At 45.9% G+C, this 67,927-nt stretch overlaps 1 protein-coding gene across 1 annotated transcript; it reads right to left on the reverse strand.

The window, feature by feature from the left end:
• Nucleotides 1–9,680: 9,680 nt before the first annotated feature.
• Nucleotides 9,681–34,618, reverse strand: LOC120646234 (phosphoinositide phosphatase SAC7-like). The gene is made up of 18 exons (XM_039922903.1): nt 34,245–34,618; nt 34,067–34,158; nt 33,806–33,863; nt 23,934–23,990; nt 23,814–23,847; nt 23,617–23,697; nt 23,402–23,508; nt 23,121–23,207; nt 22,871–22,948; nt 22,422–22,492; nt 22,244–22,342; nt 21,666–21,765; nt 21,097–21,205; nt 20,942–21,014; nt 20,278–20,371; nt 13,500–13,592; nt 10,478–10,544; nt 9,681–10,037 (listed from the first exon to the last, which is right to left on the reverse strand). Exons 1-18 carry the CDS (start codon nt 34,602–34,604, stop codon nt 9,907–9,909), a joined length of 1,791 nt encoding a protein of 596 aa, XP_039778837.1. The 5' UTR covers nt 34,605–34,618; the 3' UTR covers nt 9,681–9,906.
• Between the last annotated feature and the right edge of the window lie 33,309 nt (nt 34,619–67,927).

Genomic DNA, 67,927 nt, shown 5'->3' on the forward strand with positions numbered 1-67,927 from the left:
GCGTGATCCGAATCATGGTCAATATGGTTTTAGGGATCACGGCCGTAGCTTTGGGTTTCAGAGGTTTGATGAACCATGCTTTCCTCCGCATGGTGACCATCAGCCTCAGAGGAGAAATGAATTTGTGGATGTGTCTAACTCCACTTTTGAGCTGATGGCTCGACACTGGTACAACACTTGTTTTACTAACCCTAGTGCCGGCACCTTTGCTCACTCTTCTTCTTGCTTTTGATGTAGGTCAGAGGGCTGGAGGACATGTGGTTGATCGACTCCGAATGTTCTCGTCACATGGCCGGAAATCCTAGATGGTTCTCCTGCCTTACCCCCGTGAGTACCAAGGAGTACATCACTATTGGGGATAACAACAAAGATAAGGTGGTCTCTGAAGGCGCGATCAAAGGTTAGTGACACTGTTGCTCTCAAATGTGTTGCACTTGTTCGACCTCTTGGTTACAATTTGCTTTCGGTTTCACATTTACTTAATGAAGGCTTTGAGGTGCGTTTCAAGAATGGGTCTTCACGGATTCTTGATTGTCAGGGTGAGCTTGTGTGCATGATCATCCCTGAGGGTCAGATTTTTCATGCTGAGTTTTCTAATTCCTTTGGACCTTCATGTTGTTTGGTTGTCAGTTCTTCTTCTGAGCTTTGGAAATGGCATAGGAGATTAGGACACTTAAGTTTTGATTTTCTTTCACGCCTGAGTTCATCGGGTCTTGTTTGAGGTCTTCCTAAGCTAAAGTTTGAGAAGGATTTGGTTTGTGCTCCGTGTCATCACAGGAAGATGGTTGTTGTCTCTCACCCACCTGTAAACCAGGTGATGACTGACCATCCAGCTCAGCTTCTACATATGGACACTGTGGATCCTGCTCGGGTGCATTCAGTTGGTGGGAAATGGTACGTTCTAGTGATCATTGACGACTTTTCTCGCTATTCTTGGGTCTACTTTCTTGAGACAAAGGATGAAGTGTTTGGTTTTGTTCGAGATTTGATTTTGAGGCTGAAGAACGAGCGACCATATGACCCATTAGAGCTATTCGCAGCGACAATGGTACAGAATTCAAAAATGCTCATTTTGAGGCTTTCTGCCGTGATCATGGTCTTGAACATCAGTTTTCTTCTCCCTATGTGCCCCCTCAAAATGGAGTTGTTGAGCGCAAGAACTGGACCCTTATTGAGATGGCTAGGACGATGCTCGATGAGCACAGGACTCCTAGGAAGTATTGGGCCGAGGCGATAAATACTGCTTGTTACATTTCGAATCGGATTTTCTTGCGTGCTTTCCTGAAGAAAACCTCTTATGAGCTCATGCACCGGCGTGCACCCAAGGTAAGCCATTTGAGATCTTTTGGGTGTCGCTGCTTCATCTTGAAACAAGGTAACTTGAACAAATTTGAGTCTCGTTCTTCTGATGGTTTGTTTCTTGGTTATGCTAATCATAGTCGTGCTTATCGTGCTCTTAACCTTGAGACTAACCAGGTAGTAGAGACATGTGAAATGACATTCAATGAATCCATACCTTGTGCAAACAGTGGCTTTGAGCTTGCAGGTGACGATGAGCTTGGACAAAGCATATTCGAGGAGGACATTCTTGTTGATGCAGGTGTTGAGCTGAAGATGATGGAATTGATCATCAGCCAGTTGCAGAGCCTCCAGTGACTGCATCATCTACACTGTTGGAAGGTCCAACCACTACTTTGACCACTTCAGGCCTCCATCAAGTGTATTGGGATGAAGACACTGATGATGAACAAGTGGCTCCAGCTGCAGTTGAGGGGGAGGCTACTTCAGAGCGCCAGGCTCCACGACAAATTCAGCGTGCTCATCCTCCTTGATCGGTAACATTCATGAACACAGCACTAGACACAGCTCCAGGATCTCACACTTTGCACATTCTGCTTTTGTTGCCTCTTTTGAGCCTCGAGATATTGGACATGCTTTATCTGATGCAAACTGAGTAAATGCCATGCATGAGGAGTTGGAAAATTTTGAGAGAAACCAAGTTTGGACCCTAGTTGAGCCTCCACCAAATTGCCATCCTATAGGGACCAAATGGGTGTCTAAGAACAAGCAGGGGGAGGACGGACTTGTTGTTCGCAAAAAGGCTCGTTTAGTAGCATAGGGTTTTTGCCAGAAAGAAGGGATAGACTATGAGGAAACCTTTGCTCCTATTGCTCGTCTAGAAGCCATTAGGATCCTTCTTGCCTTTGCAGCCCCGAGAGGGTTTAAACTGTTTCAGATGGATGTTAGGAGTGCCTTCTTGAATGGGTTTATAGAGGAAGAAGTGTATGTGAGGCAACCCCCTGGCTTTGAGAGTTCCCAGTTCCTAAACTGAGTGTTCAAGCTCAGGAAAGCTTTGTATGGGTTGAAGTAGGCACCACAGACTTGGTACGCCAGGCTGAAAACCTTTTTGCTTAAGAGTTGTGTTGAGATGGGGATTGTTGATAAGACCTTGTTTCTCCGCAGGCATGGGCAGGACATTCTAATTGTTCAGATTTATGTGGATGATATTATTTTTGGTGGCTCTTCTCATAAACTTGTTGCCTAGTTTGTGTAATGTCCAGCCTCCCCGAGGCCGGGCCTGCTTACATCTGGCAGCTTTCTAGGACATAGACTGCCCTCACAGACCAACACAAGTCTTTTCTGCACACTTTATCCTCACTTGTACGCACCCGGGAAGAACTTCACGGTCGGTCACCCATCCCCAAATTGCTCCAGGCCAAGCACGCTTACCTCAGAGTTCTTTGGAGATCGGCTTCCAAAAAAGAAGCTGCAACTTGTTTGTATGAGTATTCTATTAATCCTATTGAGCCCTGGGTCGGGATGTCACATACTCACCCCCTTAAGAGACCAACATCCTCGTCGGTCAATCCCAAGCCAGGAACGTCCTCTCTTGGCCACGTCCCGTACGTCCAGTGCCAACGGCCTATGTGCCACATCTGTGCATCCAGTGCTAACGATCCCTGTGCCACGTCCGTGCGTCCAGTGCCAGTGGCACATCCCAGATGCCCGCGCACTGACCCGCCACGTGCCCATCCACATGCCGGTGGCATCTGTGCCCCCATGCACCTGTGCTCATGCCTACGCACTTACGCCCGTACGTGCCCATGAAACCGCGAGAGTCGGCTCTGATACCATTCTATAACGTCCCGCCTCCCCGAGGCCGGGCCTGCTTACATCTGGTAGCTTTCTAGGACATAGACTACCCTCATAGACCAAGTCTTTTATGCACACCGAAGAACTTTCCGGTCGCCATCCCCAATTTGCTCCAGGCCAAGCACGCCTAACCTCAGAGTTCTTTGGAGATCGGCTTTCGGAAAGGAACTTGCAACTTGTTTGTATGAGTATCCTATTAATCCTATTGAGCCCTGGGTCGGGATGTCACAGTTTGCAGACACCATGAGCAGGGAGTTTGAGATGTCCATGATAGGAGAGCTCACTTTCTTCCTGGGATTGCAAATCAAGCAAGTCAAGGAGGGCACATTCATCCAACAAGGTAAGTATACAAATGATGTGCTGAAGAAATTCGACATGGGCGAGGCCAAGCCTCTTTCAACTCCTATGTCGACCGCGACGGCTTTGGATGCGGAAGAGGAAGGAGAACTAGTGGATTAGAAGGAGTACCGAAGCATGATTGGGTCATTGCTGCACTTGACGGCGACGAGGCCAGACATACACTTTGCAGTGTGTCTGTGCACTCGTTTTCAGGCGTTGCCAAGAATCTCTCACCGCCAAGCGGTCAATCGAATCATGAGGTACCTTCGGTTCACTCCTGAGTTCGGCCTTTGGTATTCAGCTTCTTCTTCTCTATCTTTGTTGGGTTATTCGGATGCTAATTTTGCGGGTTGCCGTTTAGATCGGAAATCGACTTCTGGAACTTGTCAGTTTTTTGGGTCTTCTTTTGTTTCTTGGTCTTGCTGCAAGCAATCCAGCATAGCCCAATCAACCACAGAAGCCGAATATGTTGCCGCCTACTAGCTGCTGTTCCCAGCTCCTTTGGATGATCTCCACAGTTAGGGATTTTAGCCTTAGTATCCAGAAAGTGCCTTTGCTTTGTGACAGCACCAGTGCCATTAGCGTAGCCAAAAACCCAGTGCTCCACTCAAAGACTAAACATATCAATGTGAGATATCATTTCTTGAGGGATCATGTTGAGAAGGGAGATATAGACTTGATTCATGTTGAAACCCATCACCAACTAGCAGATATCCTGACAAAGCCTTTGGACCAAGCCACTTTTGCCCGTCTGCGGGGGGAGCTTGGGGTTTGTCGTCCCTTTTAGTTGGAGGTTTCGCTTCCCTTGTAATATATGTGAGATACTTAGTTTTTGTTTCTTGTTTTGTATCATACGTTTGATTTCTGCATTGCATATGTAAATTTCTGCATTAGTGTCATACTGAGCTTCTCTTATATGCCTCTAGTATTCACTTATGCTCTTATGAACTGATACTTAAGCTTATGGTGTTTTTGCAATGCATTGCTTATGCTCTTGAAGGTATGAGATAGAAATCTTGTGAGCTCAGCTTTTAAATTGAATCTGAATCATAACTGCCTATCACCCATGAGTAGCTTCTTGCTAAGTTTTGCTCTTGCTTAGGTTGCTAGTCTTGTGATAGCTTATGTTTGGATGCCTGGTTCTTTACACATGGCTTATCATTGTGCATGCTTTGCTTTTCTTGGGGTAGTTTTGATGTTGAGCTACACTTGTGCCAAGGGGCACCTCATAAACCTTGGTTACATTCATGTTTTATTTGAAAATTGGTCATAAATATGAAAATGCAAACAAAATGCTTGATTACATGCTTTTCAATTGGTAAATGAAAAACCATTTACCAGGTTGCTCTGCTGTTATATGTGCTTGCCATATAGAAGTAAAGCTCATGGTTTCAGTGAGTTTGGAAATGAGTAGGAATGCCTTGCATGTGTTAGCAATGATCTTATATTCAGAACTTGTCATCTTTATATGAGCTCTTGTGAACTAGTTGATCTTAGTCGGAGTGATCCTTTAGCTAGTTGCTTGCTCATGCGGTGATATCAATCTGTTAAATATGCTAAACACTCACTTGTATGCTTCTGCCTCTTGATCATATCATAATATCTTCATGATGGCTTTGAATGCTTGCTTATGACCCGCTTCTCAAGTTTTAGTTAACTTGTAGCATATTTCAATGCTTTCGGTATATGTGAGAAGCTTTGTAGGGTTAACTTTTCATGGCATGCTTTGCACTCTCTTTGCATAACACATGTTGAACCTTGATGGATGCATTGTCAACAAGGGGGAGAGAATTGCACAAATCATACTTTGGGGAGAGATGCATTTTCAAGGGGGAGCTTTGGGGGCTTGCATTGCTTTTGAAAGGGGGAGTTTTGTTTCAGGGGGGCTTTTGAGCTATGTGTTCGAGTTTTGCTTATTCAAATTCTATTTCATCACATGACAGGTGTTGAGCCCCTTCTACCTCTTCTTGAGGAGTTCATGTGATTGTGTCTCAGTCGCGTCGAGCTGTTGCCCTTGTCTTAGGGGACTGAGATTTTGCTTCTTTTGGATCTTTTCTGCCTTTTCACTTGGCTTTTGGATCTCTTGGGAGATGTTCTGTTCATTTTCTATTTTACTTTTCAGACTATCAGATTTGTGGGGAGTGTTGTCAATGTACTCATCAAGGGGGACATTGAGGACCAGTAGTGTTCATGCTTGGTGTGATGAGTGATTGACAACCGTTGCATATTGATGCTTGCCTTGGTTGTGAAGTGCAGGTGCACGGTGCGATGTGGCGGTCGACGGTGCGAGGTGAAGGCCAAGTGAAAGGTTCGGGGATGAACGCAAGTAGACTTGGGCCGAGGGACCCGAAGATGCCGGGCGGAGTCACGGGCGGCCCACATGGTGCATGGATCGACGAGGAAGCATGTAGGAAGGATGCGGCGACGTGGGCCGAGTCAGTGAAGATGATGGCAAGTCAAGTAGTCGGCCTGTGCGGCGGGAGCGCGCTAACGACTCAAAGGCGCCAAGGCGCGACGGGAGGTCCGACACTTGCCGGCATCGAAGAGGTCGCGTGGCGGCCACGCGGAGATGGACGGTTTCGATGGTTTGAGCCTCAAAACCATCCCGGTGGCTGGTTTCCAGATTTCGGCCGCAAAACCGAGGGCGGTCTTGGCACGGTCAAGGTCCGGGCGGAGGGCACGCGGCTTCATCTCCGAGCTTGCTTCGAGGTGAAGGGAAATCGAGGAGTAGCCGTGCCCGTCCAATGCGTCTACAAAACTCTAGACAGTTTTGCCCCCGCGTGGGTAGTTATCCTAGAATTATCTCTAGGGATATTTTAGTCTTTAGGTAGAGGTTTAGCGTTAAATAGAGGGGAGTAGACAGCCATCTCTCTCAATCCTCTCACCCTCTCTCTTGTGTCTCTCTCTCCCTCCCAAATTTTTCCTTTTTCCTTGAGTTTTTCGGATGAGAACTTGTGGAGATTTTTGAGATGGGAAGTGAGGCCTGAATCCTCACGTGAGATTCATCACTTGTTGTGATTTTCGTGTCCATCCTCTTGTTCTTCGCGTTTTTCTTTTTCTGTGATTTTCGGGGGCATTTTTGTGGGATTTTTTATTCATCATCTTGGCTTCGATTTGGGTCGTGTTTATTGGGGAGATTTGGTGCTGGGATATGTGCAACAACATCTAGGGTGATCCCCTACCAAATCCATGCACGAGCACCTCAGATTTTGAGATTTCCTGAAACCCTTCCTCTCTTGTGTTCTTGACCGATTTCGTGAAATTCATGGAGATGTCTTGATCTTTTTGTGAGGATCTTTTGGGCAAAGACTCTACACATTATAGCGAAGCTCTGGTCCAAATTTCATGAAGTTAGGAGGTCGTTTGATTGAATTTCTCCTTTATTCTCTTTGTTTGCTGTGCCCAGAATTTGTAGGAAGTTCCAACTCCGCGAAGGAAGTTCCGACCCCTCAGAAGTTCCGACTCAGTGAAGGAAGTTCCGACACATTTTCAGAAGTTCCGATCTGTTCTGATATCTTGCCTGTCTTCAGTTTGATTGTTTGAAATTCTTCCGCTGTGCTTCCTAGCATCATCCCTACGATCATTGAGTCCGTTGTGACTACATGATCGTGGTGATTGCTAGAAGAGAAGATAGTCAGGTCGTGCTTTGGGATATAAGCCAAATTTCTCATTGTTTGAAGAAATTTTGATTGGCTCCCATTCAACCCCCCCTTATGGTCACCTTTTCGGTCCCACACCTTCTTCGTCTCCGAGGTGCAAGGTAACTTCAGTTTAATACTTGGACGTGATTGGATCCATGCTAATCAATGTGTGCCATCTACCTTGCATCAGTTTCTTATTCAGTGGATCGGCGAATAGATTGAAGTAGTGCATGGTGACACTTCATCTTTCATTGCTACGGTTGATTCCAACTCTATTGGTGCTCATGACAACATCAAATGCTTATCGGGCTTGGATCTGTCCGATTATGAACTAATCAGTTGATCTAAGGATGGTTTTGTCCCTACTACTCTAAAGCCGATGGAGATTCGGCTAAATCATCTAATGTAATAAAAATGAGTCAAGCAGGCGACTCAGGCGCCACCGGTCATACCGAGTCCCACGACCAGTCAGACCGGTCCTATTTGGATCGGCCTCTAGAGCCGACCGGTCAAACCGGTTGGTTCGACTGGTCCAACGCAGACTGGCTGCAACAGCGGATTGAGTACTATCGGGCGCGTACGAACAATATGTGTGAAATCATTGAGGATATTGATGATATTGATAAGCTTGGCCAGGGTTTCATGTCAGCTGATCATTTAGAAAAAGTAGATCTTGGTGATGGTACTATTGCTAGGGCGACCTTTGTAAACAAAAATTTATCGGCTGAGTATAAAGCCGGTTTGATTGAATTATTGAAAGAATATATTGATTGCTTAGCTTGGGAGTATTCTGAAATGCCTAGTTTGAGTCGTGATTTCGTTGAACATCGTTTACCAATTAAAGCCGGTTTTAGATCTTATAAGCAACCGAGTAGGCGTTTCAATCCTATTATTACGACCGAATTAAAGAGGAGATCAACCGATTATTAGACGCTGGTTTTATTCAGTCCTTTTGTTATGCTGATTGGATCTCTAACATTGTGTCCGTTGAGAAAAAAAAATTTGGGCAAGATTAGAGTTTGCATTGATTTTTGAGATCTTAATAAAGCTACTCCCTGTTGGCGCCTACCAACGCCACTGCTGATTGCCCAGCGATGATGCCCGCAGACGCTAAGGGGGTGGCAAGTATTTCATGAACCACGAATAAATCCGCAAGCGCACGGAATACCGCTGCAGCATTTTACCCGGGAGTATATCGGGGTGTCATTTATATTTCCGCAGATAAGGCCGCGAATAGAAGTACATAGGCTAGTTTATGAACTGATCTAGATTGGATATTCAAATGCATAAATAGGAGTAACATAAATGATTGGATAGGAGGTAGTGTGACACACACAAGCTACACTCAACTGTAAATATATTCTATAGGCAGGGAGGAAGGAAGAAGTTAGAGCTCGAGTCAAAGGAACTAGGCTAGCTATATCTATGCTACTTATGGTGATCAATAGAAGATTAAACTGGAACAACAGGAGACCGCTCCTATAGCTTGATGGATCCCATATGTAAACTCTAGTATTTCATATGGACTAAAGTTCCCTCAGCTACATCTCTTGTCTCCTCATTGACATGTGAGCCCGACAATCACCTGCTGAAGCAGACAAGGCTCTCCGTCCGTCTCTCTCCCAGGCTAGTGCCGTGAAAAGGAAGGGCGGTGCGGTGGGGATGGAGGAATCATGGCCGTGGATCGATGCGGCCACTGCCAATCGGGGACGAAGAGGAAAAGGTGTAGGTGGCGTGTGCCATCGCCCTCCACATGCTGGCCACGACTGATCCCCCACCTCGTCACAGAAAAGGAAGTGAGGATGAGGATCTGCTTATGTTCTCCTGCGTTTTTCACATAAGAGAGGGATCGATGGATGGGTCCTGAATGGCCTTTGAACAAATGGATCTGTGTGTTGGATGGAGAGACAGAGAGGTGTCCGCCCCTAGACAAGGCTCTATGCCCGTGTCGTCCGAGGTGGCGCAGAAGGAGCTCCTGGAGGTGGTCGTCGCGAGCCTCCCCGCGCCGCAGCTGTGCACACGAGCGACAAAGCGCGGCAGCAGTGGTGGGCACGGCACCGGCAGGCGGCGAGGGGGAGGCCGTACACTGCTATGCAGAAGCCGAGGGGTAGGGGGTGGACAGCCTCCATTTGGAAGATGGATGAACTGGCCGGTTGGAGAAGAAAGCAAGGAGGGTGATGACGTGGGGCCCATATGTTAGCAGGTGGGGGAGTGGAGGGAAGAGAGGCAGCAAGAACATTTTGGACCATACAAAATATGAAGGCCTGCGAGTGGAGCCAACGGCATCAAAGATGTACATAAATGACATATCTCGAGTACATAAACAATTGTAATGATATGTCTCCAAATAGCTGTGATAGATCAAAGAACTTGGAAAAATGTAATGGCATGTATTCAATTAACCCTAGTTTTAATCGGTTTGCCACAAGAAAATAAAGATTGTACGAGTCACCACTATATTTTCTTACAAATAATAATGCATTCTGCAAAGAATTATTCCGTGAGATTTTATGAATAACATTAATTCTTTTGGTTCCCTGCGGAAAATATGGGAAGACATCATCATGACGGGCTGAGCGACATATATGTCGGTGATACAACATGTTTAGAGGCGATTTGCATAGCAACAATGTGCAAAATATATAAGGGATAGAAACAAAATTGAGGAATACAAGTTCTTTAGGAAAGAATGAAATGAATAGAATCTTCACAAAATTGGTGTTGCAGCAAGTTGTCAAGCTCCCATGATGTAGAAATGATCTGTCTGCACCGATCAATGGCGTGACTGGTGGAAACGTGGTCGATTGCAGAACATACGGCCATTGGTTTTGACATATTGCGATATGCCGATGCAAAGACCAGCCCACAGAAGTGACAGCACCAAGTGGCGGGCATCATTCCGTGCTGGAGTGTCATCAAGTAGTTAGTTTTCCACATTTGCCAACATCTAAATTTGAACTATGGTTCAGAAAACATGCAAAAGTTGACGATGGACAATCTGTCCATTAATTCCCCTGAAGCAGGAAAAAAATCTAACTATTCCAGAAATTCATTTTTGCCGATGGCTATTACATATGAACTTTTACCTAGTTCTCTTTACTGCCCACTGGATATCAATTCACAAATTTTCTCATTAACTTTCAGTGAGAGGTTTGAATAAATCTGCATTTATTTACTTGATTTCTGGTAAATTTATGTGGTAGGTAGAGAAAAAGATGGTGAATGGAAATAAGCACTGATTGGCAGAGAAGCATGTAAACCCAAGAACAGGCAACTATGACCAATTGATGATTCAATTTTCTTCAAAAAATAATAAAATATTAGTGTTCAGTTAGAAATGTTACCTTGTCTCAGTGATATGATCATGAACATAACAGCTACCAAAATCAACGCGAAAGCAAGGCCGAATGACTGCAAAAGGGGGAATTGTAAGATTAATGTGCTGCAGAGAGATTAACCAAATTATGCATCGCCTCCAAGTCTGTGAAGGGCGTGTTCTTTTTTTTTTGTCTAAGGGTAGCAGAGAGAATACAGAAAACTAGGGTACATGGATGACCGGTAAGAATGTACATTCGCTTAATAAGAAATCTCCAACAAGAATGCCTTTATTATCAAGTACTGCTCCATTTTAAAATGTAAGAGGTTTTGTGTCACACCCCAAAATTTCAATTTTGGGTTGTAAATATATTTTCGAATAAAATTGTCCTTTTTTCTAAATATTCTGAGTATTTTCCAGAATTTTCTGGAAATTTTTCTCATTTCCCTAGAGCTGAATCCATTTAGTGCTAAATTTCTATAATTCTTTTGACAAGATTCATTTATTTTATTTGAACTGCTCATGTCCCAAACTATCTCCAGGATTTTTTTTGGTATTTTTTTCAGATCTTCAGGATATATTATTCATGGATTAAAAGATTTATCTAGACTTTTCTATACTTATTTTCATCCTAAAAATATATTCTAAGTGATTAAAATCCTTTATCTTTTGTTTTTGGACTGGACCCCACTCATTTTTTCCCTCATCGAGTTCCCTATTCTTTAATCTTTCACCTTGATCAAATCGCGCTTGAAATGGAGTCTTATCTCGATTTCGGCATTTTCTGTTGGTGATATTGCTTTGTCATCACCGACGATAAGAACTGTCGCTCTAAAATCCTAGAGGTAAATTCGATCTTCACTGGCCGACTTCTCTCCTTTAGTGCATTTTTGTAATGCTTTTCTTTTCTTTAGTGCTCTTTTTTTAGTTGTGCTTGTTTGCTTGTTTCTTCTATGTTTGTGCCAATGCTTGTCGCGAGTAGAAGGAACGCAGTTCGAGAGTTGTGAAGATGAAGAGATGCAAGAACAAGAGCTGAAGACTCTGAGCAGTTATTATCTGGATTTAAGGCAAGTATATTCCTTGATCATATTTTGTCCTAATAACATTTATTTTACGCTTGCATGCATTAATTCGATGGGTACCTATTATCCTGTTTGATTATCCATGTCCTTGAATAGCCGGGTTTCTTTTATAAAATCTTTTGGGTAGTTTGCTTAGTTGCTGAGCAATAGTTATGGGTGGTTTATAACAATGATACTTGAGACTTCCTTCTACAATTGATACATTTTGGAACAATATGGTGATTTTGTGAACTTGATTAAAATCAACCATGGAGAACCACCCGGGAAAACAGCGCAACCACAACAACTATATGGCTCTGGTCTTGGCTGATTAATTAGATGTCTCTAGCTTGTTAGTAGCTTACCGAAAAGTGCATGAGGGGAGCCTGTGATGAGGGGTTCGCTGCCTACCAAGGGTGTAATATTTGTTTGGGTTTTGGTCACGCCTTGGGGGAGGTTCACTCACGCAGCTGCTGAAACCTTAGCGGGCTACTACTGGCTAGGGAGTCTTTGTAAAGGCCTCGTAGTGAATCCCTGCCACTCACCAAAGGAAGTGTTTAAGGGACTTGCAAACCCGGGCACAAAGGGAGACACGACTTGTGGTGAAAGTGTGCAACATCTGCAGAGTCAAAACTGATATATCAGCCGTGCTCACGGTCAAGAGCGACTCGGACCCTCACATGTCTACTTAATGGAAATCATTGATTAATTCAGTTATTAAATGTTCCAAGCTTTTTGTTTATTCGGACATATACTTTTTTTTCATAAATATGGGATGGTTTCAAACATGAATAGTAATTAGACTGTTAATGCTCAACTATAAATTAAAATGCTTACCGCTTTATTCAGCCAGTCTTTATTCCTTGCTTTAAGCCTTTCATATCATTTATTTTCTAATATACTTGCTGAGTACGATATGTGCTCACCCTTACTATAACAACACTGCTGAGAGAAGAAAGTTGCAATGAAGCTGAAGATGCTGCTGAGTTCTAGGCATACGCAATTCCCAGTCGATTGCCTGTGAAGTTTGGAGCCGTCGTTTTCAGGATAAGCTGTGTATCTCTGATAGGCTTTTATTCACTGTAAGTCTCAATTACATGATATTGTTGCTCATTATTCCATTATAACGTCGTTATATATATGAAACTTGATTTTGACATACATATAGTTATACATTCGGTTTTCTTTTAAAAACCGGGTGTGACATTTTGCTTTTCTCTTCAGTCAACCTTATCTAACCATGTCCAATACTCCCTCCATCCCAAAATAAGTATCCATTTATCATTCAAATTTTATCCCACAAAGAGTATTCTTTTAACTTGTCATTTTGTCCACTCAATTAAAGCACTACCAAATATCAAGAAAAAAATGTATAAAGAAGGGCATGGACGCAATCAAATGCTTAGTGGATGGTAATTTTCTAGTTCCACTGCCTTTGCATTTGTTGAGGATCTAGAGAACCAAATAAGTAGTGCGGTTTTCAATCACAACTTCTATAAGTACAACGAGGTCATTTCTCACTGCTAGTGATGTGTCTTAAATTTTCTAAATGAACACTTATTTTGGGACGGGGGGAGTATTACATAAAAATATATTACATCTATAATACCAAATGAATGCATTATCAAGACATATTTCATGGTGGATTTAATGAAACTAATGTCATGTTGTAGATGTTGACTTAGGACAAAACCAATACCTCTTACCTTCTCGAATAGAGGGAGTAATATATGCAATCAAAATATGATGTAACTTGCATGAATTGCTGCATTGAACTATGAAAAAGTTTATTCCTTAATTCTTATTTACAACTGTGAAAGCGCACATGGTAGTTCCTTGTAAGATAAGTTACCAACATAATACCAAAGAAAATGTTTTTTTAGAATTATGTTGTTTTTATTTGGTATGCGCTACTGGAAGAATTTACAATTAGGAAGTCATATTATGATGATCTCATCTTGTAAAAGAGTAAGTCCAAATTGTACTCACAGCATAATTCTCGAGAAGTCCTTCTTTAACTGGAGCGGCCATGTCCCTACTAACAGAGGAGATGTAATGTCCTTGAAGAAGATCCATGGCATCCTATATAAGACAACATGTATCGAATAAGGAATGATTGCGCTTGATGCAACTTTTCTTATCCCGATGACGACATGTTTTGATAGAAGAGAGCTATATCTAAAAAATCCATGTATAGGTACCCCTCATTGACACACACCCTATAGAAAAAGGGTTGTCTCCATTGATTTGCTATTGGGGTACCATCAAAAAATATACTGACAAGTAAAACATACAATTCTACCATGTCCTACCCACCTAATGAAGCAAACTAACCCTGACTTGAGAATTTTACCAAGCGCGCGTCCAAATCATGATGCCATGTAATGCATGGTTCTCAGTGCTTAAATATCATGGGTTAATTGGATCCGTGCCATTACAATTCTTCAAGTTCACTGATCTGCCATTACAATTCATCAATTTGAAGATGTGCCATTACAATTGTGTCATTACAATTCGTCCTTTGCTTGAGACGTACCATTATGTACATATTTGATTCTCCTAGACCCACGTGCAGGCCCTGATATTTTCGTATGGACCAAAATGCCTCTGCTGCCTCTCTCATCTCCTCCTAGCTGACGTGTAGGCCCCATGTCATCTTCTTCCTCCTTCCTTTCTTCTCCAGCTTGGTGACGAATCTAGGACGGCCACCAGCTCATGGGCAAGTTCATGGCGTTCTCTACCGCCTCCCGTCCTCCAAGTCCTCCAAGACCACTGGCGATGACGAGGAGCACCGCACGCTCGGGCTCGTCCGTGGCGAGGACCGTCGAGGGCCCACCACCACCCGACGATTTAAACACTAAGGCCGCTGCGGCCGGGGGATCCGTCGCCGGCTTGTGTGTCGGTCGCGCCGTTGTGCGCGGTGTTCCCACTGGCCCGCTCCTCTAGGCTGCTCCGGGGCTTGCCGGCGTGGGTGGAGCCTCCTTCGGCATGATGCATGAAGCCCCAGATCTCGAGGCCGCTGAGGCCCAACTTGTCGCCGCCGTCCCCACCCATCGCGTGCGCCGCCACCAAGGCCCTAGTCTCCAAGCTCCAGCCAGAGGAAGTGCTGGTCCTGAGGGGGGCGGTTTCATGGCTGACGAGCCCATGTAGGGGAAGCTGGAGATCCACGCGGCGTCTGCTCCGATGGCCGGCGTCTACTCCACCTCCGACGACACGACCTGGGCGCATGCACAGGGCCGGGGGTGGAGGGCGGCGACAACGGCTGGGGAAGAAAGGAAAGAAGAAGAAGCTGACATGTGGGGTCCACAAGTAAGTGAGTGGAGGGTGGAGAGGAAGCAAGGGCATTTTGGTCCATACAAAAATACCAGAGATTGCACGTCGGTCCAGGAGAATCAAATACGTATAAAATGGCATGTCTCAAGCAAAGAATGAATTGTAATAGCATATTTTCAAATAGGTGAATTGTAATGGTAAATCAATGAACTTGAAGAATTGTAATGGCACCGATACAATTAACCCAAATATCATCATGCATAGTGTGATGGCTAGGACCTAGCCAGGTAGATGACAATAGACGAGAGGGATTAAGTCCTCTCTACGCTTGAGGGGATTAGAGATAGGAGGAAGATACTTTCATTGCTTGGTTGTTTTCAGATTACACAGCTGGATATATACCCAGCATAGTTACCATGCCGTACAAGCTGCCAACAAACCAATCTACTAACCAATTCTGCTAACAAGCCTTACCTCAAGCTAACCGAATCTATTCAAACTAACTATCCTGCCAACTAGCGAAAGATACACGTGGCTTAACCTGCCACCTTCTTAGCACGATGTACATAATGTTTGCCCCACATAACATCACTCCCCTCGAGCAATAGCTTGTCCTCAAGCTGGAAGGAAGGATACTGCTCCTGGAATGCTAGTAGATCTTCCCACGACACTGATGGAGGAAGCCCCTGCCACTGCAACAGTATTTGACAAACGCAGCGACACAGGCGAGCTTTTAGCGCCTTTGCTAGAACGGCGACTATAGCACCATTTTGAGTCAGAGGTTGCTGCGGAGGAACCTGCGGTGGCTGACCCACATATTTCTTGAGGAGACCCACATGGAAAGCATTATGCAGGCGAGATCTAGGCGGCAAGGCCAGACGAAACGCGACATCGTTAATCTTCTCGGTGATCTGATAAGGCCCAAAGAAACGTTGGCGCAGCTTGCCGCGTGTGGCTTCAGTCGGAGATCCATGCGACTTGTGATGAAGATGAATCCATACCCAATCGCCAACGGCGAATTGCAGTGGATGATGGGAGCGGTCATAGGTAGCCTTTGCGACCGCCTGAGCTTGCTCGAGCAGTAGACGTACGTCTGCAATGAACGCGTCGTGCTCAGCCATGGACTAGGCGACCGCCGCCACCCTGATCTCGCCGTGGTCGTAGGAGCGCAAGCTTGGCGGATCCCGGACATAAACGACACAGAACGGCATCTCCTTGAGAGTGGTATGGAAGGTAGTGTTTTACATGTACTCAGCCCATGGAAGCCAGCGGACCCATTGGCGAGGACGGTCGCCTGTCATGCAGCGGAGGTACATACCTATAGCCTTGTTCACCACTTTGGTCTGTCCGTCGGTTTAAGGGTGGAAGGCGGAGCTCATCAGGAGCTTGGAGCCCGACATAGCGGAGAGGGCCTTCTAGAATGCCGATGTGAACACCGGGTCGCGGATGGAGACGATGGACGCCGGTATTGCCGTGCAGGCGCATGATTTCGGTGAAGAAAGCTCGCGCCACCGACTCGGTCGTTTATGAATGCCCCAATGGAATGAAATGTGCATACATGGACAAGCGATCCACGACGGTGAGGATGACAGACTTGACCCCAACCTTTGGTAGTGCCTCGATGAACTCCATGCTGACGTCTTGCCAGACCGCCGGGGGAACCAGTAATGGTTGCAGGAGCCCGATGGGTTGAAGGTGTTCCACCTTGTTCCACTGGCATACGATGCAGGAGCGAACGAAGTCCTGTACGGCGGCGCGGGCGTTCGCCACATGGAAGTTGCGGCAGAGTCGATGGAGTGTGTGTTGAACGCCTTCATGGTTGTCGTCGTGAGCCGCAGCGAGGATCGATGGCAGCAGGGAGAATGTGGCAGGCACAAACAGGTGGCACTGGAAGGTGACCAACCCATCCACGACCTGCCATGGTTCCCCTAGCTCACCGGCCTCCAGCCGCGTGCGGAGCTTGCATAGTGTCTCATCATTAGCAACCACCGCCCGGAACTCCGTGAGCAGATCAAATGATGGCGCGGACATGGCGTGCACAGTGACCATGTCGGCGTCACGGAGAGAGAGGGCATCTGCCACGACGTTTGTCCGCCCTATCTTGTACACCACTGAGAAATCAAAACCCAAGAATTTGATCACCCAATGATGTTGTGGGATGGTGGCGCTGGTCGAGGATGAACTTCAGGGGCTGGTGGTCAGTGCAGATGATGAAAGAACGACCCCAAAGATACGGGCGCTAGTGGCAAACTTCTTGGGCTAATCCAATGAGTTCCCGCTCATAAGCTGCAAGGCCGCGATGCCGTGGAGGGAGCGCCCGGTTGACGAAGGCAATCGCACCGCTATCCTGATGGAGCACCACGCCAATGCCGGATCCAGAGGCATCGCCCTCAATGATGAAACTCCTGGTGAAGTCGAGGAGGGCCAGCATTGACGCCGTCGTGAGCGCATGCTGCAATGCTTTGAAAGCCACTTCTGCTATTAGCAACCATTGGAACGCATCCTTCTTCAGTAGGTTGGTGAGCGAGGCCGCAATGGAGCCAAACTCCTTGATGAAACGGCGGTAGTAGCCGGCCAACCCAAGAAAACTGCGGAGAGCGTGCACCGATGATGGTGTTGACCAGTCCAGGATCGCCTGAACTTTGCTGGTGTCCATGGCGATGCCTTGGCCCGAGACCACATGGCCCAAGTATGCCATGGATGTCTTGGCAAAGGAACACTTGGAGCGCTTCAGGAACAACTGGTGTTGGCGAAGGACAGACAACACGGCGCGAATGTGACCCAGGTGCTCCGCCCAGGATGCATTGTATATCAGTATGTCGTCGAAGAAGACGAGCACAAACTGACGGAGGAACGGGCGTAGCACATCATTCATCAGAGCCTGGAACGTGGCCTGCGCGTTGTGAGGCCGAATGGCATGACAAGGAACTCATATAAGTCATCATATGTTCTGAATGCCATCTTGGCAATGTCATCCGGGTTCATGTGCACTTGATGATAGCCGGACTGGAGATCGAGTTTGGAGAAGAATCTAGCGCCATGTAACTCGTCTAGGAGCTCCACAACCACGGGTATGGGAAATTTGTCCTTCACTGTGTGCTCATTGAGGGCTCAGAAATCCACACAGAGGCTCCAGGTGCCATCTGACTTCTTGACGAGGAGTACCGGCACAGAGAAAGCCGTGGAGCTATGCTGGATGAGACCTTGTTCCTCCATGGCATGGCACTGGCGTTCCAACTCGTCTTTCTGCAGTTGTGGATACCGGTAGGGGCGCACAACCACTGGTGGGGTGCCCGGCAGGAGATGGATGAAGTGATCCCGGGCACGGGGTGGCGGCAATCCCTCCGGAGCAGCGAACACGTCGGTGAGCTCGTCTAGGAGGAGGTCCAGGAGGTCCGGCCCCTGGGTCGCATGGAGTTGTGAACCGCTTGGCCCGGCCATGCCGCACCAGCGCACACGCCGGTTGGAGCACCACAGCGATAGTCTGGCGTCCAAAATCCCAAAGGATCGATCCCAAGGTGGCCAGCCAGTCTGCGCCGAACACCATGTCACAGCCGCCAAGGGGTAGCATGTAGACGTCGGCGCGGAACGGCTCGCCGTTGATGGAGAAGCGGCGTCACGGAACACACCTAGGCAACGAACACGATCACCATTGGCCACCATAACTGCCAGATCGGTGCGCGGGATGAAGCACAGGCCTGCGCGGGATGAAACACACAAAGTTGTGGGTGGAGCCGGAATCGAGCAGGGCAGTCACCATGATGTGGCCTAGCTGGACCACTACCTGCATGGTGTCACGGGTGCGAACTCCTGATATTGCTTGCAAGGAGATCTGTGGCGCAGAGTCGGAGCCGTCCACCACTGCGTCGGCGGCGGCGGCGGCATCGCCCGCTATCTCCGAGACAAAGAGGCGTGCACAGACCCAGTCGTGGCCCCTGACATACTTCTCATCACAATTGAAGTATTGTCCGTTGTGGCGGTGCTCCTCCAATTCGCTTGGTGAGAGGCGGCGCACGGTGCGGCCAGCCACCGTGGCAGTGCTGGGCGGTGCGGCGGCCAACCCCTGGGGCTGTGTTGACGTAGATCCCAACGGGGTGGTTGCCACCGGTTGCGGGGCTGGGAGAAGGCCGCGAGAGGGTGGCGCTGTCGAGCGTCCGGCACATGGTGGAGGTGCCGCCATCTGCTCACGACATTCATAGGAGCGGGCGAAACTATGGCGACCTCCAACGATTGGGGTCCAAGAAGCTGCACATCAATGCTGAGGGGTTCACCTAACCCGGCAATGAACAGCTGGACCTACTGCGCTTCCGTGAGGGGGCCGGCGCGGGTGAGAAGCGCCAGGAAGCGATCTTGGTAGTCGGCGATGGTGCCCGAGAGTCGGCATGCCACCAGTTCACCGAGCAGATTGAATCTGAGGGGCGACCCGAAGCGCATCGAGCAGTGTAGAGAAGCGGCGCCATGACAGAACGCCCTCATCCCGCTCGAGTTGCACGTACCACTGCTGCGCTGATCCGTGGAGGTGGAGCACCGCTAGCCAGGCTTGTTCTTCCTCGATGGTGTGCTGCCCGTGAAAGTAGTGTTCACAACGGTTGAGGATGGGCAATGGATCTCCTGTGCCATCAAAAGTTGGGAAATCCAACTTGTGGAAGCGTGTGTTGCCGAGGGGTCCCTCCTTGCGCTGCTGGAGGAGCTCTAGACCTTGGGAGTGCAGGATCATCTGCTTTTGTGTGGTCTCGATGCGGCCGAGCCGATCTTCAAGCGCGGTCAGGACGTCGAACTTCTTGAGGAGAGCTGCCATGAGCTCTTGGTGTTCCTTCTCCGTTGCTGCCAAAGAGTCGGCCGCAGCCTTGTTTTTAGCTTCGTCACCCATGGCGTGGGATAGTTGGTCGTCTGATACCAATGTGATGGCTACGACCTAGCCAGGTAGATGACGATAGAGGAGAGGGATCAAGTCCCTCCTGCTCTACGCTTGAGGGGATTAGAGATAGGATGAAGATACTTTCATTGCATGGTTGTTTTCAGATTACACGACTGGATATATATCCAGCATAGCTACCTTCTCGTACAAGCTGCCAACAAACCAATCTATTAACCAATTCTGCTAACAAGCCTTATCTGAAGCTAACCGAACTAACCTTGCTAACAACCGAATCTATTCAAACTCACTATCCTACCAACTAGTGAAAGATACACGTGGCTTAACCTGCCACCTTCTTAGCACGACGTACATAATGTTTGCCCCACATAACACATAGAAACTACAAATGATTAATTTATGGCATATTAAAGACAAATACCTACCGATACACAATTAATTTTCTTTTTTACATGAATATGAAAAGGATATCTTTATCAATCATTTTTTAATCAAAATTGAGAACTTGCCTCGGTTTGACCCAATATGTTGACAATTTATGCCAACCCTATCCACCACATTGTGTACAAATCTTTTCCAGAAACATTCATGTGCTTATACAAAAAATAAGCAAATTACCTGCTTTGTACCATCTGCAAAGTTGTTCAGGTAGTATCTAGCAAGTGCATTCCATAGGTCATTTAAAATTCCCTGAGTAGTTCGCTTCCCATACCTAGTGGATAAAACAAATACAAAAAAGGATAACATAAGAAAGAATGTAATTTTCCAGTTACAGAATATGAATATAAGGCAGTAGTAGCTCACCTGAGCAGGAAATTAAAACATGCTAGCTGAACAGGAGACAAAAAATGTATAATTTCAAAATATAAATATAAAAAATTTATAATATGCCAACATATTTTACAACACAAGTAACATTTGTGATTAGTTGAGCAATATTCCCACCGTACAGCACCCATGAGTTTCATGCATTCTAAATATGGCGTTTCTTTGATTTGTTTTCTATCAACGAAACGATAGAATGTAAGAAGAGCAACTAGCCAACTTCTAGATAGGTAGTGCCGATAATGATGTGAACATTGCACAGAATCAGAAATAGAACATTACTTAAGGCATGCCAAGGTGAAACTCAAAAGGAGTCAGTGCAATGCGGGATCCTCAAATCTATACAGTTTCGTAGAAAAATTTAGCTGCTGAACTGCTATGATACCAAAGGTAGAAATAATTAATTGCAATGCACTTAAGAAATGAGAATATATAGAATCAGTTCTGTTGAAATTACCGAACAAAATCTCCTTTCAAAGCCGGAGTTCCAGAGTACTGAGTGCTTATTGCATCTCCATGATTGGCCCACACTGTAATGAAGCATTATTGGTCATGGACACGCTGGAGCATTAGTAGCAACCATGATTAATAACTATCAAACATAATACTTACAAACTTTATAATTTGCATCAAAATCTGGAAAGTTACTGACTGTATCATTAGCACCAAAAACCCCTATTCGTTGGAGCTGGCTTTCCAGAAGGTTTCTCCCAATCATGCTCTGTTATTCATCATAGCAATGATTAGAATTGAGATAAATAAAGTATTAAATAGAGATAACAATGGACCCATAGAAGAGGATATGTCAACATGAAAGTACAAATACTTTCGAAATGATTCAGTTCATATTGTGTGCCTAGATATATAGTTTTGAGACAATCTTAGGCATGTGATGAATGCATTAATGACTTTGAAGGTAAAAGAACACATAAGCAGCATATCATTTGGTGTTATTTAGACAAGTTTTTTTGTCAGCGCATCTAACTATCTAGGTTGCATTACAGAAAGAAGAATGTATCACTATCGAATCTGACCAGTGTAACTACTATTAGTTTGGTAAAAGTCGGAATCGATAATGATGCCACACCGGACAAATTGTATCAACCAAGAATTTTCTTTGACAAAAATTGATGGTTTATAACCTAAAATGGCATAACAAAACTGAACTTGGAAGTATGTACCTGAGTTACATTAGTGCGATCTAAACAGTCGACGCAATTTGTTCTTGTAGTGCCGGTTTGCTGCTCAATTTTCTCACCTTTATCACTCAAGAGGAAGTACCTATCCAATAAAATTGGTGAGACCATGTGAACATAGCATTATGACGCTTTTATAACAAAGTATGATAATTGTCAAAATATATGATGTATTTCAGATCCAGAATTGATTCTCCATACTCCTACAGGATAAACAAAACCATTGAGTGTATAACGAAAGACAAGTAGTATTCCACTACTTTGACTGAATATTAAAACCTAAGAACTACTAAAGGAAGATCTATTTGCTAAACTAAAGCACAAAAATATGGATATTTTGATATTAAGTTAGTTAGAAAAATCCACATGTCAACAGCACTCATTCTGCTGTAAGCATGGAGAACTAATAGTTATTTCTAATATGGTAAATACATAGCATCGTGAACTAGCCAAGTCAGGAATCAAGACACAAATGCGACTGTAGGGAAGTGCAATAGAGTAAAAATAACACCAAAAGTACAGACTAAAAACTAAAAAGTAGTAAATCATGTAAAATATCACACTTGTGCTTCTTGAGATAATCCTCAATTTGATCGTAGAGCTGAGAAAGGCGCTCAAAATGAATATGACCACAGATTTTATGGAAGTCAAAATGCACGAATCTGCAATAAATTGGATATAGCACAGTTAGCAACAGTAAACAGCAATACGGAAATAGTAGCGAGGGCAACGAAATGTCACCTTATATCTTCGCTGAGTATAGGTTCAATAGACTTTGCATATCTTTCATAGAGACGGCCTTCACCACCATGCTGCACAGAAATGTAAAAGTTGAATGTCACATGGAAAGGATCAACTAGCTTCTTTGGGCCAACAAAGAAGCATATGCTCAGAATTATTAAGAAGAATATTTATAAATAAACATGCCATGACTCATCAAACGTACAGCATAACCTAAAGGGGATAACTTAGTTCCATTTTAAGTAATGAAATATGAAAAATAAGACAATGGGAGTATGACAGTATGCAAATTACTTTTTATGAATGAAGAAATATTTAATCTACACATGAAAAAAAGCACTGTCATATTGAAAACCACCAACAAGGTAGAGGTGGAAGCATAATAAATGTTTTTTTCATTTGAAAATGGAAGCATGAGTGAGTTGAAAGTTTGAAAATTCAGTACTTACTGTGTTGACAAGATCAACAGCTACAACAGCTCCATATTTCTTTTGTAAATCATGAAAGTGCCGCTCAAGTACACGTGGCTGCAGAATAGATTTTTTTCAAGAAAAATTAGAATCGAAAAAAGATTAACAGCCCTGGACTCAAGTGCATCAAAGATGAATGCCATTCGAGAAAAAGTTTATTGATGATAGAGGTTATTGGAGAACAAGGTTTATTAAAACTGAATAAAGCCTAAAAACATAGAGAACTCACCGCCTCTTCTACTCTTACAACATCAAAACTGGGTTTATATGTCAGGTCAACAATCTGCTCCCAAAGAAAAGGCATAGAACCTCGAACCTGAAACAACAAATTAGTTTCAATGAGTTAATTGAGGAGAAGAAGAAAGATAACAGGTAACTATGAAGACTAACAAAACATAAACAATTAAGCATAATAGAACTTTAAGAAGATAGAAAAGGAAGCTAAGGCCCTAAAACATCCGAAATGTTTAATCAGCAAATAATGATTTTACATTGTGTGAAGAGATGTACCTGTACATAGGATGCTGTAAATCCATTTGATTGCATTATCTGCTCTGATTCAACAAAGTTTGCAGCATAACCCTCTGGATCAGCTCCTCGCCTCCACATCCGCGTACCTTCGGCAAAGAAGACAGCCTCATAAAGGAAACAAGTCCAGAATATTGTTAAAATGTGATTGAAGGAAACTGGTGATCAAACTTATTTTGATGCTTGGTAGTTCTCACCTATCCTCCTTGTGCACCTTCGTGCAATCAGAGTTACATTTACCTTTTCTGACCTAACTTCTGCATGAATACTCTGAAAACCTTTTATTTAGTTAAGTTTCAGCCCAAATTGACATTTTAACCCATACAGATATAGAACAAATGAATTTTATAAACTACTAAGGTATCAAAAAGTCGTTACAACAAGCCGAGGATACTTCCTTGGATGACAGGTAACAAGTATTGGTGCATCTGTGAAGGGACAAAACATGAATCAAAACTAATGTCACTTAGATCCATTAGAGCTGGAAATTATGTAAACAGAAATCTAATCTCACTTTGTTCTCAATAAGTGGCTCCAACAAATAGCCATTCCATAGAAATCTTGGTTCTGCCTGAAAGAAATGTTTCCAATTAATGTCATGCAGTGTGTAAGAGTAATCAGAAAATAGTACATGTTAAAAGTATAGCATGCTACATGTGATTATTAATAGTATGACTCAGATTGCCACTTATTTTTAGTTATATACCATAACAATTCTAACTTGATCTATAAACATTTACTGTCTGTCTGTCTGTCTGCCAGGAACAGGTACTTTGGTTTAGCTTAATTTGCAGAACATAGTACCAATGAGCATGGTGTCCTGACAACTAAAGGGCAAAATCTACATATGTAGAAACCTAAATTTGAAAACATTGACACTTAAATGCTACTTTCACTACTGGAATGTGACGGTCTCCATGCAGTTATTCTGTTTCCCTAGGAAAATCTGGAGACTTGTAAAGGTAGTTTGTTTCCGTAGGAGGTTCTTTCCAAAATGGTAGGGAACTCTACTTTCCTTAGGAATCTTGTGTTTTTGTGAGGACGAACCAGAATGGTAGTCTCATTCCTATATTCCTAGTAAATCCTATGGATCTGTAGGGAAAGTGAGTGAATTTTTTTTTCCCACCATCCAAAGTCAAATATCATTTGCCCGCCAAAAAGCTTCAACAATTCCATTTCTTTTTATTGACCCGCCGAGTCTCTCTCCTCTCATTCCCCACCCATTCCCTCTTCCCACATTTATCCCTCTCTGCACAGTTCTCAGCAGCAGCAGTACGAGCTTTGCCGCAAGCTCACGCAGCGATGGCTCCAACGAGTGAATGGGCAGCAGCAGATCCCGGCGGAGCGGTGGCATTACGAGGCGGAGCGGAGCAGCACAGCAGTAGATCCCGATGGAGCGAGTGGCACGGGGCACCGGGACGGCGGATCCCGACACCTCCCAAGCTTGGATGGCCTCCTCCTCTGCAGTGGCTGCTGCTGCTGCTGCCACGTGCTTCCCTATGAGGCTGCGAAGACCAGTGCCACCCCCTCCTTTCTTCCTTCCGCTGCGATGACAGGAGCCATTACTGCCCTGCCTCCACTGCCCCTTCCGACGAAGCGTGTCAGCTCGATAATGCAGCACCAGCCCTCCCATGGTAAGAACATGTCCTGCGCATCCCTCCTGGTGTTTAGTCGTAGATCCGCACTTGCATCTCCTGCCCTGTTGTAGATCCGGCCACTGGCGCCCTACGGCCCCTGCCCCTGGCGCCCCTGTTCTCCAGGACGAGGCCAGCGCCACCGCTGCAGAGGCCGAGCGACTCGCCAAGGAGCGGCAGGCCGCGTACGACGCCGACCTAGTGCTCGCCTGCGCCACCGAGGAGGAGGCCGCGGTTGCTACCCGCACCCGCGACGCTGCCCTTGCCCACGCCGCCGAAGCACGGGCGGCTGCAGCGCGAGCTGCCGCGCCCCCCAAGCCGCCCCCGAAGGATTCTTCTACCGGCCCCTCTGATCTCAAAGCCGCCATGCTGTTGCACGAGGCTGCTGCCCTCCTCAACTTGCATGCGCAGGCTGTCGCTGTCAACAATATCCGGAGCCTCATCTCCATCGTCCTCGGCGTCGACTCCGGTAATTTCGGCCGCTGGCGTGATCAGTTTCTTCTCACCCTAAACAAGTTCTCCCTCCAGGATCATGTCCACATCGACGCTCCCGTCCCGATGACCTCAGATTGGGCCCGCATGAATTGCGTGGTCAAGTCCTGGATCTTCGGCACGCTCTCTGACGACCCCGTCAAAGTCATTTACTCTCAGGGTTCCACCGCCCGGGATGCCTGGCTTGCCGTGGAATCGCAATTCCTCGGTAACCGGGAGACACGCGTCATGCAGCTTGAGACGAGGTTTCGCAACTTTGTTCAGGGTGATCTCTCCATCACCGACTACTGCCAGCATCTGAAGATGATGGCTGACGACCTCGGCACGCTCGGGGAGGTCATCTCTGACCGGACCCTCGTCCTCAACATGATCTGCGGCCACAACGACCGCTACGCTCACATCGGAGCCCTTCCCCACCTTCCTGGTGGCGCGTGATGATCTCGCCCTGGAGGAACTCATGCTGGGTGAGCGCCTCGCCGGCCGGGCTACCGCCCTCACCGCCTTCTCCAAATCGCCGCCTTCCCAGCAGCCTCAGGCCGCCTCTGGCTCTAGGGGCCGCGACCGGCAAGCCCGCCAATCGTCGTAGCAAGCGCCGCGGTGGCGGCTGCACTGGCAGTGGGTCCGGCGGCTCGACCCCTGACCCCGCGTCACAGCAGCGCCTCGGAGCCAAGGCCGCCCCGACAGGGCCTCTTGGCCCACCTTCTACAATCCGTGGACGGGGACCATCCAGATGTGGCCTGGTCCCCGCCCGCCTCTGGCGCCCATCCCACAGCCTAGCTGCAGGCATTCGTTGCCCAGCAGCAACTGCAGTATGTCGCCCCGTCGCAGCTGCCGTATGTTGCCCCGCAGCAGCAGCAAGCTGCTGCCCCTCCTGTGACCACTGGACCGCCCCAGGACTGTACCATCCCATGGCCGGCCTCCCCTCTTGGGACCAGCAGTCGCTGGCCTTCGTGTTCAGCACGGCGTCGCTGAACCAGCTTCCCTCCAACGAGTGGTACTTCGACTCAGGTGCTACTTCACACATGACCTCTCTACCTCACATACTTTCGCATGCCTGTTTCCCGCGGTATCCTACTCCTTCATCCATTGTTGTTGGTAACGGCTCTGTTATTCCTGTTATCGCCACTGCCTCCACAGAGTTATCTCCTTCTTTATGTCTTAATAATGTTCTTGTTTCACCACAAATTATTAAGAATCTTATCTCTATGCGCCAGTTTACTACCGATAACAATTGCTCTGTTGAGTTTGACCCCGCTGGTTGTTCTGTGAAGGCCCTTCCGTCACGGACCAAGATCGTCAGGTGCAATAGCTCTAGGCTGTTGTACCCCGTGCGCCTCCCAGCAACTCGCTCCTTTGTCGCCCAAGCTACCTCTCCACTGTGGCATAAGCATCATGGACACCCCGGTCATGAGGTTTGTCGAAGCTCGCGTCTAGTGTCTCATTTAAGTTAGAGGATTATTCACACTTATGCCATGCTTGTCATTTGGGATGACATGTTCGTTTCCTCTTTCATGCGTCATCATCTCATGCCACTCATCAGTTTGATCTTATTCGTTGTGATTTATGGACGTCTCCTGTTGTTAGCGTCTCTGGATTTAAATAAATATTATCTGGTCATACTTGATGATTGCACTCACTATTTATAGACTTTTCCTCTTCGCTTTAAGTGTGACACTTTCAGCGCGCTCTCCAACTTTCTCACCTACGCCACCACCAAGTTTGGCACCACCATCAAGGCAGTTAAGTGCGACAACGGGAAAGAGTTTGACAACTCCAGTACCCGCACATTCTTTCTCACCAAGGGAAGGGCATCCATTTCCGCATGTCCTGCCCTTACACCTCACCTCAGAACGGTAAAGCTAAATGTATTATTCGCTCTATAAATAATGTCGTTCGCTCCGTGCTATTTCAAGCCGCCATGCCTCCCTCCTACTGGGTTGAGGCCCTTTCCACGGCGACCTCCCTCCTTAACATCTTGCTGACCAAGACCCTCGCCTTCTCCACGCCGCACCTTGCCCATCTAGGCAAACCGCCTGCTTATGACCACCTTCGAGTCTTTGGCTGCATGTGTTACCCAAACCTTTCCGCTACTGCTCCACACAAACTCGCTCCTCGCTCCACCCTGTGCGTCTTCCTTGATACCACTGCCTTGATTTGTCTACAAATCGAGTCATCATCTCCCGGCATGTCATCTTTGATGAAGCTACCTTTCGTTGATTTTGAGTTTTTGGATGCTACTAACGTTGTGCCCACTCCTATTGGATCAACGCACAAAGTTTTTCCTGCAGGTTCCTCCCTCGATGCCTCCCCCGCTGTCTGGATGTGACAGCTGCGGACTCCTCTGTGGTCCCTCCTGGGGCCTCGGAGCCTCTAGCGTCCTCCTCTAGGTCCTCGATGCGCGCGCTCTACATCCCGCCTACGCGGCGCGTGCCGGGTACCCCCCTCTTCCGTGCCACACGCGGCCACGCTGCAGTTCAGGGCGGACTCGCCAGCGCCCTACACAGCATCGCCCCCTGGGTCCCCGATGCGCGCGCTCTACGTCCCACCCACACGGCGCTTGCCAGGTACCCCATCTCCCACGCCACGCGCAGCCCCGCCAGAAATCGCCGGCATGACCACCTCGGCCACCAGTGCACCCCATGGCCCACCGCCTGGGTTCCCACCTCAGGCCGCGTCCCCTGCGTTCGCCCCTCCGATGCGCGAGATCACCAAGGTGTACTCGCGCCGCCAGCGTGCTCCTGCTTCTGCACCCGACGGTCCACCGTCCTTGCCCAAGGGCGCCATGGCTGTTCCTCCAATGAGCAACGAGCACATCATGGCGACGCGTGCCAAGACAGGCTATCGGATGCCTCCCCAGCCCTTTCTCCACGCTGCCGCTCTGTCTCCCATCCCGAAAACCTATCGTAGCACTATGGCTAATCCTAACTGGCCAGCTTCTATGGTGGAGGAACATGAGGCTCTGTTGCAGAACTACACTTGGGATCTTGTGCCTCGTCCTGCCAGGGCCAATATTGTCAATAGAAAGTGGATCTTGAAAAGCACAAGTTCCAGGCCGATGGGTCTCTCGAGCGGTACAAGGCGCGCTGGGTTCTTTGCGGTTTTTCTCAGGGCCCTGGTGTGGATTTCTCAGAAACTTTCAGTCTTGTGGTGAAGCCAGCTACTGTTCGCACAGTACTCTCTCTGGCTCTCTCTCGTCAATGGCCCATTCACCAGCTTGATGTCAATAATGCCTTTCTGCATGGCACACTGACTGAGACATTATATTGCATGCAACCGTCTGGTTTTGAGGATCCCACCCATCTGAATTTTGTTTGTCATCTAAACAAGTCCTTATACGGGTTGAAGCAGGCTCCTCGGGCTTGGTACAGTCGGTTTGCTACGCACCTGCTCTCTCTCGGATTTCTGGAAGCCAAGTCAGATACTTCCCTCTTTGTCTTCTAGCGCGGATCGGACACAGCTTACTTGTTGCTATATGTTGATGATATTATCCTCACTGCTTCGTCTTCAGAGCTTCTTCAGCAGATTATCTCAGCTCTTCAGCAGGAGTTTTCTATGAAGGATCTCGGTGAACTGCATCACTTCCTTGGTATGCATGTTCATCATTGCGGTGATGGCCTTCTCCTCTCTCAGCGATAGTATATGCTGGACATTCTTGATCGCACTGGGATGGCAGAGCACAAGCCGTGTTCTACTCCGGTTGATACTAATCCTAAGGTGGCCACTGCTGATGGTGCTCCTGTTTCGGATCCTACAGATTTTCGGAGTCTGGCTGGTGCTCTACAATACTTGATGTTCACCCGGCCGGATATCACTTATGCTGTGCAGCAGATTTGTCTTCATATGCATGATCCCAGGGAGCCTCACCTTGCAGCTCTCAAATGGATACTCCATTATGTTCGAGGCACTCTTCACCTTGGTCTTTTGCTGCTACCATCTTCTTCGACTGATGTACGGGTCAACACTGATGCCGACTAGGCAGGTTGTCCGGATACACGCAAGTCTACCTCGGGCTATGCTGTGTTTCTTGCTGACAATCTCATCTCTTGGTCCTCGAAGCATCAGAACACCATCTCCAGATCGAGTGCTGAAGCTAAGTATCGCACGGTGGCTAATGATGTCACCGAGGCCACATGGCTGCGCCAACTCCTTCAGGAGCTCCGCGCACCTCTCCGTCGCGCCACACTGGCGACAACATCAGTACAGTTTACATGTCCTCCAACCCAGTCCAGCATCAGCGTACCAAGAACATAGAGATTGATCTTCACTCGGGTCACTGTCAGTGATCTGAGAGTTCTGCATGTTCCGACTTCATCTCAGTATGCAGGCATCTTCACCAAAGGCCTCCCTTCTTCGGTGTTCACAGAGTTCAGGACTAGTCTGAATGTGCACAGTGGCTGACGATCAGATTGCGGGGGGTGTTAACGTGACACACTAGGCTGGCCCATTGGGCTTTAGGCACCGGCCATTGGCCAGGGCTGCCGTGTGTTTTATGGTACATTGATATGTATTAGGCAAGGATCTCCATTGATTGGGTGTATTCTATAAACTCAAGACGATCCTTGCCTATATAATGTACCCTTCTCTTCAATCAATCATTCAATTTTGTGAGCCTTCCTTGCTTTCAGTACGAATGGTTCGATTGAACCCATGCTGCCTTTTGTAATATTTTTCTCAATTCTGATCTAATCTGTCATCGTCTGCCACATGTGATCTGGATTCTGATTTGGATTTTTTTTCTCGTTGGGTTGCAGGTTGAATGGATAGCTTTAATCAGAAACTTTTCTGATCTGAATGATTTTTTTTTGAACGAACGGCACAAGATAGTGCAATTTTCTATTGATATAGTAGAAAAAAAATACAAGACTACAGTTTTGGAAAACCATAGGCAAAGAAAAGAAAAGAAACAAAAAAGAAGACTCACCCAGTTGGATTGGGACGTCAACACGGGGAACTCCACAACTCAACTCTCTTGGTTGGATCGGGGCATCAACACGGGGAGCTCCACACCTCAAGTCTTACCCGGTTGGATTGGGGCATCAACACGGATAAACACTCAAAACTGCAGGGCCATGGAGGCCTAGCAAGACAAGTTGCCGCGGCTACCAACCTTCTCCTGCCTAGGAAGTCGCCATCGAAATACGTTCCCGTGTCGATAAGAAGTCAAGAAAAACAGACCACGCCACACCAAGGAGGCCACCGCCATGCAGGACCTGTTGTCGTAGTGCCGCTGCCCCACCATACACCATCCGACGGAGTGAAACCACCAAATCCGGACCTCTCGCAGGCTGCCTCACCTTCACCGCCGCGATGACACAACGTGTGGGGGCCTCGCCACACCCACCATTAGACCTGCTCCTCACTCTTGTCGCCACGCAGAAGGCACCGCACGCGGGGGCCTTGACACGTCCGCCGCAGTACTTCGTGTCGTGGATCCGTTCCTTAAATCGTCAGGATGATGAATATTGTTGCCCTGTGTTCCAAGATCCCCCTCAAACAGCCGAACCGTGCCCGCTGGTCGACCGCAGCACATTGCACCACCCACGCCACAGCCACTGCCGCCATACTAGCAAGCCAAGTTGTCGCTTGCGCCGTCTTTCGATGATGTACCACACCAAAGTCGCCGAGCAATGCTGAGCAACCCGCCACAGTCTGCTGCAAGCCAAGCCGTCCCACGATGTTGGTGTTGCAAGCGCTGCCCTCCGACATAGTCCCACGCCGCACTGATAGCTGCCAAGCAACGCCAGCCGCTGCAGTCCGCTGCAAGCAACCAAAACCAACATCCATGTGACGACCCCCGGCTGCCAACATGAATTTGGTCGCTGCTGCATGAGCTCGGCAACCCCCTTCGAGCCCACCACCTGCACCGAGCCACCCCGCCAAGCCTTCCACCGTCTGGCAGAGATGGGTCTCCACCAACGACGCCTCCAAGAAGGTAACGATGCCAATGGCGTCACCATTGCACGTCCAACAAGTGGACAGGGCTTTCACACAGAGAAAACCGCGCAGAAGGGATGGGCTCCAAGATGACGCCCTCAACAGGGAGAACGATGCCCTCGGACGCCGTCGCCAGCAGGAAGCCGGCGAGACTTTCGCCCGGAGAATCCCGTCCCTAGCTGCACGGCCACAAACCGGCAAATCACAGAAGTCTTCCTCGGGCCGGTGGCGCCGCTGTGCCACCACGCGCCACGGCCAACTCGCACCTCCTCACTCCGCGCCGCCCTCAGTCGCATTGCCACACACCGCGGCCGCATGAGCAGCCACCGTCTAGCGCAGCCGCCACCCTGGACTACCACGCCACCTCACCAGGCCTTGCCGCTCCTCAACAGCCGCTGCCCACAGCCGGCCATTGCTGCTGCCTGAGCGAACCCGCGAGCTCCCGCCGCAGCCTCCCCGCGGGGCTGTACCGCCGCACGTGCCTGCAAGCATCGCTCCCGCGCCCCTACGCGTCGTTCGCGCCTCCGCAGGCCCTCTCGCATTGCTCCCGCACACCAGCTCTGAGTCGAGCACCGGAATGCGCATCGCCGCAGCCACTGTGTGCCTCCGCCGCGTCGCCGGTCACCTCTGACGCCGGCGGATGCCCCTGCAACCATGGGCACACGCGCAACCACCGGATCCGGCCGGCGCCATGCCGGATCCGTGGCCCCTCGGGCTCCAACACCGCGGAGCGCAGCTTTCACCGGCAAGCCGCCTCGGAAGGCCCAGATGGACGCGCCCACCTGGATCCGTCAAAGGAAGGGGAAAGGGCCCCGCCGCCGCCCTCCTCGCAGGCCGCACGGGCTTCCACCGACCTGCTCGGGCGGCGGCGTGGGTCGGGGGGTGGCGAGGGTGCCGGAGTTGCCCGAGTCGCCCGCGCAGAGGCGATGCGAGCACGAGTGCTGTTCGCGAGCTAGTGTAGCACTCTTTGATCTAAATAATCAACACCGGGCAGTGCAAGCTGGAAAATCAAACCGAATCATTGAATGAATAGTACTGTAGGTTTTGTGTTTCAGTTTGATAGTGATTACTCATATGAAGTTTGCTTCTAATGCGTGGTCTCTTTCATTAACTTTGGCTGAAACGAAGTTTCGGCGGTGGACCATTCTGGAAGGGCAACTGAAGATTGCTAATTAGATGGGTAGTGTAGGTTTTTTGGATGAAATGAAGTTAACCATGTAATCTGATTTATTCTTGAGCTACCTGTGTACACACAGACATGAAAAATAATATATATGTGGTGAACTAATGTTCTGGAGGCTATGGTAATAAAAGCAGATATTTATCTACAAGCTACTAGTCCATCGACTTTTATAAGACGCACACATATATCAAGATTCAAATTTTGCAATCTTTGACCAATAATTTGATTATTGTTTTTTTATTATTATAATATAAACTTTATATGATTGGATTCATAGTCAAATATATTTTACCATGATTATAAGTTTATAACCATAAGTGATATAATATATGATAAATGAATGGTCAAAGTGTTATTTGGAAAATCGTGCCATATTATACAATATCTTAAAAAATGGATGGATGGAAGAAGACCCCTTGTTGTCTTAGAGGAGAGTACTGAGCCTGCCAGTGGCAGGCAAGAAAATTAGCTAAAATATGTTCACCTCTGTACTTGATACTGTACCAAACAAGCTACCACTTGATTCTCAGCTACTATACCTTACCGATGGCAAAATTAGTCATTTCAAAAATTGACCACTTGTAGATGTGAGTTTTTGGTTATGCTTCACATGTTCGCAGTTTCTTTGATCTGTGCACATTATACAACTTTACATTTTCTTTTTGCTTAAGATGAAATGTCTGGTGTGTGTTCTCTTCGTGTTCAAATGTAGGTTTCATGCATTTAGTTCTTCTTGTTGAGATATATCGATGAGGTGCGTGACCAGCACAATTTAAGATATTAATAGTTTATAAGAGTTACAACTACAATGTTGCTGCCCAATGGCAAAGAACATAATAACAAGCTTCTTCTACCAAATTTTAACACCACAGCAAATGATATTAGTTTATGAGAGTTACAAGATAGTTAATGTTGCTGCATGGTATTCATGATTAATTTCTTCATTCACATTGTTATCTCAATAGATATCAAAATCAAACAATCATAATAAAAAGTTTGGAATCTTGAATGAAATGTGTCAATGCAGCAATGCAAAACATAAATAGCAGCCTAGAACTAGAATCGATAGGAAAAATATGACTGGGGCTGTCATGCATAGGAATTAAGAAGACACTGGATTTCGATAAAAAAAAAGTAGCAAACCTGTCTCCAAAGTGGAAGTGACTTGAATTCATCACCTAGTTCATGTAGCCTCTGTGAACTATAAAATAAGAGATAAAGATAACAGTCATGCAATTCAGTGACAAGAGAAGATATTAAATTATCAGCTTGTGCACATTCTATAAATCAACAGAGAAAATAAACCCAAATCACTAAATTTGCTAGACCCATACATACTTTATTTGTTAACACAGAAGATTCTTAAAATGAATTTTAAAAGTCATTGTTCTATCCAATACTTACGTTACTGTCAAATTGGAATCATAGGAGAAGTACAGGCCTATTGTCCTCTCTGCAGCATCCAGGAGTTCCGAAAATTCTGTGTCCACATTTTTCTGTAGATAGCATACTTGAATGATTAATGCAATTAATGCAATAGATACAGAAACATTGTAATTGGAATAAATAAACATGATCATACCTGCTCGGCAGAAGCACTAATGGAACTATTGCATGGGAGAACTCTTAGGCCTATCACTTTGAAAACTGCATGCCCCAAGTAGGATCCAACACAATCACGGTCAGTGATCACCAGAAGATATGTCCCAACTGCAAGTTTGAGCACTCCTATCACACCAAATACTATTTGAACTTTTGGGTTCGTAGAGGGGCCACGCTGTGGCAACTCTTCTATTAGATTCATTGATCCATTAACCCGGCTAACTGACAGCAACAGGTCAGCTAGACCATCAACTGGTTCAAATACATAACGGTCTGCAAACTCCCACAGCCTGAGTCTTGTGTGAAGTTTTGGTGAAGGACAGTTATTTGGCCCATCCATGGTGGGATACCTGAACTATAGATCCTGAAATATTTTGAACAAGGAAATGTAGCAGACTCACCAAAATAGCAGCAAAAAAAAAGTTTTTCCACGAAAAGTAATATAAGCAAAGAGAATATTACAATAATAGCAAAAAAATGTACAAAAATCCTGTAATGTGATGTTACAATGATTTTGTCAAATGAGATGCGAGCAATGTGTCCACAACCTTCACAGTAAGCAGTTGGCGTTTAAAGGAACACAGACACAATCAGTAGTAGGCTATAATGCCTTTGACTTGCTAGGTTCCCCTTTGTCATGTGCATCTGTGAGATGTTTAAAACAGCATAGGCTACTGAACAAGTCACGGCATCTATGGAGCTGGACAAAAGAGCTTTTCAGGCAACAAAGGCAAACATGACTCCAAAAACACAGTGAGCTGCATTCTGCTACTAAAATGCCATCAGTGTCATCATTCGCCTAAGGTCGTTTAGCCCGTTTAAACACCGTTTAAACGCTACACAATGTCACACCGTTTCCATTTAATCAGTTGTTTTGACCGTTTAAATGGCCGTTTTTCCCGTTTAAACACTCATTTTGCCCGAATAATGGGCTAAACGGTAGGTGCCCGACTATTTACCGTTTAGCGTTTAGGATAACACTCAGTGTATTTCAAAAATAATGCAATTAGTAACTAGCCACCGCATGCAATCACCAGCAAGAATTATGCGAGCAAGATAATCTTTTTGTTACCGTGTTCCATTAAAATATCTTTTTTGTTTCAAAAGCAATATGCCTTTGACATGATATACCTTGTTCTGTGAGTTATCTAATCATGTAGGATGGAGAGAGATCAGTTGAGCGACAACTAATTGGACAAAACTGTCCACCTATTCCCCATCCCTCATTGCAAAATTTAGGCCTCTTAACAAAAATGTACTGATTTATATTCATAATATTATTAAATTAAGCACTATCATCGTCCTTCACCCATCGAATCTATGAGCTAATGCAAATCGGAAATCCAAAATAACATTGAAGAAATCTGAAGATATCAAATGGATCGACAGGCCCACCCCACCGCGCCCAATACTATGAAAATAGCTCAGCCAAACACAACAAGACGAAATTGGATAGGACAACCATTGGACGCCCCGAGGCCGACCCAAGACCACGCACGAGAAGCCTAACCGTATTGGAACAGCAAAGCGGCCGTGCAGGACGCCCAGCCCTCTGGTTGCCGAATGAATGTTTGCTTGTAAGGAGTGTCGAAATTACCAGAAAGAGCACGCGGCTAGCGGGAGCGAGGATTGGATCCCTGGGTGCCGAGCAGTGAAAGAAGGGATTTGGATCAGGAGGAGGATTACCTCAGGGGCGTGGCGCAGTGGAGAGGGTGGATGGAATGGAACTAGAGGTGGCAACGATGCCCATGCTGGAGAAATATTCGCATCCGGAGGGAGAGAAGGCGGAGGTGCGTTGTGGAGCGCAACAATGTCGGAACCTCGGTTGGACAAGGACTACTCTATTTTCTTTTTTTCTTTTTTTTTAAGTCTACTCTATGAACGGCCATGCCGAGGGCGATGGCCATGCATGGCGCGCTACAAATTCATCTCCTGTCACTTGAAGGGATGGATAAATGAGCCAATGCATGTAGATCTGCCGATAAAGTATCTGGCTAATCAGCTTCGATCTGTCAGAAGTTATAAGCCATCACTATCACGTGAGTAACACTTGCATGCTGCCATAATGTCCCCTCCTATTTCTTTACCTCCTACTTTTGAGCAGCATGCATGGCAGCATTTTTCCCATTTCCTTTCTTTTGATTTAGTTTTCTTTTCAATTCATTTGTTCGCATTTGCATTTTCTAATCCACTTGTAGATATTCTTTTTGGTATGCAATTTATCTTTCATTTTCTCTTCTCCTTTGATTTTATTTTCCTTTCTCTATTCTTTTCTTTATTTTATTTTTATAATCCTGAAGATATTTCTTTCTTAATATATAACTCTCATAAATTTTATTAATACTTAGTATATTTCTCATTTTAAATACATCATCTTTTCAAGATCCAAATAAAATTAAGCACAGTTTTATTTTCTCTCATTCTATTTCTTTTCTTCTTCATTTCCCTTCTGCTTTAAGTGATACAATTTTTTTATCTTTCGTTATTCTTACTTTATTTCTTTATTATTTTTGAAACTAACTTATTTACCATGTGTATTTATTGTGTTTGTCTATAGAATATTGATTTGTTACGATGTGGACACAGAGTACACTTATTTATTCGCATATAGACTCATCTGTTTACTTTTATAATTGTTCACCTATAAAAGTAATTCATCCACGATGTCAATAGTTTTGTTGCATGTAAAAATAATTTGCTCACGATGTGGAAAGATTTGTTCTCCATTTAGAATTACTTGTTCACCTGTGCAACCATTAAATTAGTTTAGATTTTTTACTATATTAAATAGTTTATTCGGTCTTTATAATCATCTATTCTATTTGTGATGATCATATTCTTATATTTGTCCAATACAAGCGAACGATTGTAATGTTCAACTTTTTTGGCAGTACTAGCTTCGTGCCCGTGCATTGCTACGGGCATCAAAATATTCATAGTGCATTACAAATATCATTCAATGAATCCAATCCCAATACTAACAATCCAGAATGCATGATTTCAAAATATTGTTTCCAAATTAAATCAAATTTCAGCAGCAACCAGTGATCGATCAAGAACACCAACAACTCACCTTGTGATAAATCCCTGGAAGTACCTCCAACTGCTTAATCAAATGTTTTTTTATATCCCACTGAGTATACAAACAAATGTACAATAAATTGTATTTTATACCACAGCTATGATGTGGCTAAGATAATACCTTCGGGTACAATATGTGTCGACCATGAACATATTGATTTGTTAGGAACCATAGATCCCATGATCTCATCTGATCCATGTTCTTTACCTATTAACTCATTGGCAGACTCGGTGCCGACAGTTCACTGGTCATTGTTATTGAAAAAAAAAACTCATATTACAATGGCTTTCACAAACTTTTATGAGAAACTTGACCAATTGTGCATATCATTAGTTACCTATCCACGATGAGTTCCTGCTCGATTGGTTCAACATGTTTCTACTTGTAACGTTGACTTTATCTGAGTCAACCGTGCCACCCCAGTTGGTCATCATGTTACTGGTCATGATATCATGAACATGAATCCATATTGAAGTATAGCTTTAATGTAACTTTCAGGGAAAATGATGGTACATCGCATTAATTACCTATCCATGCTGAGTTCCTCATGAGATGGTTCAATCTCTTCTCCATCACCACTTTCCTTCAGCGTTATAGGCATTCCAGCACCTTCTGAGTTCTGAGGTTGCCATTTCAATTGGCTAGCTTGTGCATCTTGATTTTACCCTTGTCAGCCATATCGTCACCATATTGAGTGGTGCCGCTGTTGGATGACCGCACAATGTTTTTGTAAATGGAAACTAAAAACAACTAAAGCATATCAAAGAAAATTTACCAAAAGGATACACATAATGGGGTGATACAGCTTTTACCTGTTTTGCATTGACTCTTCATTGCTCTTGTCCGCATCGCTACCACTTTCCATCGACTCATGATGGCAACATTTTTCACTATGAATGTCATCCCTTACAGAACCGGTCGTGTCGTCCCTTTCAGGACCGGTCATGTCATCGCTGTATAGGTCACACGATTATATCATTGTGTTAATGAAAAGATATCATACCATCGGTAGATGGAATGAATATAAAATATTGTACGCAACGAAGCACAGTGGCACAAAAACACGTATTGTTCCATCTCCTTGAGTCTTAACAACATTTCTACATCATAGTTAGACTCTTCATCTCAGATCACGGCCTTCTTCCTAACTGCCAGCCCCCTTTATCCATGATGTTCTGCAGAAAAAAATACAGTGCTGTAAGACGGCGGCACATAGAAAAGGATGACAGAGCATCTCGGCAAAACAGCTATGGTCACAGTATTGTGGAATCATTCTAATATATGCCAAAGGTGGATAAAAATAATAATAGTTATCTGTTATCAAGCGCAGGATTTGTCTATCCACAATTAATAGATTATCATCGATCATAAAGGCACGCACAGACCTTAATTAAGCTACAAAAATACACCTCACAGGCAAATGATAGTAAAAAGTTGTAGAGCACCTACTCAGATTTTTTACTTAGGTTCTAACTCTCAATGGTTACTTTGAGTTAATTCTAGTTTGTCAAAGCTTGCTTCAAAATCATAAACAGTCAAGGAAAACCAGTACTTATATGACTTTTTTTTTGACGATATGACTGCTTGGACAGCGCCGAATATCTCCTCTATCATGGATTTTAGTGACATAGACAACGAGACCGATAACATCTTCAAGCACAGCCACATATATATTTGAGAGAACACAATCAAATCAAAAATGAAATTATTCTCCATCTTATAGTGAAAAGTTACTAATAAAAATATTCGGAGATACCTATGAAGGTATTTTATCTTTGTTGGTATGTCCTCGAATTACCTAAATTTGAGAGAACACAATGGAATCCAGATCAGCCTTTTGGCTTCACTGATTTCAGTGTGTTTCGACAGTACGACATATTAGTTTGAACATAAGCGAAATATATGGCGCAAAGGATCATCATGAGTCGTCCTAAAGCCAATTTTCATGAAGTCATATGATGTCGGAACACAATTAGATTGTTGTACACCATGGATTGATTGTCGTACACGATTGCTTCCATCTTGGTTCACTAACACTCATAAATAGGTGGCTTCTGTAACAACACAACTATACGAAAAGAAATTGCTGATGATACAAAAGGTAAACAAAGTCATGAACACATCTGTTCATCCAATAAAATAAGGCGCAAGTACCTAACTCCATTGTCACCCTTGTATATTGCCTCTCCAGAGTACCTCTGCACAACACCCCAAGAATGGAATATGTGCTCCCTTTTCAATATCATGGAACTCAACCCATCTGGAGTTTTGATCATGAACCATGAAAATTTATAAATTTACAAACAAATCAAGAATATTCGTGAAATACCTGTAGTCTATCGGTTCCATCTGCATGTTTCCATACACCCTCTTCCCCGTAAGAAATTGGCCAGCAGAATCCATACGGCTGCTAAAAGTTCGAAAACGTAGGAATCATATATGATGAATTAACAATACAATTATCATTTGGTCATCTACTGACCGGCGAGATAAATAAACACATGTTCATTGACCTAGCAAATTCATGAATAATACTGGATCGTCTACTATGAATAATGACAGGCTACATCTCAATAACTTTGAGAAACTACGTGTGCACGTAGATGAAACTATTAAACCTATGCCCATCATTGTTGATTCCTAGTTGTTCCTGGCGATGGATAGGGCACACCGGAGGAAGAGGCAAATGGCAGGCCTTCGTACGCAAAAGGGATCATAGTCCAGGACTGCAGGTCACCGACGCCGACGATGGACGGCACGTCCCGGCGATCAGACTGCGACGAACCTCGAACGGCACGGCAACCATCGTAGATTGACGACGGGGCGTGACCCAGTGGTGGCGCAATCTGCTTGACAAGTGCACAGATTATCCTTGAACGCTGGCTACGTGGCCGGTGCTACACTGGCGATGTTGGCTGTGTGGCACCCGGCACAGCCGGCGACGGGGCGAGGGGTGTGACGCGGCAATCGACATCTCCGGGCGAGGGGCCTATGTGGCGAGGACGCCGTGGAAGCTGGCGATGGGGCGAGAGGGCAACACGGGGCCATAGAGGTCTGTGGCTATGGAAGGGCTCTGTGGATTTCGCTTCGCAAATTCAATCGATGGACAAGGGATCAATACACGGAAGTGGATTTCGCAAAATGGACATTCCATGATGATTAGCGACAGATGGGCGGACGATGGGGGAGGGGCGACATACGAAGGGGTGGGATGACGAAGAAAAAAAAAGTGACCCTTAGCCTCTTTTTAGGAGTAAAGAAGTGTAGGATTATTTGTTCGTCATGCTTAATCTTTTGTTGGTGGAGACTAATTATTTGTCTTCATCTACATGCATGTCTTCGACCATCCAAAGAACTTCTTGTGGAACTACTCAATCTAGTTGGACCTGATGACTAATTCTAGCCATGTGAGAAATTATTCATGTAATAACTACATAACCCTAAATACACAGCTACCAACAGGACGTAGAGTATTACGCTCCCGAACGGCCCGAACATGTTTAACCATTGCATCGCCACGTAATCATCAATCTCTTGGCTCCGGAATCCTCCTCCTAAAATCTACTGCCGGGCACCCCTGGTGGGCTTGCTGGATTAGCAATCCGAAAATTGGCGCGCCAGGTAGGGGAATTCTCAGGAGTCCTTGCAACGAGTTTGATGGCATCCAGAGGCGGTGTCTTCTTCTCCACCAACGTCTCCATTCATATGGAGAACACCGCCGGTTTCGCCTTCACCTTCAGGAGCTTCCCGGAGACGACAGTTCCCTAAAATCCACCCACCAGTACCTCGACCATGGAGAGAAGCTCCCATTCCAGGGTCAGATCTGATATGACCTTCCCGAGCTCCATGACCCATCGAGTTTCCAAACTCGAGATCGCTGACATGGCATCTAGTCACCTTAGGGCGACCCGTCTCTCTGCCGTATCTGCTGATGATCTGATCTCCGAGATCGATCATGTCAGCCGCTCCATTGTCGAGTGCATCCAACTCGGCGAAAGCGTTCTAGGTCGCCTGGGCGAATCGGATCACATGCCCCTCGGCCTTCACAACAACATGGTGACCTACTCAAATCTGTTTCGAGTACCCAGGAGGGATCTGCACACTTCTGATCTGGCCCAACCCAACAGGGACCAGATCCGATCTGGCTCGGCCCCAGGCCCGGATGATGGGTACCAGATGGCTTTGTTCACCCTCCCACCCAACCGCATCAACCCAATAGATCGGTGCAGATCTTTGTTGTATCCTCCGACTCCGACTCCTTCGAAGGAGAAGAGCAAGAGCACCGGGACCAGCGCCGCAACCACAACGCCAGTAACACGACTCGACGCGAGAATGAGGAAGCACTCCACCAAGGGGAGGAAGAACTCGAGCACACTGAAAGGCGCAACCCCAGGGTTGCCCCCTGACGTTCTCCCTCAAGACCGAGGAACCTCGACGACGACTTTGCCCTGGAGTACGACAGCCATGAGGTCTTCACCACCCCATCCGCCAACATGGCCCCCGTATTCCAGGTATTTGAAAACCTCCCTAACAACCCTGAGATTGAAAAAGCTCGTGTTCATCTACACATTGTAGTAGTTTAGACTCAATGTTTGAGAAAGGAATACTCGGAGTACAGAGTGCAGTCCAGCGCCAACCACTAAGCTCGCCCTCATCCCTGTGACAAGGAGGTCGACCAGCCAGACCTCCAAGCCAACATCGACCACCAAGATCTGCGCCCATGCATTAACAACCGCCACCACGAGCGCGATGCGGCCGAGCAGGACTGCCGCTGGCGCTACGACGAGGAGTACGGTGTACTTGGCGCCAACCGCCAGAACCACAGACGTTGAGGTCCGCCCAACCCACCTCAGCAGTAGGCTCCCATCATCGTTGATGACAACCCCGACAATGACCTTGATGGCTTCTCCGCCTTCTCCAATAGGTTGTGCGCCATCCAATGGCCTACAACCTTCAAGCTGGTTGGCATCGAAAAGTTCGATGGTGAGTTCGACCCCAAGACGTGGTTGCGCACCTACTCTGTCGCAGTAAGCGCGGCCAGCGGCAACAATGACATCATGGCAGCCTACTTCCCCGTGATGATGAGCCGCCAGGTGCTCCCGGCTGGCTCCATCAACAGCTGGCAGGACCTCTGCACCACCTTCGTCCAGTACTACCAAGTAGCTTGCCCAGGTCCCAAAACTAGATGGGATCTGGACGGCGTCACGCAGTAGTCGAGCAAGTCCCTCCGTGACTACATCAAGAGTTACTTTGTTAACCATAATACTATTATTGAGGTTGATGATAGAGACGTCATCCACCACTTTCACCAAGGCCTCCATAGCATCGAACTATGGAGTAAGATGTTTGAGAGCAACCCCAAGACCATCTCCAACATGATGGCCATCGTCAACAAGCATGCCGACATGGAGGATGCTGTGTTAGAAATATGCCCTAGAGGTAATCATGAAGATGATCATATTTCTATCTGTCCATGTTGTATTATGTGTTCATTGAATAAATCCATGAAAGGCAAACTTGTATTGAATAACAATTATATGAATTGTTTGTGAAACTCTTTATTTATTTGGTTATTCTAAATATGTTCCTAGTCAGAGTCCATGTTAGGACACACATGAATATTAGACCAGCACATGTATTAGTCGATGACTATGTTTCACAAGTCACAGACATGGGGATGTCAAACTAATAATGAGGGCGCATGTATGACATGAGACTGAACTGACCCAACGCGAGAAACAGTGTTCTCTTATTACACAATATGTACGCTGTGTTTTTAGACCTGAGATTGTCACATGTACTCAAGATGTGAACCGACCTACTTAGGAGCCATCAAACACTACTCCATAACTGGGTAGTCACAAAGTTGGTTCTCGGGTTTATCAAGAAGCATGCTATGAGACATGGTCAGTCAAGATGAGATTTGCCCCTCTCTACTTGAAAGAGATATCTTTGGGCCCTTCGATTGATCGGATCAAGAAATGCATGGCCATGCTAGGGTTAAGTTTAACCAAGGATCCAAATCACGGCATCAAGAAAGAGAGGTCAACTTGGAGCAAGACCAAATATTGCGAGGCAAAGGGAATAGCGTGTATATGATATTGTGATGGCTCTCATCTGATATGACCTTTGCATGTGCATAGGAGTTGACACATCTTGCTAGAGACCGCTATCAACTATTTGGCTGAGTAAGAGTACTCGGGCTATGTCTATTTGCACATGATTCCATAGGGTCACACACTTAAGGGGATGGAAGCCCAAAGAGGATGAGATCCGAATTGGACTTAGGTGCATTAATGGGCCTCATCTAGGAGCCCATTAGGGGGCGTGCCCAAGCCTACAAATACAGGGGTGGGGGCGCATGGAGGTCAGCCCTAATTCTCCTAAGCCCTATGTCACCTTGACGGACCTAGCAGTCCGGAGCGCGACGCTTCCTCCGCCGTACGTGTGGATACCTTGGAGGTGCTGCATCTGCTGCACAAGGACGAGCCGCACGTGAGGAGGTTTCGCAACTGCACTACTGGCAACCATCTGCACAACACCGACGCACTCCAGAAGTTCCGCACCCACACGTCTAGTGGCAATCCCGTGATCTATAACAACAGTTTTCCTGGTTTATGCAGTGGAAATTTTGTTTATCGGTAGCATAGCCCGCCTCATAACTTGATAGTGGTATTAGATCCGATGCTGTTCGTTATAGGTTCAGGATGTGTGCATATGGAGATATGTGTGGTGTAGATGAAACTCTAATCCTGTTTTGTGTCCTCGCTGCGATGGTCGTGTAACGAACTACTCATACCTGTCGGGTACCCGCCATCTGAGTTAAGTGATACTTATAAACCCAGTCACAGCAGGAGGAGATCAATGAGATTGGTCGAATCAAAACTGAGAATGAATCACCAGATGCATATGATGCAAGAGGTAGATTAGATCTGCTAACCGGGTTGGAAAATAGAGGCAAAAATATACTATTCGGTAAAACAGCCATAACTTTTGCATACGAACTTGGATCGAGGCGATTTTTATATGAAAATTCATCAACAAAAATTTTACACATGATGGCAACTGCTACGGGCAGTTTTGACGAAATTAGATTTATGAATTTTGGCCTAAAAGATCGAGTTTTTCGCGTTCCAAGTTTAGACGTCGGATCGATTAACTTGTTTTTGCAGATCATGTGTGATCGGTATGGCCCCTATGTGTATGTGATGCATGTATGCAATCTTTTCATGACCTACACATCGTGATTAATGCAATACGGCATGAGCCAAATATATTCCCAATTTGTGTAATGGCCTGCACATCAACTTGTGATGATCCATTCCAACAATGTAACTAGATTGAGGTAGTTATAGTTCTTGGAGGCTTCATCACCTGGAGGATGGTGCACATGGAACATGAAGATGGAGATCAACATGGTGAACATGTTCTATGGAGATGGATATCACCATAAGAACATGGGCCATACTGATTCACAACTATAAGCTTGCCGTTCTTATCGTTTTACTTCAATATGCGATAATGAGTTTTTACATACGATAGAAGTAGAATGATCGATCCCTCGCAATGTTTAAGTTTAAATACCTACCCAACTAAACCTTGCTTCATCATTGTTCTTGTACAATTAGTGGTGGGTCTATGAAATTTGGGTGCCACTAGTTTTCCTTGACTTGATGAGTTTGCATCGGATACTTACACGCATAAAGGGTTGGTTAACTTAATCAAGGTCATCTTAATGGTTAAGGACCTTGGGGCATTGTTGGGGGAATGGCCCAGCCCATGTTGTAAATGGGCCTCATGTGGTGGCCCAAGGGTCTCTTTGTGGATCTTGTACTCACTAAGGGAGCGGGGGCAAATTGCTACCTCCCTCACCTCCTATATATATATATATATATATATATATATATATATATATATATATATATATATATATAGCTGACCCAAGGGGTCATAGAGGGGCTCTCTCTTGAGCTCTATTTGTGTCTTCGGCTCTCTCTCTCTCTCAGTTGTCTTGGAGGACTCGACCTCCAACAGTTAGGCGCCCACCGCATGTCTAGCATGAAACCAAAGCCCACGAATCACCACACGAAATAGTTCTGAAAGTGATCGAGTGCTCTAGCTAAGAGGGGGAGGGAGTGAATTAGGCAACTTAAAAACCTTAACCTAAGGCTCCAACTAGTTTGCACAAAAACTTAATCTAGAACATGCTATCTAGATGTATAACTATGGTTCAACTAGTGTGAAACCCTCATCCTAAAAGAGTTTTGCAACCTATAGCCAATCCTAGCAAGATACTACACTAAGAATGTAAAGGCACACAAGTTGCAATATATATAAAATGCGGAAACGTAAAGAGGGGATGAGAGGAAGCAAACTCTCGACACGAGGATTTATCCCGTGGTTCGATTAGCCACAAAGGCACACCTACATCCACGTTGTTGAAGCACTCATGAAGAGTATCATTTCCCGGCAATCAAGTCTCTTCCGTGAACACAATCACAGTCACCTTGATCCCGGTTTCCACTAAGGAGCTTGCCCACAAAGGAAGGGGGTCTCCACGTCCCCCGCACAAAGTTGTCGACGCCGTTCCACACCAAGCCGGAGGGTCATTGACTTGCCAGCGAGCTACCAATGCTTCAAGGGGCCGGCGCACTGAGATACACTTGTTGGTTCACTCTAAAACCATGCACAAGGCAGCAACACCTTGCTCTATCACTCCTTAAGAGCAAACCTAGCACTAACACTCTCAAATGCGAGCTAAGGAGGTGTTCTTGGGTGTGGGTGTCATGTCTTGGAACTCCAGCAAGCTTCAAATGGCCGGGGGATGCCATATATATAGGCCACCAAGTCATAGAGTCGTTGCTCCAATAGCTAGCAAAAATCAATTAAGCATCGGTTCAACCGATGGTAGGGCATCAGTTCAACCAGTCACTCACAGGCTGAAACTATCCGTTGGCTCTTCTGACACTTCTGCAGCTGAGTTGGCAACCATCGGTTAAACCGATGCAATGGTGTCAGTTTAACCGGGGATACTGGATCGTCTTGTAGCTGTTGCACTTGGTCCTCTTCTGCTGACATCATTGTACCGACGCTTGCACTGATGGGGCATCGGTTAAACCGGTGCTGAAGTCTTGGCTCCTGCGCGCTTGACATCGTCTCTAGACAATAGTATGGTGATTGCACCGATGCCTCCAAGTAGACCGTTGGTTAAACCGGTGCCATAAGGATGTTCTGACTTGATCTTGTTGGACACCACAAATTGCACCGATGCTTAGGCGTCGATGTATCCGGCAACCATCGGATGAACCAATGGGGGTGTTGTCGGTTTAACTGGTGCTGTTGTTTTCTACAGAACTCATCCAATTCATCATTTCTTTGAGTTCTTTCTTCGTGTTTTGCTTTGCTAGGCCTTTTTACTTCATCCCTGGGATCTAGAAATGTTCACTTGACAAACTCATTAGTCTCATTGATTGCGTTGTCATACAATCACCAAAATCACTCAAAATGGCCTAAATGGGGCCATGTTCATTACAAGTTCGACCTGCTTTGACCTGATGCCCCTTCTACTATGTAAGAACCGCCCTATAGTGATGCGCATAAAGGTGACACATCTATGTCGCGCGTCACCCATATAGGAAAGGTGACGAGCACAGATGAGGCGCATCATCTTTTATTCTCCTAGGGACCTCGGCAAAAAGTTGCCCGTCACCTTTGATGCATCAAAGGTGACACGACACAGGAAGCCCGTCACCTATATTACAGGTGATGGCGGTATATGAAGCCCCGTCACCTATAATCATGTCATAGGTGTCGGGTCTTGGCCTCATAGGTATAAGTGATGATCTATAATCATGTCATAGGCGTACAGAGACCGATGTAGCCTTCACCAGGGAGTATACCTGGGATATCGAATCCAAGGAACGGTAAAGCTTCGACCAAATCTAGAACTACCCAACCGGACACACCAAAAGAGAAAAGGCAAGAGGGTAGAGGGCCTAACTCCAGATAACTTACTATTCTACCTATCAACAAGCCAACTAATAACTCGATCTGCTTCGGCGGCCTCAGGGAAGGACTCAGACTGGGGTGAGAATGGAGTCCAACGGCAGTCGGCACTACTGCTATGAAAACACCCGAACGTGGTGGACTACGAGGGACGGACAGGGCTGTCACCACCTGCCGCCTACCACAACGGTACCATGGGGTGGAACACAACCTGAGATAGCTAGCCAAGTCTGGGCACCATGCCCAGGACTATCGAGCTACTTGCTCTTACCGTGTACATAGATAGAAGGCAACCTCAGATAAGTAAAACTTGCTACTTACGCAGACTCAGGATCCCGCAGATCAAAGAAAGTAACTAATGCTGAAAGTAAAGCTAGCAAGATACTGAAGTTGAGACAAGGAACTTACTCAAAGATATATTCCTCCGAGGTGGACACAAAATATAGAGTAAGACCCGAGAGAACTCGAGCCCGCCCCTTTAAGCTTGGTTTGCACCAAAGCTTCTCACCTCGCTCTCTCCCTATTCTAATACAAAGAGAACTTCAAGAGTGAACTCTTCTCTCAAATGATGGTGTGTGTTACAAGTGGGAGAGTGAGCTCTATTTATAGTTCTCTGAGGTCGGTTCAGCAGGTGGCGTCTGTTGTAAGCCGGTAAGGCGGTTATGCTTAGCTTCCACGCCAAGGGGGAACTCCAGCCACAGCCAGGTGGGGCCGGCCGGCCTCCACTAGTCTGGCCAGCCTGGGGATTGCGCCACTGGCGCCGACCTTCTCTGGGTGGCTTGGATTGTTTCCTGGAGTCGATGGTGAGCTGCCCCAGCATTTTACAGGTGCTTCTTAGGCCGGCCGGCCTCACCTAGGCCGGTCGGCCTGGCTCTGGCACATCTCGGCCCTCCGTTATCGTGCCACGTTGATCCAAGGTCTTGTGATGTTCCTCAAGTCGGTTGAGTCTTGGTCAAGTAGTTTGTCACTGAGTTGTGGACCCAAATAGACTTGGTTTGTGCCTTTCGATCTTGTTTGATTACAATCATGTTGAACACTTGATCTTGGCTTGATATCTTGTTCAGGCTCATCTTCGAGGAGTCACATAATGAAATGGTGCAGGGGTAGGCCAGCCGGAACTCGTTAATGTCTCCCATTTCAGCTCAAATTCATACATTGTGTTCCTGAAATCAGAAATGCACCAAAACTCATGGAACTCGTTAATGTTAGTAAAATTCGATGCATTATGGTCCTAAGAGCCTAAAATCCGAAGAAATGTTGGCAGTAGAAATCACTGAAAACGACCGCCAACAATGTGTACAGTTAGGTTAAGGATGTCACACCAGTTCTCAGCAAACGGAAATGTGGAGTTCATGAAGATGATGAAGGGATCTGGAATAAGAAATCCATACTATGAGAGTTAGAGTATTGGCACATCATAGCAGTCCGACATTCAATTGATACCATGAATTTAAAGAAAAACATTTGTGAAGCCTTGTCAGCACAGTCATGAACATGAAGGGTAAAGGAAAGGACCATGAGAACACCAGAGCTGATTTGGAAGAGATGGGCATTCGTCCTAAGCTTTACGTCTAAGAAGCAAAAAATGGAAAAGACCTTCCTGTAGCCGCCACCACAATGTCCAAAAAGGAGAAGAAAAAATTATGCAAATTCTTGCAAAGTGTAAAATTTCATTCAAGATACGGTTCCAACTTTGCTAGGCTTGTCAACATGCAAGAATTGAAGCTGAATTTCGCCATGATGAAGTCTCATGACTGTCACATGCTTATGACATCATTACTGCCTATAGCAATTAGGAATGTTCTCTCTATGAAGGTTCGTGAGACAGTCATGAGCCTCTACTTCTTCTTCAATGCCATAGAGCAAAAGGTCATTGATGATAACTCGCTACCAGCCCTAGAGAGACGGTTACAGGAGACACTTTGTCTGATGGAGGCCTTCCTCCCTCCAACGTTTTTCGATATTATGGTTCACCTCGCGATTCACCTTGTAAAGGAGATACACTACCTTAGCCCCTCTAACCCCCACCAGATGTTTCCTTACAAGAGATACATGGGTATCCTGAAGTCATTCGTAAATAGTGGTACATAAACAGAGGGAAACATCATCAGCCGATACAGGACCGAGGAGGTTGTTGAGTGGCCCATGAGTTACTTGGATCCAGATAACCCAATTGGGGTGCCTCATTCAAGACACGAAGAGAGGTTGGATGGGGTTGAGACTCTAGGAAGAAGACTACGAATCCGGAATGGAAATCATACAATCAAGCCCATTTCCTTGTCCTAGAACACATGGAGATGGTGGAGCCATATGTACTCGTGCACAAACAACTTCTAGTGAAGCAAAATCCTGAAAGAGGTGATGCTTGGGTGCCAAGAAGCGCATGAGAGAGTTCAACAATTGGTTCAAAGACCGTGTGACAAGCAATGTATTGACTGATGAGATTAAGAAGCTATCTTCAGGCCCTATATTAACTATGACAATATATCAGGCTTATGATATCAATGGATACACATTTTACACAGTAAAGCAGGACAAGAAAAGCATCTACCAGAACAGTGGGGTCCACATTGATGCTTATGATAACAACATGCAAAAGGCCCCATATTATCATCAAATAGAGGAGATATGGGAGCTCAACTACCTGTGATTCAAGGTTGCCCTATTCAAATGTCAATGGGTTCAAGGGTCGCAGGGAGTGACACGTGACAAGAATGGGTTTGTCAGCGTAGATCTTCGCAACATTGGGTACAAAACAGAACCTTTTGTTTTGGCAAAAGATGTGCAGCAAGTATTTTATGTGCCTGATACAATGAGGACGATGCGACATTTTATCCTTCCTAGCAAGAGAAGGATCGTTGGGGGTGCAAAATGCAGTGGATGAGGAGGAGTTTAATCAATTTGATGAAATCCCTCCTTTCGCAACTTGTGAACTTCCCCGCCTAACTGCCAAGGACAAGACTCCATTCCTGCACATCGATGATAACAAAAAAATTTGTGTGAGGTCAAAGTCAGGTCGTGGACGTGGACGTGGACGTAAAGAAACCTAGCTAAATGGCAATGTATATGACAATGTCTTTTGATGTAATATATATATTTCTATTGTAATGTACATTAATTAACTGTTGTCCGAAATTTGATGTCACAAATTGGATGTGAATTTTGAATTGAAGTGAGGGCCAAACCTTCAATTTTGATGTAATATATTTCTAGTGTAATAGACATTACTTGATGTGACTGCCAAACAACATTTCAATAAAACTGCCCTTGATTTGAGGTCCAGTCACAAAAGTGACAGGCCACACATGTGCTGCCCGTCACCTATCAGTCAAGGACATTCGAACCTCCAAACATTCCTAATAGGTGACAGGCCACACATGTGTTGCTCGTCACCTCTCAAGTCAAAGGTGACGAACAACACAAGTGTGGCCCGTCACCTACCAGTCAAACATGTTCGGACATCCGAACATTCCAATAAGTGACAGGCCAAAAATGTGTTGCCTGTCACCTATCAGTGAAAAGTGACGGGCCACACCTTTGGGGCCCGTTAGCTATCAGGCCTTTTCTCCCATATGAAACCACCCCTGTGACTTAGTCATTTTCGTCTCCCATTTGAAACCCTAGGTTAGTGCCGCTGCCCTTTTCGCCGTTGCCGCCCACATCCTCGCCTCCTCCGATCGCACCGCCTCGTCGCCGCCCGCAAGCAAGGAGGATAACCACTAGCACCGTTGTGCCTCCAGACACCCGCCCACTGCCGCTGAGCCACTGCCCACAGGTAAGGAGGACAGCCGGTCATGCCGTCGCGCCACCAGGCGCCCGCCCGTCGATCGCGCTTGCCGCCTCCTATCCTGATGAGAACGTGGCCGATCTTCCGAGAGGTAGGGGTAAATTCGATTGGTAGAGACTCGATGTTGGCAATACAGCTTCTAGAAAGGGGGCATCCTAGGGTTGAGGGCAGCCAGGGGGTGCCCCATAACTTGAGCTTAAGGCCCGACACGATACAAAGGCCAACTCGGCCCAAAATAGGTGACGCAACACCTTGTCGTGGTCACATAGAATGATACACTATTCTTTTGAAGTTGGGACCAGAACCAAAAGAAAGCTTTCATTATTAGCTTTCCAACACATCAAAGAAAGTCTCGTTTCAATGTCTTATGAGGGATATGTGGCCGATTTTGTCGAGGGTGGTCTGCTGAATCCGAACCGAACGCACAGTCCAAATTGGTAACGACTTGTAGCTTGGTGATAAGGCCGGCTTGTGTGTGTCTAGCATGGTGATGTCCTCATCATCCTCCCCTTCTTGAATTGGAGTCGTCCTTGACTCCATCCCACCATCAAACTCCTGCAAAAGGTTAGTGACAGTAGGACACAAATTGCTAGACAAAGTAGCATGATCATGAGAAGGTGAAACATGTCTAGAGAACATAGTAAGCATAGTACGGCATGATGCACTATCAACATAATTTTCAGCATTCAAAGATGATTTAGCAATTAAAAAACCTCCCTTCAACTTAATCTCTTTGGTTGTAGCTACAGACGAGTCTAAAGCATTGTCATTCTTAGAAATTTCAGCAAGCTCTTTATCTTGTTTAACAATTTCAGCAGGTGCTAAAGGCAGCAAAACAATTTTCTTGCCCTTATGCAGCAAACAATATGTATTAGTTCTACCATGGTGTAAAGCATTAGTATCATATTCCCATGGACATCCTAATAAAAGCGAACATGCTTGCATAGGAACAACATCAAAATAAGAAAAAACGTGATATGTGCCAATGAAAATGGTATCCTTGCTGATCGAGTTACCTTGGCCTTACCACTATTGTTGAGCCATCCAAGATGATAAGGTTTAGAATGAGCACATGTGGTCAAGCCAAGCTTCTTGATCAAATCTGAACTAACCAAGTTATTGCAGCTCCCACTATCAATTATTGTACGGACACGACAATCATTGACAATTAGGAATGTGTGGAACAAATTATGCCACTGCAACATCTCCGGTTCATGCGGAAGTTGTGTGCTCAATACACACTACACAAGAATAGACTTGTATCCTGCAGCAGCAGTCGTGGCATCAATGGTCTCTTCTTCAATCTCCGAATCTGTAACATGGTTAGCAACAAGTGCCAAATCATCTTCAACATCACTAGCACTTACATACCCTCCATCATTTGTAGCAACGAATGTGTGACGACTCGGGCAATCCTTCATGACGTGTCCCATGCCCTTGCAGCGGTGGCACACAATGTTGATGGAGCAGTTTGATGAAGCACTAGTAGAAACCACCTTCTTCTGCGGTTGGGACTGCATAAAAGACACATTACTCACCTCGGAAGTAGGTGTAGTAGTAGCAGTAGCAGCAGCAGGAAATGTCGCTGGTGGCTTAGCAACAGGTGCCTTGGGCTTGTCGATGTCGGGACACTGTGGAAAAGATTTCCCAGAGTTGGATCTGAAAGACTGTTGTTGTCGGCGTCCCTGTACTTCTCGTTCAGCCTTAAGAGCAAGATGATATAATTGGCTGAATCTGGTCCATTCTTTATAATCAAGAATATCTTGTATATCATGTTGTAAACCACCAAAAAATCTAGCACAAGTATAGTGATCATCCTCATGTATGTTACAATGTGCTAAACCAATAATAAGCTCCTGATAATAGTCCTCTACTCCTTTGTCACATTATTTTAAAGTTTGCAATTTTAAACGCAAATCACGTTGATAATAAGGAGGTACAAAGCGAGATTTCAATCATTGTTTTAAAGCATTCCAAGTTTGAGGGACAACATTAGCATTGTTAGGAGAAACAAAGCAAAACTAGTAAACTCACTAGTAGCAAGTCTAACTCTATGCTTAGGAGAAACCAAATGAGAATTAAACTTTTACTCAATAGAAAGTTTCCAATCAAAATAAGCCTCAGGATCAGCAGTGCCAGCAAAAGGAAGCATGGTAAATTTTGTTTTATTAGCAAAGGGGTCATTATTACTGTTGGCGCCTACCAACGTCACCAGTGATGACGCCCGCATACGCCAATTTGGGTGGCAGTATTTTATGAACCACGAATGAATCCGCAAGCGCACGGAATACCGCTGTGGCATTTTACCCGGGAGTATACCGGGGTGTCATTTATATTTCTACATGGAAGGCGGTGAGTGAGAGAATATATAGATTAGTGGGTGAACTCTATCTAGATTGGATATTCTCATGCATAAACAAGGGTAAGATAATAACATGGTAGGAGGTAGTGTGACACACACACACAAACTACCCTCTCGGATAAATAAATATATAAAAGAAAGATAAAAGATGCTTTAGGCCGGGAGCAAGGTAAAAGTCAGAGCTCGAGTCAGTTGTGCTAGGCTGGCTATATCTACACTTTCTCATTGGTTAGCTCGTCAGAGATTAAACTACACAACAAGGAGATCGCTATCGAAGCGACAGGAGGAGCCCGTACACCCCGGCGACTTTATGTACCTCCTACCCCCCATACCGAACGTGGAGGATTACTAATAGGCTCGGACAGGGCTGTCACCACCTGCCGGCTACCTCTACAAACCGTGGGTATAGTTGACATCCAGCAACACTTAGCTAATCTAGACACCATATCTACACTAGTAAGGGATACTCTAGTGTCCCGCGCAGAGCCCCCACCCTCCGGATGGACAGACATCACACTAGAGCAATCATACGAATACTGGAGCAGTTGATAGAGTTCTAAGAACAAAAGACTAACCATCTCTAGCACAGGGCAATTATGCAATGAGATCATTGAATAATAATGCAACCATGACAAGAAGCATATACTCAATAACTCAGAATGTACTTCAAGCATATATCGGTAACCATAGTCTAATTCTATTACAAATGACCGAATATTACAAGAGAGAACTAGAGATGAACCCATACTAGACTCTCGAGCAATACTGGCGACTCGATGACTCCTAGACTTCTCCTAAGCTCCACTAAGCCTAAAGACTATGCAAGGAATGCAAGAGAGGAGAGGTGAGTGGTGTGTGTGTGTGTGTGTGTGTTCTCATTCTCTACCCCCTTGTATTTATAGCAGTGAGCCACGGGGTTTCTGCAGCTAATCCTCCGCAAACCGATGTAGGGGACCAATGCCATGCTGCCACGTAACAAGCTTCAGACGGTGGGGCCCACGGGCCAGTCAGCCGACCAAGGGGTCGGCCGGCCTGCCAGTGGCGCCAACCGCCCCCAACTACTGGGGTTTGGGCTTGTCTGGGCCTGGCCTAGTCTGAACACCGAGGTAGAGCTTGTCTTGAGTGATCTTGCTTCGGTTCTTGGGCTACACTTGGTCCATTTGAGCCTGACTCGATACTTCGATATTTTCTGTGTTTTTCTGTTGGGCCAAAGTGTGCTTGCAACCTGCATATTAGCTCAAAAGCACAACTTGCATATTCAAGAAGGTAAAGTGTGGTTTAGGGACTTTATTGGATAAGGATGCGTGTAAGAAATGCAAACTCTCATGATTTCCTGATCAAGTTGACGCCTGGAAATGATCGTTAGTGAGCATCAACAAGATCCCCCAAGCTGTCCTTTGCTCGTCCCGAGCAAAGTAGGACAAATCAGATTATTGATCAGAAAATCACTTTGACTCGTACCTTACCTGTCATGTCATAGTCTGAAGCAAACGGATTCATCTATAAGCTTAAATAAGTCGGTTAGCATACCTTTCCTCAATTACCTTACTCCTTCATGTAGCTTTTTAGCTATCTCCTTGTCTTGGGCTGTTGAAAGTCAGAACGGTGCATAGAGTGATACTTACTTGTTCATAGATCCGCAATCCATCTGGAGATACTTTTTTGAAAGAGTTTTGAAAACATGGCAATGCTCCCAGGATAACTCTCTCGAGGCACTTATCTTGTATTTTCTTACCAGGGCAGTATCTGCCTTTGATCTTCCCTACTACTACAAGCCTTTATGGAGCTCAAGGTAGGATAAGAACAGGGCACACTTGTATTCTATTTATTGTAAAGTCAAAGAGAGGATCCATGGAGAAACAAGTCATGCAATCTCGATCAAAAGGTGCAAGTGTATGAGTTGATGGATGGGTGGATGGATATGACTTACTCCTTGAGGTAATGGCTTTTCTCTCTCGAATTATCCCTATGTCTCTTCTCTCTTTTTTTTTGAGACATGGATACCCCTTTTTTCTCTCTCTCTCTCTTTTTGGTCATGCTTCTTTGGCATGCCATCTTTTCTTTTTTTGGGGCAACCATAATCTGACTTTATTTTATTTCAGGGATGTTCTACGAGAGAGATCACCAAGACATGGAGCATTTATTATGCGGAATGAATAGGTGGTGGTGCCAATTTCCAGTGTAGGAATGTAGCAATTGGAAGGGACGTGTACGTGCTTATGATCGAGAAAGCATGAAAAGCATCTCACTTGGGTCACATAATTTGACAAAACTCAACAGAATATCAAGCAGTATATGTGTAAAGGGTTTTTCATGGATTATGACATATGGCTCTGGTAGGACTTTGCATATCGCTGGGGAACTTGCCTCTTTTAGAATTTTTGAAAACAACTTCAGACCTCAAGCATCACTAGAACAAGCTTGCACAACCTTATTTACCATATCTGAACTCGCAACAACTTAGACTTGAATCAAGCATATGCAACCCACGGAACTTTCAGATTCATTGACAAGATATTTGCATAACCAGCAGATTTAAACTCAAGAGAACTCTTATTTTCAAACTAGGCACAACAGATATGATAGAGCAAAGCAAAACTCATCCTTTCAACTTATCAAAAGGAGTTAAAACATTCTTACCGCGCATCATGAAAAGGGAAAACAAAGCAGTAAATTTTTATTTTGTTTTTGGAAGTTTTTTATTAAATTTTATTGAAAGCAAATAAAGGAAAACAGTTGACTTAAGGGAGGGGACCTCCCCCAAGCTAGCTCTTGGTTAGGGTCGAAAAGCAGGACCTTTCTCCATACCTGATTAGGTTGATGTCGTTTCGTCCGTACCTGGAGAAGTAGTAGCGGTTGATGACGTCTTGTTCTTCTTGCGCCACACCTTCTTGGTCTTCTTTGGTGGCGTAGGCGGCGCTGGAATAGGATCCTTGAGTGTAGTAGCCCTTGGTTTACCCTTCTCAGACCTTTTTGAGCTCGTTGGATCTTCTTTCATAAGTGTCTTCATAAAAGGTATAAGACTATCTTTCTGAGAGGGTGTGACTTCGACTTCTTTGATTTTCTGAGGGTTTGGCCCAAATTTGACTCGGATCATCAAGAATTGCTCTCTCTTAGGTCGGAAGTCAAATTTCTCCTCTTTACCATTGATATGGAGTCGGATTTCTTCGGCCCCAACATCAATATGTGCATCTGCTGTATTGAGGAATGGTCGTCCTAGAATGAGAGTAGTCTCTTTCTGATTATCCATATCAAGTACCACAAAGTCGACTGGGACGAAACAATCCCGAACTCTCACTGGGACATCCTCAGCGATTCCTTCTAGGTGCCGAACTGAAGAATCAGCCAATTGCAATTGTATGGGTGTTGGTGTCAACTTTGTATAGTTGAGTTGGTCAAATACCGCCTTCGGCATCACACTAACACTGGCCCCCAAATCACATAAGGCTTTGTCGAAATTCTGTGTCCCTATTGAACATCTGATAGTGGGGAATCCTGGATCCTTTTTCTTCTCGGGCAATTGTTGAAGTATAGCTGCACTGCATGCCTCAGTGAGCTTGATTACTTCGGTAGTTGGCAGTGGTCACTTGTTGTTGATTATGTCCTTGATATAGCGAGCATAGGTCGGAACCTTCATCGCATCCATCAAGGGTACATTGATGTTCACTTGTTGTATTATCTCAATAAAGCAGCTAAACTGCCCGTCTGTACTTGACTTCTTTGCCCTCATAGGGAACGGCAATACTTGAGTGTCATAGAATTCATGCGGAGCCGTCTTCCCTTCATGAACCTTCTCGGGTTCCTCCTCCTGAGGTGGTTCTTCTACCACTGGGCTTGCCTTCTTCCTGTTAACATGGTTAGGATAAGGCGGGTCTTGAGTATTTTACCTCCTCGTGTGGTTATAGCCTTAACGTTCTCCAAATCAGGGGGCATGGTAGCAGCCACTTGAGCTAGTTGAGTCTCAATCATCTTGTTGAAACTCAACTGGTTCTTGATGGCAGTGGAGAATCCATCCATCCATCTTGGCATGGATAGTCTCCATAGATTTGTCTATAACGGCCAACTTCTTCTGAAGGGACTCACTGATCTTCGATTGGCCGTAGACAAGATCTCTCAAGGTAGGCTGGTTAGGACCGAAAGAATTTGAATTCACATTACCTCCTTGATAGTATGGGCGTGGTTGATTCCACCCCTGACATCCTTGTGGACGAAACCCATTGCTGCCATTGAGGAATAGAGCTTCTTCTTGGGTTTCTGGGCAATTATCGCCCGAATGTCCAACATTCCCGCAGACCTCGCATGTCATGCAGGTCTCCAAGGCTTGAAGTGTTTGCAATTGAGCCTTATCTTGGGAATAATCCTCAAATTTCTTGAGGAGGAGATCAATCTTCATAGCGAGCATGTCGGCCTCCTTAACGGAGTGCATACCTCACTGGCGCGGTTGGAGGCAATCATCGCTCCAACCTTGGTTGGAAACCATCTTCTCGATCAATGATGTAGCTCTTTCAATGGTTAGCGAGAAGAAAGCTCCACCCGCAGCGGCATCCACATGATCACGGGATGACTGTGTCAACCCGTTGTAGAAGTTCTGTAGAATGAGTCAATTATCCATTCCATGGTGCGGACATGCCAGAATGTACTCCTGAAGCCTCTCCCAAGCCTCCGGAATTGACTCATTTGACGCCTGCTGTAAGTTCGAAATCCGACCACGAAGAGCGTTGGTTTTGCCCATTGGGAAGAACTACGAGAGGAACGCCTTGGCACATTTGTCCCAAGTATCCACAGCAGCCTTGTTAGCATAAAACCATTGTTTCGCTCTCCCCAAGAGAGAGAACGGAAACAGACGGAGCCGGATAGCATCCTACGATACACCCTTGATAACAAAAGTACTGCAGAGCTCCAGGAACTGCTGGAGATGAGCACTGGCATCCTCATTGGCCTTGCCACAGAATGGGCTGGCCTGCACCATCGTAATGAGACCCGTCTTGATCTCGAAACTTTCTCCTCCGGTGTTAACCTCGGGCCCGGTATGGACCTGATTAGCAGACGGAGCAGAGTAATCACGGAGAGTCTTCTGGGCCATAGCTCTAGGAGCTGACGATGATGCAATGACTGGATCGACTACCGAGAGTGAGATCTGAGGAGGTACGATACGAGGTCGAACTCTTCTCAAAAGTGACTCTGGATCGGAATGAAAGTTTTGCGGCAGATCAAAACCGGTCATACACTACCCTGTTTTCATATCAGCAAAGACAAGAAAACAAAGCCAAGTTAGCCTGTTTAGCAAGTGAATACCAATTTCAATTTTGTTCACAACTTTTATCTATGTATTTCACTCTGTGCCTTCCCCAGCAACGGCACCAAAAATGCTTGTTGGCGCCTACCAACGTCACCAGCGATGACGCCCGCAGACGCCAATTTGGGGTGGCAGTATTTCATGAACCACGAATGAATCCGCAAGTGCACGGAATACCGCTGTAGCATTTTATCCGGGAGTATACCGGGGTGTCATTTATATTTCCGCAGGGAAGGCGGTGAGTGAGAGAATATATAGATTAGTGGGTGAACTCTATCTAGATTGGATATTCTCATGCATAAACAAGGGTAAGATAATAACATGGTAGGAGGCAGTGTGACACACACACAAACTACCCTCTCGGATAAATAAATATATAAAAGAAAGATAAAAGATGCTTTAGGCCGGGAGCAAGGTAAAAGTTAGAGCTCAAGTCAGTTGTGCTAGGCTGGCTATATCTACACTTTCTCATTGGTTAGCTCGTCAGAGATTAAACTACACAACAGGGAGATCGCTATCGAAGCGACAGGAGGAGCCCGTACACCCCGGCGACTTTATGTACCTCCTACCCCCCATACCGAACGTGGAGGATTACTAAAAGCCTCGGACAGGGCTATCACCACCTGCCGGCTACCTCTACAAACCATGGGTATAGTTGACATCCAGCAACACTTAGCTAATCTAGACACCATATCTACACTAGTAAGGGATACTCTAGTGTCCCGCGCGGAGCCCCCACCCTCCGGATGGACAGACATCACACTAGAGCAATCATACAAATACTGGAGCAGTTGATAGAATCTAAGAACAAAAGACTAACCATCTCCAGCACAGGGCAATTATGCAATGAGATCATTGAATAATAATGCAACCATGACAAGAAGCATATACTCGATAACTCAGAATATACTTCAAGCAGATATCGGTAACCATAGTCTAATTCTATTACAAACAACCGAATATTACAAGAGAGAACTAGAGATGAATCCATACCAGACTCTCGAGCAATACTGGCGACTCGATGACTCCTAGACTTCTCCTAAACTCCACTAAGCCTAAAGACTATGCAAGGAATGCAAGAGAGGAGAGGTGAGTGGTGTGTGGTGTGTGTGTGTGTTCTCATTCTCTACCCCCCCCCCCCCTTGTATTTATAGCAGGGAGCCATGTGGTTTCTGCAGCTAATCCTCCGCAAACCGACATAGGGGACCAAAGCCATGCTGCCACGTAGCAAGCTTAAAGCGGTGGGGCCCACGGGCCGGTCGGCCGGCCTGCCAGTGACGCCAACCGCCCCCAACTGCTGGGGGTTGGGCTTGTCTGGGCCTGGCCTGGTCTGAACACCGAGGTAGAGCTTGTCTTGAGTGATCTTGCTTCGGTTCTTGGGCTGCACTTGGTCCATTTGAGCCTGACTCGATACTCTGATATTTTCTGTGTTTTTCTGTTGGGCCAAAGTGTGCTTGCAACCTGCATATTAGCTCAAAAGCACAACTTGCATATTCTAGAAGGTAAAGTGTGGTTTAGGGACTTTATTGGATAAGGATGCGTGTAAGAAATGCAAACTCTCATGATTTCCTGATCAAGTTGACGCCTGGAAATGATCGTTAGTGAGCATCAACAATTACCATGATTCTGATTACCTCCCATACCTTGACGATTGCATCAAATACGATCCGCATCACGGGCATTATGATCAAGGTCGACATCCTCATCCTCTTCCTCATCACCATCATGAGGTTGTCGTCGGTGTCGCCGTGGAGGAGGCCGTTGTTCAACATGTTCAATCCGGGTGACCAGGCCATTGATATTGCGCATCAGCTCGTCAAATTCCCCATCGATGTAGATGCACTGGTCATCAAAAAGTCTCCTAAGCTCATCCTTGGAGACACATTCATTGAAGTCCTTAGGGGACTCTCCTCCATTCCCTGACCCTGACATGGTTAGAAGATAGCAAAAGACAACACAAAGTATTATTATTATCAACTAACAACTACTGGCTCAAGGGGCTTACCACTATCTTGCAAGTGTTCTTACCAAAGCCAAATAGGGATAAACTAGTAAGCTTTAGTGTAACAATTGCAAGATGAACCTCTGTTGATCAGAAGTATATGTGTACCTTGGACAGGCACGATATGGTACTGAGGGATTAGCAATAATCGCAATAGATTAGCAAAGTTCAATCAGTATCCAAAGGACTAGTCATAGTTGCTGGCTAAGAGATGTCCCTAATCGTAGCACAACAAGTTGGAACAAAGAATGATGGATAAAGCTCGAAGAACAACCAAACAACAACTTATGCGATTATTTTTATTCTTTTCCCCTGATTTTCCACCTGTCGTTGATTTTTTGCAACTTTTTTATTTTTTCAATTATTTTTTTCTCCGAACAGGGATCACACCAGAGCGAACCACAAAAATTTTCAGCTCAAACAGATGTAGTATGTGGTCCACAGAAAATCAAGCACATTCTCTAAAGAGCGTGCAAAAACTTCGGAGCTTGAGTTCTCCCACTTAGAAGTCGAATTTCGAAATTCTGAGAATGGCGTGCCTAGCAAAGCTGGGGATAGGCAAATTGCAATTTTTTCTGAGTGATTTCAAAAAAATGTTTGCCCCAATCCGAGTTACGTACAAAAAGTAACGCTTGTTTTAGGGGGCTTCGAATCAGGGTTTTTGGAGGGCGAAAACAAGGCAAAACACGTCGGTGCGGCTAGGGCAAAGCTTCCCTATCCTCCAATGCAGAACCATGGTTGAGCAAATCTTCTCAGTAAGCAAACAACCTAGGGTAAAGCGTCCCTCGTGTATGCAGCAATAGGTATCGCCAGATGAAATCAAGAAAGGCTGCGATGCAAGGCGAAAAACACAAGGCGGCTTGCAACCTATCTAGGGTTTGCGCGGCGAGAGTTCACACAAGGCGGCTAGTGGGGCAAGTCAAGTAATGTGAGGACTCAACTTGTTTTTTGGGTGAAAGTGGATGGGACAACGGAGGAAACAAAACAGTGACCGGCGATTGAACTACGACCACGAACACACTAAACCAGCAACAAAGACTCGACCACGAACACAAACTCAACAAAGCGAATCTGAAATGAAAATTGCAGAGGCTAAAACAGTCTATAGGACAGTGGAAAGTGAAATATTTTTGGGCCTTTGTGGACTTTAGGTAAAAGAACAAGATGAATCTAAAGGGAAAACAAAATTATACCTCACAGTAAACTTGAATCCTGATGCCCCGTGATGGGGACATGGGCCGATCTTCTGAGAGGTAGAGGCTCGATGTTGGCGATCCAGCTTCTAATCAGACACGATTCAATATTCTGCAACCGTTACACCACTGCTCCGTTGGTTATCATCCAAGCACAACTTGATTGACCTCGCTGAGAAGGCTTTCCCTGCAAGTGAATCGAAGAACACGAGCAAGAAAGGGTAAACACGCAATCTAAAATTGTAGATATGTGTGAAGCGAAAATCAAGATAGGGTTCAAGCTCCGATCACAAAAGGACTAATCGCCACAGTGGTGAAGAACAAGAATGGGGGCCCTGATTCACAGCAAAAGGACTTGTCGTCACAGTTACAATGAAGAAGACAGTTTCTCGGTGCAAAATGTGATCTAAACAAAACCCAAACCCTAATGTGCGGTGGCTACTGAGTTTATACCAGAAAGATGGCATCCTAGGGTTGAGGGCGGCCAGGGGGGCACCCCACAGCTTGGGCTTAAGGCCTGACACAATACAAAGGCCAACTCGGCCAAAAACAGGTGATGCAGCACATTGTCATGGTAACACAGAATGATCCAAGAATCTTCAGATGCTGGGACTAGAACCAAAAGAAACCTTTCGTTATTAGCTTTCCAGTGCCTTGTTTCGATGTCGTATGAGGGAGATGTGGCCGATTTCGTCGAGGGTGGTCCGCTGAATCCAAACCGAACACGCAGTCCAAATTGCCAACGACTTGTAGCTTGGTGATGAGGCCGGCTTATGTCTGTCCAGCATGGTGATGTCCTCATCATCTCCGGTCTTCAGTCATGCCTCCTCGCCTCCTCTACTATTGACACCAATTTTTGGTACATGTCAATCTGTTGAGCAAGCGGCCGATTAAGAATGGGTCGACGCTGGATCAAGGAGGAAAAGAAGGGCATATTGGGCCTTTGGGTCAAAGGAGGCGTCGTAGCTGATGGAGCTTTGAAAGGAGCTGGCGAGGCTATGTCAGCAAGTTATCTTTTAGATTCTTAGTCTTTCAATTAGGCAAGTTTGTTTCTTGTTTTACACGTTGTAATCTCGCCGTATCGGCAAGGGAGGTTCGGGTTAAGCTATAAATAGCTGACCTTCGTCATTTGTAGACTTTGATCAACCACATCCAAACAAAGCCTTTACATACAAAGCAATCTACTTTTCCGCACGGCGGCTATGCCCTAGATGCAGTAGTTTTTTCTCTTTACGAGTTCTTCTCAGCAGGTATGTTCCACCGCTTGTTGATGGGTTCAGGTTGACGACGCATCGCTTCTTCCTCCATCTATGGCGCTCAAAGTTATCGAGCATGCTAGATCCGTCCGGCGGGGTTTAGCTGTTCACCAGTTAACGAGCACGTTAGATCCGTCTGGCGGGGTCTTACTATTTACTAGTTATCGAGCTCTCCAGATCCGTTCTGTGGTGTCTGGTTTGCTCACCCAGTTATCTGTAAAAGTTGGCGATCTGTTAGATTAATTTGATCCATTAGTCTAGCTTGTTGTTGTTTTTTTCCACCAAGTTATCAATGTATGCTTAGATCTTGCTAGGTTGACTCATATAATCTAGTTTGTTTTAAGTTTACATCACAATTTATGCATCTTAGATCTGTTCGCTATCGGCTCCTGTCATGTCAGTTCTGACTACAGCCGATCGGAATTGGATCTAGGTGTTGCTTGCGGCTTGCATCGTTATGGATGTGGCTTGTCTTCCCGTGAATTGGCTGTACAATGGTTGATCCGTTCGTGCCTACCATTATCGGCTAGCTAGCCGATAACCTCCCCAAAATTTAGCATCTACCTTCTTTGTCAATTGTAGGTCAAATTGACTGGCACGCCGAGCGCACCGCACGCGCGCCGATTGGGTTTGGTACGTCAGAGCAAAGTAGATCTCCCCGGCCCTAGCGTACGTGGAGCGTGAGAGTCCCCCTACGGTGGTATTTTTGCGTCAACACGCTTCTTGGCACGCCCGGTGGGACACGTCATCAACATCCACGACAACATCACGTACGGCTACATCAACATCGCTGAGGTTATCGAAGCCGATGAAGCCAAAGCCGTTGAGAATAATACCCATGCAGAAGTTCATGCCAACAACACCATCAGGGTTACCAAGGAGCAACTCAGCGATAAGCAGAAGCAATAGCTTGCCAAAGCTGTTGAAAATTTCAAAGACGAGTGTCTCATGACATTCAGCATGGTCGGCAAAGGAGGCAAGGTGATACAGAAGAACAGTTTCCCCACGCCGCACCATATCATCATCACTGAAGATTCTGTCAAGTTCCAGGAGATGTTCGACATGGCTATGCATCACGCCTTGATCAATCAATCCAAGGTCATGATGAACTCGGTTCCTGGTCTTGGCGCAAATGATGGATGAGCAAGCTCGGGGGCAACACATCAACAACAACCTGTTCCCGAGTACCAATAGCAAGCGCCAACAGAGCAGCATCAGGGACCAGTTCAGACTCCTGCGTCTCCAGCTCCGCAACCGACGCAGCACGTGCAAGCCCAGGTACAACAACCATTTGCTCCTCAGCAAATTGTTACACCTCAAGCTATTGACTGTTCAGCACAGATAGCCGATGTGATGAGAAATCAGTTCGCTTTGAAGCCTAAAGAGCCGGCATTCATGTACTGTAAAGCCTTATCCTGAGGCTTATGATTAGATTGCTTTACCATCACGATACTGGGTGCTGGATTTTACCAAGTTCTCTGGACAAGACAACATGACTACTGTGGAACACATCAGCCGGTACCTGATCCAGTGTGAGGATGCTTCTGCAGTTGATGCTCTTAGAATTCGACTGTTCCCACTATCTCTATCTGGATCGGCCTTTGCGTGGTTCACTTCGCTGCCACCAAACTCCATCATTACATGGGCCGATCTGGAGAAGCAGTTCCACAAGTACTTCTTCGCAGGAGTACATGAGATGAAGATCACCGACCCGATGGCGATCAAACAGAAGAATGGTGAACCTGTCACCGATTACATTCAGAGGTTTAGAGACATTAGAAGCAAATGCTTCAACTTGTCTCTCAGCGATAGCCAGTTAGCTGAAATGACTTTTCAAGGATTGCTACCTCACATCAAGGAGCGGTTCTCCTCTCATGAATTTGAGAGTCTGAGCCATCCCTCTCATAGGCTGGCACGTGTTGACATCTGAGCCCTGATCCAAATGCGGACCACATTCCTCCGACTCCGAAAACGAAGCAGAGATTGGCTTGGCCAAGTGGACCAAGAAGAAAGAGCCAGTTTTGTGCCCGTTTGCAAAAAAGAAAAAGGAGAAGTTCGGGTTCGACGTCACAAAGGCTGACCCGATCTTTGATCTATTACTTCAAGAGGGACAGATCTTATCCGCAAATCATATGATTCTATCGGCCGCTGAGCTAAGAAATCACAAGTACTACAAGTGGCACAACACCGTTTCACATAGTACTAACGAGTGCAGAGTGTTCTGCAAGGAGATCCAACTGGCAATTGAAGCAGGAAGAATCAAATTTGACGCGCCAGAGAAGCCGATGAAGATCGATGGACATCCCTTCCCTACCAACAAGGTAGAGGTAGTGGATCGTGATGCCAGTACGGGGCCAAAGCTATTGACTTTTGAACGGGCCAAGCGTTCGGAAGCCGTGGACCCCAATGCGCGAGTATTGGCTAGCCAACTCGGGGGGCAGCGTCGATATGAGCAAGGAGAAGGATCAAAGAAGCCTCGCCGATGCGTGACGTCCAAGATAAGAAATATTGGCATCGGCAAGAGAAGGAAGAACGCCGGCAACAGGAGCATCCCCGAAGAGAATAAGATCACTGGCAGTGTCCGTTCTGGATGCACTACTGGAATGATGGTTTGCGTATGCCATCAATTTATAACTGTCCTGAATGCAACAGGAACAATCGAGAGCAATTTCCACACAAGGAGCAGTATGATGATGGTCGTTACCGACAGCCGAACCATAGAGAAGGCGCACTCCTATCCACGATCGGCTAGAAAAAAGAGTTGATCCTCAAGAACAGCTAGAAGCAGAAGCCAATGCTCGAGTTTTCGATGAATCTTGTGCTCGTGACCCAGAGGTTCAGAGAATTCACAATACATCTAAATATCCTAACCAATGGTGTCTAGGGGGATTGACCCAGTCTCAGAAAAGGAGACTACAGAGGATGCATGATCGTGAACGTTAAGAAGAAGATCGTGCTCGCAAAGAGAGGCGTCCAAAGTCGACGGTTTGGTGCCCAAAGGAAAAAGCCGATGGAGTAGAAGCTGCATTGGTTAATATGTTTTTTGTTCTGCCCATGAAATTTAAGGCTTTATCTGATGAAGAAGTGGGACAAACCATGGCTCAATTGTCCTTGGATCCTATGCAAGCAACATTTGAGAATCAAGGGGACAAAGAGCGCAAGCATCTCAGGCCATTGTTCATGAAGGGATACATCTCAGGCTTGTTGATGGAGGAGCTGCGGTGAATATTATGTCGTACACTATGTACCGAAAGCTTGGGCTTGGGGAGGAATCTAGTCCAAACCGATTTGATGCTCAAGGATTTTGAGGGTGCAGTTTCTCTAGCCCGGGGGACAATTTGCGTTGATTTGACGATTGGGAGCAAGACTTTACCAACTACGTTCTTCGTCATCAACGGAAAGGGATCCTACAGTACACTCCTAGGCAGGGACTGGATTCACGCTAACTATTGCATCCCATCTACTATGCATCAGTGTGTTGCCCAGCGGATCGGAGACTTCATTGAGATCATAGACGCTGACTCATCTTTTAGCGTTGCGACGGATGACTTATAAATTTGGAGTGGTCAGTGTATCAGATGCATATCCGGAGAAGCCTGGGAAGGAGGAGTCGTGAAGATGGCTGATTTCAGACTGGATGCAGTCCAAGAAATCAGCTCGAAAGAGTCATCCTAATCATTAAAAGAAAAATATCGCAGAGATTCAAATCTGCTATCCAATTGTCGTGAACATCGGTTTACATGGACGACATGACGGACTGCCGATTGTCGAGCAGTTTCTCTAGCCCGGGGGACAATTTGCGTTGATTTGATGATTGGGAGCAAAACTTTACCAACTACGTTCTTCGTCATCAACGGAAAGGGATCCTACAGTACACTCTTAGGCAGAAACTGGATTCACGCTAGCTGTTGCATCCCATCTGTAATGCATTAGTATGTGGTCCAATGGATTGGAGACTCCGTGGAGGTCATCAAAGCTGATTCATCATTCAGCATTGCGACGGCTGATTTGGAGATTTGGAGTGTATAGGACCAAGAACCCTGATATTTTTTGTTGTCCAGACAGAGGAGCCTCCTCTTTTGGAAAGGGGTTATGTGGGCAGCTCAGGCTGCTAGGATTGGCTACTGCTGGAATATTGGAAATGGTCCTAAGGTCAGGTTTTGGGAGGACCAGTGGTTTGAAGGTTTTGGTTGTCTACTGGCCTCTTTATGTCATTTGTAATGAAAAAAGGATAATGGTTGAGAGAGCTTGGGACGGTATCAATTTAAGGCCAACTATTAGGAGAAGAGAGCTTCATGTTGATGTGGGAGGAGTTATGTCAGATAGCTAGTAGCATTGTTTTCTCCACAATGATGATGACATCATTTGGAAATATGATTCTAAAGGTACCTGCTCGGTTCAATCCTTATATTCTATTGTGAATGATAGGGGGGTCATTCCAGTTTTTGTGCCTGCGGTTTGGAAATTAAATATTACACCTAGGATACATATCTTTTTGTGGTTGCTGTGCTAAAACAAACTCCTGAATAGAGACAACCTGGGTAAGAGAAGAGAGCTCAATGACTCAACTTGTTTATTTTGCTGTGAGGCAGAGTCGGTTAAACATCTATTTTCCGAGTGTTGTGTTGCCAAATTAGTTTGGATGGAAACTTCTGCCATTGTTGGTAAAAGAGTTGAGCT

The sequence above is a fragment of the Panicum virgatum genome, chromosome 8K (genome assembly GCF_016808335.1).
Source record: "Panicum virgatum strain AP13 chromosome 8K, P.virgatum_v5, whole genome shotgun sequence".
NCBI lineage: Eukaryota > Viridiplantae > Streptophyta > Magnoliopsida > Poales > Poaceae > Panicum > Panicum virgatum.

Excerpts from the sequence above, each read along its gene's own strand:
- LOC120646234 (XM_039922903.1), bottom strand. The coding sequence starts at position 34,604 with ATGGATGGGCCAAATAACTGTCCTTCACCAAAACTTCACACAAGACTC. Across the intron at positions 21,206-21,665 it reads ATCGCACTAATGTAACTCAG|AGCATGATTGGGAGAAACCT; the intron begins GTACATACTTCC and ends GATGAATAACAG. Across the intron at positions 10,545-13,499 it reads GACTTCTCGAGAATTATGCT|TCATTCGGCCTTGCTTTCGC; the intron begins GTGAGTACAATT and ends CCCCTTTTGCAG.